The sequence below is a fragment of the Cupressus sempervirens genome, chromosome 7 (genome assembly GCF_028749045.1).
Source record: "Cupressus sempervirens isolate cs-2001-9-10 chromosome 7, ASM2874904v1, whole genome shotgun sequence".
Lineage (NCBI taxonomy): Eukaryota > Viridiplantae > Streptophyta > Pinopsida > Cupressales > Cupressaceae > Cupressus > Cupressus sempervirens.
In genome coordinates, this window is record NC_143124.1 from 544,479,884 (window position 1) to 544,551,972 (window position 72,089).

Sequence of the window (72,089 nt, forward strand, 5' to 3'; positions counted from 1 at the left end):
ATCTGATAGGACCATTGCCTTTGTAGCCAAGGTGTTTTTTCAGTTTTAAACCTAGTTCATACTTTTCTAGAGTTATCTCATGAGACTGGTCTATGAGATCAACTGGGACTTCTTCGTATAACTACACAATGATGGTTTTATTTTTATCTTCATCTTCTAGAGGTACAGTGGCATGTACAAAGGCACCATTGAATACAATCTTAGGTGATACTACAAAAGGTCTCTTTGCTTCAAATGGTCTTCCATAATAATGGGGAGATTTAGGAAGAGATTTCAAAGACAAAAATGGTTCAATGTAATATTTGCCCATTCTAGTTTCTATTAACTTGGGAGTCTTCTCAATTTCTTTGAGCTTGTTGACATTATTGTTTGTAGAATCTCTATTATTAGGAACAAAAATATCAGCAGATTTGAGCATGGTACATGTGTAACTGGCATTAGCAAGCATAGTAACTTTTGGTCCTTGGAATGGAAATTTGACGCATTGATGGTATGTTGAAGGTACTGCTTGTATTTCATGAATCCATGGTCTTCCTAAAAGTATGTTGCATGCTAAAGGAATATCAAGAACTTGACAAGTAACATCTCTTTCTATAGGACCAACTAGAAGAGGCAACACAAAAAAACCTAGGGATTTGTGTTCTACTTCATCATATGCTTTGATGGTTATTTAGCAACAAGGCTCAGTAGACTCTTCATCATAACCCAATTGTTTGAGAAAAGTAGCAAAAAAAAAATTAAGACTAGCTCCATTATCTACAAGCATGTAACAAACACTTTTTTGATGTATCATGACTTCAATATGCAATGATAAATTATGAGGATGACTCAATGAATTATTGTCCTCTTCAAAAAAGGACAAATAATGAGGTGAGGTCAAGTGAGCTACCATAGATTGAAACCTATCAAGATCAAGATCTTGAGATACGCTTGCCTCATTGAGGGCTTTGTCTAGAATCTACCTATGAGCAAGCAAGATTTTAAGTAGTTCAAAGATTTTTATTTGAGCATTCATTCATTGCAATTGTTCAAGGATACTATAGTTTGCAGCTGTGGATGATGTTGTGATTTTTGTATTTTTTCCAGATGTACTAGCAATAGGTTTGTCTTTATGTTGATCTACCTCGAGAGAAAAAGGCACAAGGCCTTTAAGTACTATCTTGGCATGAGAACGCATAACAACATTAGCACAATATTGTGACTAAAAATTAATTTGTGATCACATGTAAGAGATGTAGAATTTTTAAGACAAATGGAGTCTTAGGTTTTGTATTGTCATATTTTCCTTCAATTGTCATAACATCACAAGGTTCAAAGTCTAAAGGTTCAACCATGTTAATCACGCAATCATCATTGGTATATGTATAGTTGACCTTTATATTATTTTTTTGTTTAGGACTTTCTCCTTTGTCATAATATGGAAATGGTTCCTTAAAAGCTTTGTGATATGAATTATTGTTATGTCCACCCACAACTACTTCACCATCATCAATGAGGTCCTGAACCTTATGACATAGATTAATACAGTTGTTTGTTTTGTGAGCCTTGTTCTGATGGTATTCACAATATGCATTATCAATCCACCATGTGGTCGTGGTTGTGGATCATAAGGATGAAAATTATCAAGTGAAGTAATAATCTAATTTTGAAATGAAGTCTTATAGACCATGTCAAGAGGCTCACCCGGAGGTGTGTATTCACATTTGGGTCGAGAAACCCAAGAGAGTTTCTTTTCTTTGTTTCCAAGTGCCTTGTTATCCAAAGTATATTCTTCATTGCTTTTGGATGCATTGATGTTATATGTGAGATTAAAAGCCACCTTAGAAGGTTTGAGAGTGATATTATCAACCACTCCACCATCTACTACCTCTTAGTTTTTATTAACATACATGGATTTATCTTTTCTAGAGGTAGACCCTTGTTTGACATCCTTTTGAAAGGTTAATTTTAATGCCCCACAAAGGGATCCAAAAGAATTAACCTAAAGTTTTAACTAAGTTTTCCAAACATTATTTTTCTTTAAGAAAGAATAACATACACATCAAAAACAAAGTAGTGGAAGCAATAACTTACAATCATAATTAAGCCAGAATCACAGATTACATTCCTTAAGGATCCCAAGACATTGAGTCACATTTAGATTAATTAATACTAAGTCTAACAAATACCGCATCCACATGAAAGAATAATTAAAAGTCCAAAGTCCATTTAAATAATATACATTTTTTCTGAATGTCACTTGGCAAATAAAATTCAGTATGCTCAATCATCCATTGCACATGTTACAGGGTATGAAAGGATTAAAGAATATACATTTATAAAAATAGAAGTACATCATCCTCCTTGGATCCATCATACAAAGTACAATACAATAAATGAAACCATCCATCATAAAGATACAACCATCCATCATAAAGATATAACCATCCATCATAATACACAAGATAGAATGAAAGGAAAATGCAGACAATGAAACTTTGACCATGATATCAATGGACTGATCTCAATGGTAAGAGTAAAAAGCACTACCACCCAACCGCATGGAACCTAAATGGCCCACTCCCACCATGCTGAGGAGATAGTCTCAAGTCCCAAATAGGATAACAATCCAAATATCAAAAGTAAACTCTTATATATATATATATATATATATATATATATATATATAAACACTAAAAGTAATCTAACTCAAAGGTTCCCAGATACAATCAACATCTAGACCCAGAGGCAAACATAGACACATAAGAAATCTATATTGCTACTAGGCAAGTGTCATCACACGAATCAATTATAGGGTTACTCAACTAGTCCTTTAATCCTCCAACCCCCTAGTGACCCTATATGGCACTAGTATCCTTTCATACTAACAAGGCATACTAATGAGTCAACTCTAAGGTTACTCGGCCAATCTTTTAATCATTCGGCCCCTTAGTGACTTTCTGTGGTACCAATATCTTATTAATTCATTTTAACCCCATTTAATCAAATGTTATCACTTATTAAACTACTTACAATGGGTTACCCTGGCAGCCACTTTGGGCCCTGGCCCCCATTGCAAGCCACTTCCCAACTTAACATATAGATTACCTACCCTAGGCTCATAAAAGTATAAATCAAAGAATCATAAATTTCACCTCAGCCCTATACAAGTGACTAGAAAGCATCAAAAAGATAATTATAATAGCACATCAGTTCTCTATGAGCAATTGGAAAGCATCCCCAAAAATACTGATCAAAGAATCAAAATGGTTAAGTCAAATATGTCATAACATTCACCTCAGCTTTGCATAAGAACACTGGAAAGCAATAATGAATAGTAAATAAAAACTTATCATAATCATAGAGCATACCAACACATTACCATGGTTGAGTTTGAAAGATCAAGATCAATTCCTCATAACACCACAATCACATAACTCCCAAGCCTCTAGTAGATGTCCTAAACTGATCAATACTCTAGTCAACCGAAACCCAAAAAATAGAGAACATACAACTAACAAAGTGTAGGCATCAAAGTTTTGGTTTGATTTTAAAGCACATGGTTGAGTTAACGGTAAGGTTTGAATTTTTGTTTTAGTATAAGTTTTCGAGTAGACAAAATTCACAAATTATGCTTACAAATTAACTTGTTCCTGTATTCAAATAAAATGCACAATTACCCCTATTCAATTTTAAGTAAATTATTCAAAAATAATTCAAGGTAATTATTTATTTAAATTATTAAATAATAATTTTTAATTTTTAATTAAATTAATTATAATTTAATTTAAAATAATATCATTAATTAATAATAAAATAAATCTAACACTTTGTTAATTAATTTCTATTTTAATTAAATTGATTAATAATTATTAAACAAACTATGTTAATAATATATATATCTTATTAAATAGTTAATAATTAATAAAATTAATAAATAAATTTTTAACAATTAATAAATAAGTTTTTTATTAGAAAAATAGGTTTTGCAGGGATCTTGAAATCCAAAAGTTAATACAAATCAAAAGGTAGATAATAAGCCAAAAAAGCCTAACCATAGTCCATACATATCAAAAGGCTGATAATAAGCACAAAAGTCTAGACATAGTACTACAGCCAACCAAAAGGCCAGAACAACAAATAGGCAAAAAGCCAAAAACCAAAAACTACAGAAACCAAACAAACCAAAAGACAAGAAATGAAAAACCTTTGTTACTCCTTCATCTTTCTTTCTAGCTCCTACATCCTTTCCACCGCTTCATAGGCCTTCTGGATCTCCTCATCCATATGCTCCTACTTCTTCTAACCCATCTAATCCAAGTTGTTGAATGTAATGTTCATAGTCATGTCCTCATCCATCATATCTCTGGCTCTATCATTATCCTCATTATCCTCCAAGAAGCCCCTAGCTTTCAGCTTTCCAACAAGAGAAGAGATATTTTCATTAAGAGAAGTCAGAATTGAAATCATCTAGTTTGCCAAATTATGATTGTAATTTTCCAAATTCTGAATTTTTTTTTTCACCAATCTGAGGCCATCCCCTGATCTATCAAATTTTCATGTTCTAACTTATTCCCTTGGTTTTCCAACTAACCACTCTTTCTTTGACTTCCTCCAGTTCATGGTAAATTGCCCTGAAATTGTCTATCATACAATTTCTAGCATTATTTATCAAATTCATGCCAATTTCCCTTGCATTATTAGTAATAGCCACCAAGGTTGGACCAATGAGTTCCTCCATCTGGAGCTTTCCCTCTTTTCCTTCATGGATTTGAGGGTTCATGGTTTCTCTCACTATTCCCATCTTTGATGTTCTAACATTAAAAATTTTCTAGGCAATGCACCTATCCTTTATAATCGCCTCTCCACTCTCATCCTCTATCTTCTCCTTTTCGTGTTCCTAAGGAGGGGAAATTGGGGAAAGAGGAATGGCTATGGTCGCTGGCCTAGGATCCATTTTCCCCACTAGGGGCACATCCTCCTCCTTAGACCTCCTATGTTTTTTAGCTACTAGCTCCCCCCTCTTAACATCCTCCTCCTTATTCTCTTCGTTAGTATCCATCTCATCCCCTTCCTCATTATACTCCTCATCTCCTTGTCTAGCAATTTTAAACCTAATCCCCCTAGGACATTTCCTGCAGAGGGTTTTTGTTGACAAAGGTGAATTTTTCTCAAAAGCCTTGGCCTTCTTTCCAAACAAAGGGTTTGCATCTTCATCCTCTAAACTTATACACTGAACATCATCCGTGTTAGACGAGAAGTTTGAACTCCCTGTCTCCTTGGATGTTGCAACTACCTGGGAGGGGGTTTTGCTTTGAGATTGAGCCTTGAAATGTTCATAAATCAAAAGCAGCAAACCCTCATGCAAGGCCAGATTCAAAGTAGGCTTTTCTTGTGCATAGAAATATTCTTATGCATAAAATTATATAAATAGAAAGGAAAAGAGACCTTAATCCCATAACGAAAATGATTGAGCAGAACAAAATGTTGTTTCCTAACTCTATCAAATCTCGTGTTTAGAGATATATACTAAATAATAGCCCTCAAAACATAACTCTATCAAATCTCGTGTTTAGAGATATATACTCAATAATAGCCCTCAAAACATACCTCCATAGTTTCTTTATCGAATCCATCTCATAGTATGTTTCACTCTTGACTAGTTCCTTCTTTTCTTCTATATTTTTTGCAAAATCTTTCACAGCATTCGCAAACACCTTCTTATCTCTATAAAACTTCAATCCTTCATCTGAAATTTTAGTTATATGAGCAATGATGTCCATAGTCACCTGATACGAGACCCCATCAACTTTAACCCTTCCATCTTTTCGCAAATTTACCATAAGGTCAATAATCATCAGGTCATAACCATGGAGCTTGGCTATATAATTGGCAATTCCTCCCTTTTCTAACTTCTCCCACACTTTAGTTCTTTGCTTCCATTTTTTGACCTTGCCTAATGGTTCTTTCCTCCTTCTTTCCTCCACCATCTATGTAGTCTTGACACTAACTATTCTCATAAACTCCTTCCTCTAAAACCCTTTCTCAACCCTCTGAATACTCTAATGCAAACTACTTTAATTTTCATCGCTTTGTCTTTCAATACCACTAAAATGGTATATACAAAAATCGACCCATAAAATGTGTCGATTTGACACTGATAACATCATTCTCCTGTTCCATTTGTATTTACCATTATTACACTTCCTTACACCCATATTCACATTAATATCCATAATAATAAATTTAATAAACTTATCAAATAAATTTTCTATTAATAAATAAATAAATTTAATGAAATTAAATTATATTAAAAAAATGTAATTAAAAAAAAGTCAGCATATTCTATAAAGGCCTGTCGGTCTTATATAAAATGGTTGCTGCCGCAGGCAGCCAAGCTGCCATAGCAGCCTTGTTGTCACAGACAGCAATACATTATACTATTGCTACGCACAACAGACAATGTCGCCAAATAAAGGATGGTAGGTGGAGAATTGGTGGCCCTACCCACCCAAACTTTTATACATTATTTTTTTAATTCAATTTTAATTAAATTAAAAAAATTAATTTCATATAAATAAAAACATTTCTCACCCGTCATTATATATATAAGCATTGTATATTTAACATGATTGGGAAAATACGACCAACTAATCAAATTATCTATTTAAATTTTTTATTTCAATACAAAATCCTTCCTTGTTTAATTTTTCACTTTTGAATCTACTGAAAGAGGATTGTAATAATATTTTAATCTTTTTGTATACAGACAAAATCAACATGCATACCATAATTTTCAAAATAAAATATTGGAAGATGCATCGCAATGAAATTTGAATAAATAGTTCAACAATCATGACGCAGACAGGATTCAACAATCACAAAGAAGACAGGAAAAGAAATAACATAATTAATTGTGCGATTCAATAACAAGAATCTACATGGACTTTGATGCTAAATCGTAAAGCCCAAAAAGATTTGTGAGAGAAATTTTTCCTCTCAAAACCTTCTCTTTTCTAGAAATCCTTCTCCCAAATTCGCGGTCCTTCCCCAAAACTTTGGTTCCTTGAACATGAACCCTCAATTGGTGATAAGGAGCTTGCTACTAAAATCGGGACACTAATTGTGCGATCACCTGCAATGACTCCTTGCTCATCAGACATTACCTCTTTATTATCTTTTCTTTATCTTTTCCATGCACATTTATGAATTATAAAATAACTTTATTTAATTTCACTTGACTTCTCCTTTTTAAATTAATTTATTAAATTTTAATCTCATGCACACTTAATGCAATCTTTAAACTTTTAATAAATTAATATCTTTTCATGCTTTAACTTATTTTTGAAACATTAATCAATAAAATATTTATTAACTTAAATAACAATAATATTTAGCATTTATTTAAAAATGAATTCTAAATATATTATTATTAAATTAAATAAATATTATCATGTGCTAAAATTAAACTTATAACTTTTATCTTTAAATTTAATTCTTTTTATTTAATTAATTTCCCAATCAATTAAACATAATTAAATATTAAAAATTTTATAATAATTTTGTATTAAATTAAATCATTAATTTAATTATTTAATTTGACTTAATTAATAGAAAAATCATTAAAGACCTATAGGATAAAATACAAAAACCCATCATAGAAAACCACATACAAAATCAAACTAAAGGGTTTTAATCACGAATTAACGTCATCTGACGCATTCAAAAGGTAAAAAACTCATATACTTGTCCCAATTTTCTAGGACAAATGGCTTGAAGGTTTAGGATTTGGACTTAAGAATTTATCTCACCTCTCTTACCATTGAAATAATGCAATAAGGTATGCTCATCCTGGCAATTCAAGGAAGTTGATACTTGGTACCTGTAATCTGCAATAAATCCTCGCATGTATAAACACAATATTCTAAACTAAATAGGCAATGGTAGGAAGTGGTGCATTGTGTAGATCCTGACTAGCAGGTGACTACGACTCCCTTTCTTAACCACATCAAAGATGCCATATATAAAGAAAACATACACGTACACCATACACATGCAGTATGGGGTAAGTATCCATAAGAAAACACATGATAATCCATCTAACTAATCATCATCAATAACTAAAATCACTATAATAATCATCATGCATACATTAAGTATAAAGTACCAAGTAATCTCATCATAAAATCAACTGAATATGAAATAATATTTGATAATCTCCAAATAATGCTACTAATCATCAAGCATAAAACTGGCTTAAAAGAGTTTGGCAATGATAGTAAAAATGTGAACTAGGGGTAGGCACTACATCCACTCCACCTAGACTTAGGCTTACTCCCGGAAGCCTACAAGAATGGTAAAACTAAAGAACTCACTATGTGGGTCCCATTGGACCCTTTCCCCATGTAGGAGGATATGACTCCACAAAGAACACTCTCTAAGATCTACCCATGTCTCCAACTGTAGGTTCTAAAGTTGCGGGTCTCTAGTCTGAGGATTGTGATTTCCATTAAGGGCAATGGGATGACTTGTGTCCATGTTGTTTGCATGAGAAACTCTCTTTTTTGAAACTACCCTACACTCTAAGTGCACTAGACTGTTGAATGCTACCCCCACTAGCATAAGACTGGTTACTCTGTGCAGGATGAGTGTATTGATTTCACTTATTGTGTTGCACATTACAATAGCTCCTAGCACTAGAACCACTGCCACCACTCTATGTTGAAGGATAAGTTTTTCTCTACTGCTAATTACCTCCAGAAGGATGTTTCCTACTATCACCTGCTCCCTGATTACTCTTGGATCCTGATACTGTAGGTGCTCCTACAAAACCTCCATGTCCTAGGTAAACACTCCGCTCTATAAGAATGGCTTGATGTACTACATCTTTGAGGGTTTTAGGTTCAAACATCTTAAAACCCCCAACTAAAAGGTTGTTCAAGCCTTTGATGAAATGTTGTACCAACTGTGTTGGGTTATCACTAATTCTCAAATAGGGCATGAGCTCATAGAATTTGTGCTCATACTCTAATACGTTCATAGTGAACTATCTTAGGTTGTGGAATTCATCTACTCTATGTTGCTTCCATTCTTCTCATAGGAATATCTCACAGAAGTTTTCCAAGAATAACTCCATTGTGACAATATTCATGTCTATGCCCAGCTTCTTCTCTTCTTTAGTCCACCAAGTGGCTCCAAAGAGGTCTAGGTTGGTAAGAGCAAACCTCACTTTGACATTACTATCAAAGTCCTAAATAGCAAAAACCCTGTTAAGAGCAATAAGCCACTGCTCAACTACATAACCTAAACCCAACTCATTAAAGAGTTTGACCTTGGACCTCTAAAGGTCCTTCATCCGAGTATATATAATTGATCCATGTCGATCCCTCTAAGGGCTCCTAGACCTAGGTCTATGCTCATGTCCTCCCTAATGTGCTCCATCCTGACCAACACCCTAAAGAGGAGGTAGGCGATCAATCACGGTCTTCATCATTTGCCTCAAGTCAACTTCCTCTGAGTTGGCCTTCTGTTCTCTCTGGTTTTCTTCTCGATGCTCACTAACATGTTCTTCCCTACCCTCTTCCTAATTAAGGCCTTTGTGGATAGACTCATGTACACTGATGTCTCTACCTCATCCACGACCTCTAACACAGCCTAGGCTATGACCTCTAACTAAAGATCTCGTCCCAAATACCATCCTACAATAATATCCAAGATACAAGATGATATAATAACCATAAAACATACTACTGTAAAGCATAGATAAAAGACCCATGATTTGAAAATAGTATAAGTTCAATGTTTAGTTTGCCTAAATTTTAGGTTTACGTATATTTCAGTTTTCAAGTCTAAATGTTCAAGTTTCAAAGTATACAATTAAAAGTTTAAGTTTTGTTTCAGTTCAACTAGTTCAAGTTTCAGTTTGTAATAGATATACATAACAGTTTAATTTTCAATTTAGTTTCAACTAGTTAACAACTAGTGGCATTCCAATATACCCAGAGCTCCCAATGTAGAAACTTGAACTCTAATACCAGATGTAACACCCCGTTAAGGGATCCAAAAGAATTGACCTAAAGCTTTAACTAAGTTTTCCATACCTTTTTTTTTTGAAAGAATAACATACACATCAAACACAAAGTAGCGTAAGCAATAACATACAATCATAATTAAGCAAACATCACAAATTACATTCCTTAAGGATCCCAAGATGTCGAGTCACATTTAATACTAAGTCTAACAAATACCACATGCACATGAAAGAATAATTAAAATTCCAAAGTCCATTTAAATAATATACATTTGTTCTGAATGCCACTTGGCAAATAAAATTTGAAATTCTCAATCATCCACTATACATGTCATAGGGTATGAAAGGCTAAAAGAATATACATTTATAAAAATAGAATTACATCATCCTCCTCGAATCCATGATAAAAAGTACAATACAATAAATGAAACCATCCATCATAATGATACAACCATCCATCATAAAGATATAACCATCCATCATAATACGCAAGATAGAATGAAAGGAAAATGCAAACAAGCAAACTTCAGCCATGGTATCAACAGACAGATCTCAATGGTAAGAGTAAAAAGAACTACCACTTGACTGTGTGGAACCTAAATGCCCCACTCCCACCGCAATGAGGAGATCATCTCAAGTCCCAATCAAGATAACAATCCAAATATCATAAGTAAACTCTAACTCTAGGAAACACTAAAAGTAATCTAACTCAAAGGTTCCAAGATACAATCAACATCTAGACCCAAAGGCAAACATAGACATGTAGGAAACCTATACTGCTAGTGGACAAGTGTCATTGCACGAATCAATGCTAGGGTTACCCAGCTAGTCTTTTAATCGTCTAGCCCCCTAGTGACCCTATGTGGCACTACTATCCTTTCGTACTGACAAGGGATACTAACATGTCAACTCTAAGGTTACCCAGCTAGCCTTTTAATCCTCTAGCCCCTTAGTGACTTTCTGTGGTACCAATATCTTATTAATTCATTTTAACCCCATTTAATCAAATGTTATCACTTATTAAACTACTTACAATGGGTTACCCTAGCAGCCACTTTGGGCCCTGGCCCCCATTGCAAGCCACTTCCCAACTTAACATATAGATTACCTACCCTAGGTTCATAAAAGTACAAATCAAAGAATCATAAATTTCACCTCAACCCTATACAAGTGACTGGAAAGCATCAAAAAGGTAATTATAATAGCACATCAGTTCTCTACAAGCAACTGGAAAGCATCCCCAAAAATACTAATCAAAGACTCAAAATGGTTAAGTCAAATATGTCATAACATTCACCTCAACTTCACATAAGAACACTGGAAAGCAATAATGAATAGTAAATACAAACTCATCATAATCATAGAGCATACCAACACATTACCATGGTTGAGTTTGAAAGATCAAGATCAATTCCTCATAACACCACAATCACATAACTCCCAAGCCTCTGGTAGACGTCCTAAGCTGGTCAACAATCTAGTCAACCCAAACCCAAAAAATAGAGAACATACAAATAACAAAGTGTAGGCATCAAAGTTTTCGTTTGATTTTAAAGCACATGGTTGAGTTAACAGTAAGGTTTAAATTTTTGTTTTAGTATAAGTTTTCGAGTAGATAAAATTCACAAATTACCCTTACAAATTAACCTATTCCTATATTCAAATAAAATTCACAATTACCCCTATTCGATTTTAAGTCAATTATTCAAAAATAATTCAGGGTAATTATTTATTTAAATTATTAAATAATTATTACTGATTTTTAATTAAATTAATTATAATTTAATTTAAAATAATCTCATTAATTAATAATAAAATAAATCTAGCACTTCGATAATTAATTTATATTTTAATTAAATTAATTAATAATTATTAAACAAACTATGTTAATAATATATATATATATATATCTTATTAAATAGTTAATAATTAATACAATTAATAAATAAAATTTTAACAATTAATAAATAAGTTTCATAAACTTATTAAATAAAAAATTTATTAATTAATAAATAAATTTAATAAAATTATATTATATTAAAAAATGTAATTAAAAAAAGTTAGTGTATACTTTAAAGGCCCTTCGGCCTTATATAAAACGGTTGTTTCTGCAAGTAGTTAGGTTGTCGTAGCAGCCTTGCTCTCACAGATAGCAATACATCGTACTGTTGTTGCATACAACAATGCTGCTATGCACAGTAGACAATGCCGCCAAATAAAGGATGGTGGGTGGGGAGTCGGTGGCGCCGCCCACCCAAACTTTTATATATTATTATTTTTTAATTAAATTTTAATTAAATTTAAAAAAATCATATAAATAAAAACATTTTTCACCCATCATTATATATATATTTTTTTTTTTTAATATTTTCATATACAAGTGAAATCAACATGCATACCATAATTTTCAAAATAAAATATTGGAAGATGCATCGCGATGAAATTTGAACAAATGGTTCAACAACCACAAAGTAGACAAGATTCAACAATCATGAAGAAGATAGGAAAAGAAATAGCATAATTAATTGTGCAATTCAATCACAAGAATCTACATGGACTCCAATGCTAAATAGCAATGCCCAAAAAGATTTGTGAGAGAAATTTTTCCTCTCAAAACCTTCTCTCTTCCAAAAATCCTTCTCCCAAATTTGTGGTCCTTCCCCAAAACTTCGGTTCTTTGAAAATGAAGCCTCAATTGGTGATAAGGAGTTCTCTCCTAAAATCGGGGCACTAATTGTGCGATCACCCGAAATGACTCCTTGCTCACCAGACATTAGCTCTTTATTATCTTTTCTTTATCTTTTCCATGCACATTTATGAATTATAAAATAACTTTATTTAATTTCACTTGACTTCTTTTTAAATTAATTTATTAAATTTTAATCTCATGCACACTTAATGCAATCTTTAAACTTTTAATAAATTAATATATTTTCATGCTTTAATTTATTTTCAAAACGCTAATTAATAAAATATTTATTAACTTAAATAATAATAATATTTAGCATTTATTTAAAAATAAATTCTAAATATATTATTATTAAATTAAATAAATATTATCACGTGCTAAAATTAAACTTATAACTTTTATCTTTAAATTTAATTTTTTTTATTTAATTAATTTCCTAATTAATTAAATATAATTAAATATTAAAATTTCTATAATAATTTTCCATTAAATTAAATCATTAATTTAATTATTTAATTTGACTTAATTAATAGAAAAATCACCAAAGACCTATAGGATGAAATACAAAAACCCATCATTGAAAACCACATACAAAATTAAACTAAAGGGTTTTAATCACGAATTAGCATAATCTGACGCATTCGAAAGGTAAACAATTTTGATACTTGTCCCAATTTTTTAGGACAAATGGCTTAAAGGTTTAGGATTTTGACTTAAGAATTTATCTCCCCTCTCTTAACATTGAGATAATGTGATAGGGTACACTCATCCTGACAATTTAGGAAAGTCGATACCCAGTACCTACAATCTGCATAAGATCCACACATGTACAAACACAATATTATAAACTAAATAGGCAATGGCAGGAAGTGGTGGATCGTGTAGATCTCAACTACCGACTCCCTTCCTTAACCACACCAAAAATGACATACATAAAGAAAACATACACGCACACCATACACATGCAGTATGGGGTAAGTATCCATAAGAAAACACATGATAATCCATCTAACTAATCATCATCAATAACTAAAATCATTGTAATAATCATCATGCATACATAAAGTATAGAGCACCAAGTAATCTCATCATAAAATCAACCAAATATGAAACAATATCTGATAATCTCCAAATAATGCTACTAATCATTAAGCATAAAATTGGCCCAAAAGAGTTTGGCAATGATAGCAAAAATGCAAACCAGGGGTAGGCACTACAATAATTCACCTTTCGTTCCATGAACTAATATATTCAGATAGCTTGTGTAATCATGTCTTCAAAGGCATGTGGACCTTGAAGTTGTATTTTGTACCCAAAATCAGCTAAAAGATTATTCATGAAGATATCAAGTTTTTTTAGTTTTTAAGATTTTACGTGAGTATTTGGTATACAATTGTCACCATCTTTGGAGAAATATTAGGAAAGGTTCTCCAATTCTTTGTTTAAGGTTACACAAATCTCGTATGTTGACTAGATGTTGGATATTGTGTGATTACTATTGAATGAATATGTTAGCAATCTCATCAAATGTTTTAATTCTAGTAGGCAACCTTGAAAACCATTCCATGGCTTGACCACCTAGACTCTGTCGGAACAAATGCATAAGATATGTTTGATTTTGCATGAATTCCATAGAAAAAGCACCGAACTCCCTCAAGTGATCTTGGGGATTAGATGTTCCTAAGTATTTTTTGTATTTGGGTAACTCGACTCCTTTAGGAAAAGGAGGCATGTACAAGTCCTTGTCAAAAGGAAATGGGCAAATAGTGTCTAATGTGTATTGTTTAGTCGGTTTATCTTTATCTTTCAACATTTGGGCCAATTGCTCTTGCATGGCCTGGAGTTGTTTTTCTAACTTGGAGGTTTCGGTTTCCTCCTCTTATGTGACAATTGTTTCAACATTGAAGTGTTGGGGTAGTTTTTCTCCTTATTAAGCAAGTTTGAGGAAATATTTCTCTTTCTCATCATGGAGTAAGACTTCCATCATTTTTTAGAATTTTTTATCATTACAAAATTTCTCTATGTCTTCTAGGGGTATGTCTTCAGCGTCCCCATAATCATTTGTATAGGTGTAAGGATCCTTCATCCTTCCATTTCTTTTGAAGTCCTCTTTGTTTTGTCTCCTACTATTTTCACATGTTTCTTGATCTTGATCTGTCATTCTAAGGGTGTAGAAGTTTTGAATTTGTTTAGATTGTATCAGTGTTTCAAATAGAAGTTTAGTTATTTTGTTTAAAGACATATGTATCTTGTCAATGTCTAGATGTTCTTGGAATAAAAAATTCCTAACTTGTTGCAAGTTTATGGAAAAGACTCTTTCAGAACTAGGTAGACAAACAAGTGAAAGATATCTTGAGGACCCTTCACTATACTTAGACTATATGTAGACTTGGGAATGACCTCTACCATGATTTCTACCTCTATCTTTACCTCATCTTGGTCTATGGGGAGGAAACACATTTCCACTCCTAGTTGCAACAGTCACACACAATGACTTATGACAAAGTTTTCAAGGATCACACTATAACATTGTCTCAAAGTAAGTAATGAGTAAGTGTGTTGTATACCTAGGTATGAGTAGTCAAAGAAATGGCTATAACAGCAAAGAGTTTTGATTATTGTGACACAAGATATGACAAACACAAGAGAGAAAATAGGACAACAAAGTAATGAGACTAGTTTGTGGGCATATCACAGGTGATCAACTAAGCAAGATGTCTAAGTTTTAGATTATTGCAAACAGAGGAATGACGTAATGTTTTTAGACAAAGACCAGATTTTAATCAAGTTTTGATGAGGGAGCTCAGAATAGCTCACTAGTTTTGGACAATTCTTGCCAGACTCGCATGATGAAATGACTCTGATGTGAGTAAATGTTGTGAACCAGGTGAGAAAAGACCTCTGATAGACCAAATTTGAACAAGTTAGATAGTTTAATGACCAAATCTCGCACAAGGATTCTGGAAAAATCATGTGAGGAAGTACAAAGACCCGTGCGAGGAAACAAAACATTAATTTTCCAAGTGTTTCTTGTGCGAAGTTGTGTGTTGAACTGCGCAAGGAAATGATAGTTTGTCAGTTTGAACAATGTTTTGACTAGTTTTATACCAATTGGCAGTATTTGAGTGTATGTTCACAAGAGGAAACTCAGTCTTCCGTGCGAGGAAGTATAGAGCATCACGTGAGGAAATGCAAACTGGCAAACCTATAGGTCTTGACTCGCGTGAAATTGTGCAAAAATGCATGTGAGTAAAGGACAAACTGACAGGTTTTGACTAAATTTGAATGGATTCTGATAAGTTCTAACAACTTCTAGAAAGAGTACCAACAATGTTTGTAATTTTTAATCAGAAGTGGAAATTATTTATAGATTTGGACACCATTTTGTATTGCAAGAAAACAATTGATTTTCAGACAAGAGAATACAAGCAGTAGTCGTAAACAATCCAACTGAGGAAAAAGCAACTCAAAGGGACAAAGGAGTCTTGACCTTTTTGTTTGGACGGTTTGGACATTGTAGACTTGAAAAAGACACTCTTATCTCCCTATAACTAGAAAAGGTAGAGGCGTCAAAACCTTTGTCTGATAACTTATGTGCATGCATTCACCTCACAAATTCGTGTCATCCCACTAGAGGGCAACTGTGTTTTTGGTGTATTCCAAGGACTCAATAACATATACACTCAATAAGCACCCTTGTGTTAGGGATCAAGGGTGTATACCACCTTCCAGCATCCAGGTACATACCTATGGTGAGGATCTATAGGAGAGATTCTTCCCCCTCATTGCACAAAGATTATGTCCCCTTTCGGGGGTGAACCGGGTAGCAACTGACTAACAAAAATTTAATAGCCTTATGTTCACATCAATCCTTGGTGGCCTCACAAACGAGGTTAAGGCTAGCAACACACATTGACACATGAAAGTGCGCACACTTGACTAGCAAGACTAGGGGCGATGCCGCCCAGTGCAACAGAAAGATCCTCCTCTTGATATGTGATATCAGAATCAAGAAGAAGAAATTAGCATAGCTTTGGAGTTTTTGACTCTACAAAGCTTCTTATAGTGAGGTGGAATCACCAGCATTAGGTGCGTGCTCACTTGGGTCATTCCCGGAGGTTGGATCACTTTGGCAGGCCCTCTAAAGGTTGACTTGAACTGTAGCTTGGATCCAAGGGTCCAAATTTTTTACTTTCTCAAAGGGAAAAGAGCATACTTTTCTACCTTATCACCTTACCCAAACATGCAGAACATATTCATCACTGAGATAGCTTATCAATCTCAACTTGTCTTTTTTTGAGATTTCGATTTTCTTAAAAGGAAAAGAGCATCATCTCTTTATAAAAAGCTTTTCTTGGGAGAACCACTACCTTTCTTGCCTCCCTCAGGTACCGTCTTCCAAAGGCATCTAGATTTCTTATTTACTCTTGGGCATCACTTCCAAGTAGTAATAGGCATACTCCCTTATTCTTTTGTCTAAAGCCCTACAAAGTTCACAGGCCCTATTAAATTATGTGTATTCAAAAGCATTAAAATAGACATTGCTTGGTAGGTTTGAATTGTTCTTTGACAAGCGAATCTTTGACAAACATTTGGCAATCAAACCGTTAGTACTATTTGTATGTTTATTTCAAGGTATCTTCAACAATCGACCTGCAAACCACTATTAAGCTACTTCAAAAATCATAAATCATAAAATAGATGCTTCAAAAACAAAGGTTAGACCAAAAAATCATGAATAATAGACTTTAAAATGCAAACTTTCCATTTTTCAATGTTAAGTCTCACGTGAGACTATGCAACTTACCATGTGAGGATTCACTTTGTGCTGCGCAAGAAAGTGCTTTCACTGTGCGAGCATATGCTTTCACATGCGAGGAAGTAGAGAGACTGGTGCAAACTTATAGGTTTCTCACACGAGAAAACTTCTTGGCACGCGAGGATTCGTTGTTTTGTATGGTCAAAAATCAAAATGTTGAAAATAAATAAAAGATGAGGCCAGAAAATTGATTTTTCTACCCTACAGTGGGCACTAGAAATGTGAGTGTTAAATATGGGCCTCTAATTCCACACACACTTCAACACAATCATTATTTCTCAGTAACATCCCGAAATGAATATGAGATTATTCATTCAATATGTCTACACAAGGTGATATGTTGCCTTCTAACTAAACGAGATTTTACTTATACACTCTCAGAATTGAGAGTTCGGTAACTAGACCAAACTAGTACAAAGGATTTCAATGAATGCAAATGTAATCTAATCTATGTTTTTGATATTTTTGTAGTTTGATAATTTTGTATGCAAAGATATGGATTAATCTAAATGATTTTCAAATTAATCTAAGAACAAAGAAAAAAATTAAGTTAAATGAGTCATTGTAATCTAGATGATGAGCATCTGAAAGCAAAGAGAATTCGATCGCAAGGCACTTGAGTAATCAATTCACCAGTGATTCGATACTCTTCACTTGCATCCCTTTCAAATGAGATGTCAGTGGTCTCTTTTATAGAATCTTGGATCTGATCAACGATCAAGATTAAACTGAGTGTATAGTTTAGATTGAATGTGAGATTGAGTCCTCCATTTTTTATAGAGTTGAATGAGATGAAATGGGAGATAACATTGATCCATTCAAATATGTGTTCATAATTATTTTTCTAATTAATTAAATAATCAGTTTCAAAAATTATGATAAGCATATTTGATTAAATCAATATTGTTAATTTCTTTTCCATATGAGATAAATTAGGAAAGAACATTGATCCATTCAAACATGACATCATAATAAGATATTCTAATTAATTAAATAATTTGTTTCAACACTAATGATATATATATATATATATATATATATGATTAAATCAATGTATTTTAATTCCTTTTTCATGTGTATTGGCTAAAGAAAGTGGGTTTAATTTAATTAAAGTACTTAGGACTTATAATTAAAGTAATTCAATTAGGAGATTAATTTAGCTAATTTCAATCAATATTTAAGAATTAAATAAAGTATGTGATTAATATAGATTAGGGATTTTCTACGTTCAATACTTAGGCCAAGTAAAGATTATTAGAATCAGAAATGCCTAGTACAATTGGACTTAATTTGATCAACAAATAGATGTTGTAAGATTGATGTAGCAAAATTGATTTAGAATGCCAATGTGCCAATTTAAGGATATTATAATTATGACATGGAAGCAATGTCAAATATATAGAGACCTAATACATGCACCTACTCAAAAATGACAACCACTCACTACTCCATGGTCCTTTTGCCAATGGGTACTCAACCTCGTAGGCAAAGTTCATCCCCCTTTCAATGGCCATAAATTCATTATCTCTGCAACTAAATATCTTGCACAATGGATTGAAGTTGGTCTACTAACAAATTTCACAAGAAAAAAAGATTGCTACATTTATCCCAACTATATCATTTGTTGGTAGTGTGTGACCTTTTCATCACTGTAGATAACGATTGTCTTTTTCAAAAATCATGATTTTTTTAAGCTTCAAGAAAAAAAATTAAAAAACATATTGAACATCAATTTTCCATGTCTAATTACCCTCAAAGTAATGACCAAGCTAAGGCCTCTACTAAAACTATCCTTAAAATACGTTAGTAGGCAATCAATGAAGTTGGTCGTGACTAGTATATCCAATTAAACTCTGCCTCGTGGACTTTTCACACAAGTGTCCCCACTGCCATAGGCACCACTTCATACTCTCGTTTATATGCTTCAAAAGCTATCCTACATATTGTAGTCAAGTTACCATCTTTACGGGTCTCTTTGCATAATGTGATCAATGATGACGACTATCTGGTCTCTCACTTGCATGAATTAGAGTTGCTTGATGAACACAGACATGTTTTTAATCACCTCAAATTATGCTAGGAATAAATGTGTAAAATTTATAATCACCAGCTTAAACCAAGAGAATTTGAAATTGGTTATCTTGTCCTTAAGGAATCAGAAGAATCAGAAAGAGAAAGAGAAAAAAAGGGCAAGTTTAAACCAAATTAGCTCGGTCCATTTATCATTGCTACTACCTATGGATTGGGTGAATACCAGTTGCCTACTTCTGAGTGATTTATTAAGAAAACTATAAACCTCTTGGGGACATGGAGGGGTGAGGAGGGTTGTATCATATTCATCAACACTAGGACAAATACCATTTAATAAATCTTTCAAATTATTCATATGATTCATTAAATTAATCTATATATTAATACATTTATATAATGAATCCCTAAACCCATCTTATCTCTAACCTCTTTCATATCATAAGCCCCTTTATAACTCTTTTACCTCCACCATTTGCATTTACATATGAAATGTGGGATAAATGATCCCTAATTACCCCCAACCACCTTTAATAATCTCACGTTTCTCCTTCCATCTTTGCTTTTACACAAGGACAAAGTATAAATATATTGTCCTCTTACATTCCAAGGCTTCTTGCATCTTTGATCTTTGTTCACTCTTTACATCTTTTGTTTTCTTGCTCTGCACTTTCAATCGCACTTATATTTTCAATATCCTTTTTCATCATCAGAATAATTTTGAATCAAAATCATATACATCTTTACATAATTGCAATTTGGTTTTTTACATAATTATTTAAAATCCTCCACTCTTCATAACCTCTTGAGCAAACTGCTCTAAGAGAAAACATACTTTAGACACAAGAATTTGTTGATGGGAGGGCCATGGAGTAGGATTTAGTGCATATAATTGTTTTGTTTTGTTGATATATTATTTACTTTTGAACTGCATTGTTGTGACATTGGGACAAATCTAACTCTTTGATATAGACCTTTATTTCCAACAAGATATAGGTTAAACATTACTTCAGGTAATTAGATCCCAGAGCATGCCCTGATTTTCTATTACGAGGTTGTGGGTGACTTGTGAAGGTAGCTCATGCATGTATGATCACGTGACTATGGTCATTATATCTCCAACATTCTTGTTCGTATGAGAGAGCAAATGATGTCAAGGAGTAGTGTTGTACTTGTTGGCACACTATGTGACATTATGTAAGCTTGGTACTCTAGCATTTAAATGCTAGAGTCTTAAGGCCTTTTGGGTACTAGTTGCTCAAGCATGTCCAATAACTGCATTGCGGCTTTGTGCTTGCTCATATTGAGTGTCACTACATGTTTGCTCCTATGTGAGCCTATGACTATTTGTTATATTTATGCATGGATCAACTTGAGTATATGCCTATACCCGGTATACCTTGTGTTCTTGTTTAGGTGTGTGACTATCTCAACAAGCACAATGGGGTAGATAGGGTAGACCTAAAGGTACCACATTGTCAAGTTGTGTAACAAGTCATTGATGGGAACTAGTGTATAAGTGGTGGACTAAATTCAAAAGACTTCATTTTGTGCTTTACAACAAAGCTCTTTCAATTTTATCCAATTATGTTACTGATTTGATGGATAATACAACTGTACTAATTGTATGTCATTATATTCGAGTTGACCTCAATGATAATGCATTCCATACTCTTGATTAGGATTGTTATGCACTTACGCCTAATGTTTTAATAGGCTAAGCTTTTGGTTGAAATTTTCAAGTGTTGGGTTGGAGCTTGTGGATTGACATGTCCCTGAATTCCAATGCCAAAGTTGATTGACGTATTTGTTTGTCAAATGATGTCTCTACCCTATTGGTACAATACTTCTTTGTCAAGATTGTCTCCCTAAAATCAACATTTGTGTCTAAAGACCATTATGTATGCATTGGCATCTCTGTCTGCAGAGCAAGAGCAACATCTTCATGCTTTGGACTAACACAAGCCACAATGCGCATTTTTTTTTTGCAAATTAGTGACTATACCTACAAATTGATGCCTATGTTACTCGACATCTTCATCTACCTATTGACGTTCCCACCTAATTTTGTCTTAGTGTTTGCTTTGTGATACAACTTTGATTGTAAGATGTTTTAGCTTATTTTATGATATTTCCTAGTGGATGTATCCACCTTGGGTTATAATTAAATGAGCTTATGGCATGTAGTTATCTTACAAATATTTCAATTGATGGTTAAAACATATCTAGATGGTTAGCATGGATTTAAAGGCATGTAGTTATCTTATGGATTTAAAGGCATGTAGTTATCTCACAAATATTTCAATTGATGTTTAAAACATATTTAGATGGTTAGTATGGATTTAAAGGATTCATCTAGTCTCCTCTACTTTTTGGGATTTCGTTCTCATTGGATAGATGGGTGTTTTGGAACCCTTAGAAGAGTATTAAGGCTTCTGCATGTCCACAATCATAAAGCAGACATCATCTTTATCAACAATGTTATATTACGTACATGTTATTATAATTGTTCAAAAAATATACATGCATGTTTTACCCTTAGTTTTAAGTCGAGAATGTGTCCACTTCAGTATGAAAGAAAAATGGGGCGGATGGAGTTCTTGCATTAAGCATCTATGGATTGTAAACCAAATAGAGAAGATGGGTACAACTTTGGGACATCGTGGGTCACGAGGCTGTGAATACTTTTTGGAGAGGTCTTTTTGAATGTTCAAACAAAAGGATCATGTGTACGCATAGAAATGAAATTCACTTCGTTATTCAAAAAAGTGCTTCAATGTATCTTGGAAATGTGATTAATAATGAAAATATGAAGAAAGATACTCACCAATAAGACCATTCTCACAAGCATGTAATATATTATCTTGGTTTTTTCGCCCCAGGCAATAACTGACATCATGCTTACGAAACTTGCAAAGCACACAGCTCAAAATTATTGAGAATAGTGTGTTGTGGGGTTGCGGGAGATTTTAGAAGGCACGCAAGTTAGCAAGTATGCTCATGTGCGAGTTCAGCAAGGGAGCTCGTTTGTGTGAAATTTGTCTGTCCTTAAGGGTGAGCGTTCAAGAGCAATAGGCACGAAAGCGCAATGCATATACTCGATTCTAATGCAAACACTAATGATACATGCAGAATTTAAAAATTTGTTTGTCGAGTGATGTCTCTACCTTTTATGGGGCAAACTTAGGTACAAATCAGACTTCGAATTTGACGCTCACTCTTACCTGTTATACGATTTTTTTATAATGATTTGATCATTTTAGTGATCTTCATCTTAAATTTGAAGGAAAATATTGATTGTCGATATTTTTTTAATTTATGAATAATTTAATGTATTTTTAAATTTTTTTTATCAATTTTATACTATGTATTAAAAATTTAAAAATATAAAAAATCAAGTCTTAATAAAATGTTACAAACAATCTAATTACTATTTTTGAATCAAATATGTGATTTTTTTTTAAAACAACTCAAAATAAAACAATAAGATTTCTAAGAATCTAATTTATAAGTTTATTATATTCATTTGAAATTGTGATATAAAATATAAAATAGTATAAACAAATAGTATCAAATATCAAGATCTCTTCTTGATTATTTGTTCTTCCACTACAAATTAACCTTGGATTCTCACCAGAAAATCAACTTTCAATTCTAATGATCCATACCGATCTAACAAGAATGATATCAACAGCACAAAGTTTTCAAAAAGTGACCAATAACAAAAATGAATGAAAGAAAGATTTTTACAGTCCACAAGACTAATCAGTATACGGGACCAAGAGATCTCAGCCTTAAACTCTCTCTATACTCCTTTCCATATCAGATCTCCTACTACGGATCTTGATTAGAAAGCTAGCATTTGGTTTATCTTATCCTTCTCAAATAAATTGTGCATGTTGTCCGCCTTTGAGATGAATTCATACTGATCGTGGATATTTTCATATGCTGTGCACTCATTGAAAAAGTGTCACTGTGTCTCTATTGCACCCATCCTGTAGAACATGCAAGTTATTTCTTCCCATTGCTCTTTGGACCAATTCCACCTACCCATATCACACCTTAGAGGCCCTCAACTGAGCCACTAAAAGCACCTGGTTGTTTCAGCAGCATAAAACTATCTCCTCTATCGGGAGGTAATTCTATGACTGTCTCTTACAGAAATCAGTGCGTACAATACATCACATCCGCAAAGAGGTGATTTTGTAGAAGCTTGTTTGTGGGTAGCAAAAAAGACCAGTGCAACAGGATCTCTTCCAATTCACATTTTGAAGAGCCTTCCTGAGGCCTGAGAGAATCCTCTGTCATCAAAGAATAGTGAGAGAGCTGTTGAGATCAAATCGACAAGAACTCAGCTCTAAAAGGATGGCAACTTGACAGCATGTTAAAAACAGCCTATTGTTGTAAGCTTTCTGATCTAATAGATCCAGTCTACATACAATTATCACTCTAAAACTGGACTTTACCACCTCAGGATTTTCTATGATAAAAGAAACTGGTGTTCTAATTTTAATTTTAATTTGTTTTACCATCTTAAACTGTCACTGAGTAATTCAATTAGACAGAAATTTAATTCGATTGTTTTCCATCTTCATCATGAATAGTCTAAACATACTTTTGGGATATCAAAAGACATTTACACACTGACATCTCTCTTCCAAACTAATTTCAAAATCACGTACTTTAATGTTTCAAGAATTTTGTGATTACCCATGGCGGTGCAGGCCCAGTTGCTTGTTTCCTTGCCTCTGTAAGAGAAGATCTTGGTGCGCTCCAAGCAGAATATCTGAAGTGGGGTATGAAAACTCTTGCACCGCACATCACTGAAATTTTCGACAAAATCTACCGAGAAGGGTTTCCGAAAGATTGGACAATCAGCCTTGCAATACCACTTTTTAAGAGTGGTGATGTTAACAATCCCTCCAACTACAGGACTATAATGATCAATCCCCTCTTTGCTAAACTTTTTGGTAGCATGATAGAAACTAGGATCAGCAAATGGGCAGAAGAAAACCATAAACATGTTAAAGGGCAAGCTGGTTTTAGGCCAAAGCACTCAACAATGGATCACTATGTCACTTTGAGACACATTATTGAAAAAGAGTGGGAGAAAAAGGAAGAGGTTTTATGTTGCTTTGTTGACTTTAAAAAGGCTTTTGACACCGTCCCGAGAGACAAGCTTTGGTTCAAGATGGAAGAATTGGGGATTCCTATGCATCTCAGAGCTGCTGTTCATAGGATGTACGAAGAGGTGAAAGTCAAAATCAGAACTTCAGATGGCATTTCAGAATGTTTTAGGAGCGATATCGGAGTCAAACAGAGCTGTGCTTTATCTCCTACTTTGTTTGGTTTATATATTGACAAACTGGAAGACTGGTTAAACATGCAAAAGGGTGAAGGCATTCAACTAGGTGAATTTGTTATAAAGCTGCTCTTATATGCGGACAATCTCATTTTAATTGCCAAATCTGCCGGTGGTTTGCAAGATCATCTATCTTCTCTTGAGCGCTTTTGCGGAATGGTGGGGATAGAGGTCAATATCAACAAGACTAAGGTTATGATTTTCTCTAATAATAAAAAAAACATCAACATAAATTTTATTACAATGGAAGTGTTCTTGAAGAAGTTGCGGAGTATAAATACCTTGGCATCAATTTCAACAAAAAACTAAGCTGGTCTAGCTGCAGGTATAAAAGGATATTAAGTGGGTGGAAGGCTTTTTATGCTCTTCAAAATAGGTGCCGTGAAGCGAAGTTGTGGGATTGGAAAACTATTCAAATCTTGTTTAGTCTTCTTGTGCTGCCAGTTGTTCTTTACGGGTGTGAATAATGGGCCAGCAACACTACTATTCAAATCTCATTTTAATTGCCAAATTTGTCGGTGGTTTGCAAGATCATCTATCTTCTCTTGAGCGCTTTTGCGGAATGGTGGGGATACAGGTCAATATCAACAAGACTAAGGTTATGATTTTCTCTAATAATAAAAAACAACATCAACATAAATTTTATTACAATGGAAGTGTTCTTGAAGAAGTTGCGGAGTATAAATACCTTGGCATCAATTTCAACAAAAAACTAAGCTGGTCTAGCTGCAGGTATAAAAGGATATTAAGTGGGTGGAAGGCTTTTTATGCTCTTCAAAATAGGTGCCGTGAAGCGAAGTTGTGGGATTGGAAAACTATTCAAATCTTGTTTAGTCTTCTTGTGCTGCCAGTTGTTCCTTACGGGTGTGAATAATGGGCCAGCAACACTACTATAGCACAATGGAAACAAATCGAAGAAATCCAAAAGCACTTAATCACAAGCAAGTTTTAAATCAAAAACACTATTCCGTACAATATCATGCTAAGTGAAATGGGGGCTGCTCCTATTGAGGCACTTGCTATGGTTCGCCTTCTAAGCTATTTAAAAAGAATCGAAAAAATGGAAGAGGATAGATGGCCTAAAGTTGTCTTTAGTGACACACTATGTAAGCAAAAAAGAGCATGGATGCAACAAAACAATCAAATGGATGAATAAATGGAATATTCAATTCAATATGTGCCCCACAAATAATAAAGAAATAAAGGTCTTTGTTATGGAGAAATTCTACAAGAAAAATTGGGGAAGCAAGATCGGGAGGAAGAAACTATAGTATATAAATGAGTTCAACCCCACATGTGATCAACTCCAAAAAAGAATACATAGGAGCCAACATTTCTTGGAGGGCTAAAATTCTTATTGCTCAGCTAAGAACCAACTCTCACCAACTTCGGTGTGAGACCGAGCATTGGAAGAGGCCAAAGTAGGCTTGGGAAGAGAGAATTTGCAGATTCTGCAATTCTAGGAAAGTGGAAACTAAACAACACTTTATTTTAGAATGTGAGGCCTACAAGAGTAGCAGAGATAAATTTGCGGATACTATATGTAACAGTTCTTGGCATAACTTATTCAACGAAGAGTACATTGAACAATTGGGTGTACTCATCATCATCTGCACAAGAAGCGAACAGTGCTACTTAAGTCTGCTTGAGTTGTCTGGGTGTCCCATAGGCTATTTTTAGCCTCGTGGACGTTAAAATTTTATCTATCTATCTATCTATGCTTCCCTGATGTAAATCCTTTGTTCTCTGAAGTACTCGAAGATGATTTATATGCAACAGTCTATAAGCATATGCCAATTAAAAGCCAATTTTCCTTTGCTGAGCTATCATGGTAGATTAGGGAAATAACAGGTTCATATTTGTAATTGAAGTCTTCATACTTGCAATTTCTAGAACAGTGTCAAAAACAACTATATTAAGAGTGTAAAAGGAAAATTAATAAATTATATGACAAAGGAAGTAAATTTAAAGTTAATAGATCTTGAATCAAATAGCTCAGGACAGAGTAATAGACAATGCTTTCGAAACAAAATCTGATAGCTCAAAATGTCATAAATGATATGGAAATGTTCTCATTTATAACTACTTTAGAAGGTTTGTAAGACAGTAAAATGGAGTGTTAAATTTTTTTCCATTAGACAATAAAGACCTGCTAGTACAAAAGAAAAGGAAAACTATTTGGGACACAACTTTAGCTACTAAGTTTTCCTTGATTTTGTGTGTAAGCAAATCGAGTTAAAAACATCAACGGGTTTTGATTTGAGAAATTAAGAGATTATAGGCGCAAGTTAAAAAAAAGCACGATGAATATTCCCTTTCCATGGGATGGTTGCTGCTGAAATTTATCTGAATCATTAATGAGAAAATATATGAGGCCTGCTTTAGGAACAAGTAAAAGAAGCCCACAAGACTAAGGCATTAATTCTCTCGACCTCAATGAATGAACTCTCTCAAGGCACATATTAGTTTGTCTAATACCTATTTAACGTACTTGGAATATATGCTATATATGTGTCTAAAGCTTCATGTAATGGTATCGTACTCCTTGCAGACCACCTGAACCTCCATTCATATGATGAGCCTAAATAGAATGCAGTTCCCTAACAAGTGCAGTGTGTGCATTTAAGCAGAGAGTTTCAAGCCAGCAGAATATATAGAAAATCTATATATAGCCAAAACAATTCTTCATTTTGATAAAAAAAAATATTGCTACAATTCATTCTGCTTCTGTTCACACAATGTCTATATACTGCTTCCCACATGATTATACAATTGACAGTACCATACTGCTTGTAGTTAAAACCTGATGACCAGTGTCAAGTTGAACTTTCAAATTATCACTTTGTCAGCATCAAAAAGGAAATTTTTGCAACCTAACCTCGATAATGTGAACAACCTCTTTGATAAAGCACTGAGTTTTCTGGATTAGATTGTGTTTGTTTATTTCATCAACGTTTCGGATCACACTACATGATCCATCATCAGGATAAGAAAGTGCAGGGTCACACTACATGATCCATCATCATGATCCATCATCACCCTGCACTTTCTTATCCTGATGATGGATCATGTAGTGTGATCCGAAACGTTGATGAAATAAACAAACACAATCTAATCCAGAAAACTCAGTGCTTTACAAATGGATTGTGGAAACCTGTTACTGTTAACCTCTTTGATATTAGTGTCTGTGACAATTGGATGTTAAATTCTTTTGAAAAGCTCACTATCACAAGAACTCCAAGAGAACAAACCTCTTTAGCTCAGTATCATATGCTAAAAAAGTTTCGTCCGAGTTCAACTTCAGACTGGCTTCCTATGTCTAATTTTAGAAAGTATTCTTATAAGGTTCAGATATGTTTTAAAAATCAGATAGAAGCCTGAGCCATTATTTATAATATTATTTGCTATTTTTCATTAATTTGTGTTTGGAATTTATATACATGAGAAGGCAAATAACAGTAGCATGGAACACCAAGAAGAAATTTCAGTAATCACAAACACATTCCAGTAATTGAGATCTATTTGGAAAAAAGTTATTTTTTAACACAACAATGACTTTTTTGAAATATCACAGACTAGCCCAGATAAAAGGTCAGCAATCAAAGCTAAATGCAGTGAATGGAACTGTATATACATTGCCTTTCAAGGAAAGCCAATGCATTTAATACACAGGAACCCCAAAAACCCCTAAGAAATTGTCCCCATGGACCATCTTAATTTACTGCTAATGAAACCATTGTCAGAACACTCTTAGTAAAATAACACTTATACAGAAACTATTGCTCAGAAGTTCATATGGCCAAATGATTATATCATGTTTTCTAATCACAGATGAAGGGAGCATCTGCATGCCAATCAGTACAGTAAAGACCTGGGCGCTGTTTAAAACCTTGCTTCCTCAGCATTTCCCGAGCTTTCATCACCAGCTCACGGTTTGCCACAGGAACACCACGTTCAGAAATGATTGTTTGAATTGCATTACTCAAAGCTCCATATGCATTATCAGGATTTCCAGTAGGATTTGCATCTGCAGAAGTTTGATCAGACTGGCAGCCACTGATCAAAATCCCCGTATGTGGCATCCCTTTCTTAGTAGATCCAGCATACACTTCCTGGGTGCTTGACACATCTGCCTGCATTGCTGGCTTTACATACTCAGAATTATCATCTCCATCCAGCTTTTGCTTCAGAAACTGCTGAGCCAAATTTCCAATGGTCCCAAGGAACCCACCGTCATCATTGGACTGCAGTTTGGTCACAAGAACCTTGACAAACTTCTTCACTTTGGGGCTAGAATCCTCTCCAAACATGTCAAAAAGAGTTGGCCTGATTTTCCCAACATCAATATCTTGTCGACCAGTTTTCTGTTTCAGAATTTCTATCAATGTAGACAGAGGAAGAGAACGGTTTTTAGCTTCCCCTTCCCTATAGTTCAGCACCTCTGGTTCTTCATCGTTTTCTCTCTGGTGCTGGTGACCATGTCGGGAAGGTAGACGAATGCCTCGAGATTCAAAGGCATCATGCACAGTTTCAGATAATAAGTCTCGGAAGCCAAATCTACCTTCTTTCTTCTGCTCCCCATCAAACTCAGCTTCCCTATTCTGCTCATTCCTATTCATAGAACTCTCCCCAATTTGTTCCTTTGCCTTCTCAACTAGACCCCCACTGTGGCAAGAATCAGAAACTATTGTAAAGACACAATCGCGTGGAACCTTTTCAATGAACTCGCGGAAATCATCATCTGCATTGTACATTTCAGGTCTCAGCTTCGCATTGTCATATTAACTGTCTATTGCATCTTTGAGCTCAAATTTATACTGCATCTTTGAGCTCACCTTTATACCAATTGCTTAGAAATCTTTTTATATGCATTGGAAATAAGTAACACTATTTATATGCAACTTATACTTCATGAGAGCCATAATAGAGATGAAAACAGTACCAAAATTCAATGAAAAATGAACTGAATTAATTGAACTAATTAGCAATGTAATTCCATTATGCATGAATAAACCAATAAAAAACCACCTAAGCTATATAGCTTTTGAGACTGACCACAATTCACATTCTGTGAAGAGAAACAAACAGTATAATTGTGTGGTTCAGGGTCACATGATCATTCCAGATTTTATCTCTGAAACCATGAATTGGCTTGAACTCGTCACCTTAGAGAATCTCAAGATTCTAAAAAGCTACTTTCTGAAACTTAGGAATGAAAGAAATTAGTAGAAAACCTACTAAACTAAAGCATACTAATCATTTCCCACAATTGAGCTAGGTTGCAAGTGCAAAAGATTGGGGATTGGTGTTCAAAGGCTTTCATTTGTGTGTGATCAGTTGATCAATACTTTGATGTTTAACATGCCTGAAATATTTAGTATTTGGGAATGGTCAGATGAAAGAAAAACAATTAAGTCACACTATGCACAACTTAATATCAGATTTTTTTTTCTGGAAACGAAAAAAAACCTATAGGTTCTGCCACAGTTGCAATGCTCTGCCAGTAGACACAAGGATTGTGATCCATGGCCCAGAGTTAATGATCCAAGACAGGAAGTTTCCAGCTGAGTATCGCATGTGCAAAAGATTGATAGACAATCAAACTGCACAGAGATGAATAAAAACCAAACAGAGATTGTTCCAGAACAAGCACGCCCTTGGGAAAGGTGTGCGGTTGTTTATTTCTGCCAATTATAATGATCACAGTGACTCCTGCAACACCTGTTACAGATGCATATCGAAAAATATACAAGTTTAAGGATTTAAATCTTGTATTGTTCACCCTTCAATAAATGAATTTTAAAGATGAACTACTCAAATAGAAGCTAATGTGACTATATACACAAACGTTCATTGATACTGACTATAAAAGTGAATTTTAGCTGAAGGAAACATTTTAAATATGCAAATATCGTCAAGAGTTTTAGGTGCACGAAACTCGTGGATTATGATATATACGGCATCAAAATCAAAAATCACATTATGGAATCATAAACTATGGTAGAAAGGAGCTTGTATCCCTCAACCCAATATTACTAGATCTACATGGATTCATGTGCTTGTTTCTTACACAAAGTCTGCAAATGTTGTTGCAGCTTTAAAAGCATTGTCTAGGATAGGGTTTCACTAGAAAAACTAGGAAGCATCGATTTAATTATTAAGAATCTTCTTTCAAAAAAATCCACAAAAAGAATAAGAGTTGCTCTTGCATCCAATATGGCCCAAAAAGATGTTCACTTTTTTGTTTCTTAAAACTAGAGCAGAGATTTTAAAGTAGCAACTCCAATGTGATCAAGGGGCAGCACACTCAATGGGTTAAGGGGCAAACACTCCATTAAAGTCAAGAAGCCCCACACAAACCCTTAGTGCAGCAGGCCATTTTTCATAATTTTATCACTTTAATTCTCTGAATTTCCTCCTACCCCGTTTTTAAAAAAGCTCAAGTTCCATGCTTTTGCATTTAAGAATTTTCATCTATAGATGCTTCTCCACATGGTTTTCATGACTCAGACGGTTCTACCCTCAAAAACTCACAATATCCAGCTAGTCGAGCAGACTCAATGAGTCTAGCTAGAATCACCAAGCACATGTGCCAAAGGTCCTTGGGCAGTTCTACCCACAAAAACTCACCAAGTCCAACTAGTCAAGCAAACTCAATGAGTCTAGCTAGAATCACCAAGCACATGTGCCAAAGGTCCTTGGGCATCATTTAAACTTGCTAACCTCAAGACTTGCTGATTCTAGGCAAGTCCTGGTGGGTCTTGTAACACTACTATACATAATTCAAAAAGGGTCATAGTGGAGACGAAAGGTCCATTTTAGATGTGCAGCATTTGCTAGAATTTGATACGGATCTGTGTTTCCTAAAAGCATCTTGAAGGTGTTCTTGCCCTATAGCTATCAAGCCATGAGGGTAGCTTGGGTGTAACTGCATGCTCTATTTGGTGAATCCTCTTGGATCATACAAGATTAATTTGTGATCCACATTTAGTATGCCGATTATGCCATAAAACAGATCCTAGGGGAGTTTTTGAACAAAGTACTTTCCAGTAATGAAAAACCAATCCTCTGGAAACTACACTGTTTAGAGAGTTGTGATAATCCTAGGACAATACTGTAACATTCCTAGCTAAAAGATATTTTAATGAAAGAAGGGCTCCCCAGCACCATGATATTTCATGGCTTCTTGTATAAATGCAAATAATGACTCGGAATACTCTGTTCAGGGTTTCCATTGTGGTAGATATGGAGAAAAGGTAGAATCTCCTTAGCATTTGGTTTTAATTTATTTTTTCTATAGGCTGAATCTATATGTTCTGTGACATGATTCCACCTTAGTTTGGGTTAGTTCTAGATTTTCTTTCCGAGATGAACTCCTATTCAGTTCTGTTTCGACAACATTATCTGGATGCTAAATCATTCCCTGATATGCTTGAAAATTCGCTTGGAGAAAAATCAAAGAGTTTGCCAGAACTTCATTTTGCCTACATAAAGAAACACAATCAGGATTAAGGCCTCACTGATTGTTCTTTAGAAGAACCAAACCTGTCAAGGATTCTATGACCTTGCACTAAGAACTCTTTGGAGTTAATCTTTGCCATGCCCCCGCCATGAAGACATTACTCTTACAAAACAAATTGCAGCACTATAACACTCCAATTGCTGCCTTTAAACTTTGGAGGAAGAAACTAAAAGGACCAACAATCCATTAATATGTTTGGTCAATATTGATTGATAGCAATTCCTAAACATAGATGATTAATTGGCATGTGTTTGGCATTAAGCTAAGCAGAACTTGGATTAAGAGGAGATGCATCACTTGTGTGATAATAATAAAGGTTCTGACTATCATCCCACTGTGAAGGATATAGAAGGGATATCATTTCATTTGTGAATGCATTGACTTAAATTGAGACATAAAATATCTATTGGGGATAAATATCAATTGCAACAAAGACTGATATTTATAAATAAAACTAAAATTAGGAACAGTTCTACATTTAAATTGCAGAGATCAAGTTTGTTGCAGCCATCGATTGCATCTCCACTGAGAGCTATTTATTAGCAATTAATATAGTGCATCCCCATAGTAATCTATTTTAAATTTATACAGATGCCTTGCAAATAGGAAGGATGGCCAGCCTCCCAAGTTCATAACAGCTTAAGGACCAGAAATATTTCTTGCATCTTATCAAGTACACCACCCCATGATGGATGGACCATAAATCCTGCCATATTTGTGGACTAAGAGGTTACATGGACCAGTAATCCTTCCTGTACTCTTGTACTTGGTTGAGGAAGCCGATTGACCTCCAAGTTTGATTGGGAATGGAAAGGACCAGAAATCCTTCCAGGCTCCCACAACACCAGAATGACCATCCAGGAGATTGCTGTTTGCAACCATTTCCAATGAACTCGCGATGTTGTTGACTATAGCAATATCTTGGACTAAATATTAATGATATTAAAGTACATTGATTTATATATAAATGATGCTTATATGTATAAGATGCTATCATGGATTCTTCATATTAAATGTTTCAATGTCATTCTGGAGTAATAAATATTGTTTGCAGAACCCAAACCAGGAATAGCCCATAAAGTACAATACAATTGATAATCTGTTTTATGAAGTCAAATTTATAGGTATCATGCATTTTTCATCTTAAGTTGGACGCATTGTTTTAGGGCAAAAATCAGGAATATTCCAAAAGGGGGTGTTTCAATTGGTATCAGAGCCGCCTTGATCCTGCCAGCCTAAAGATGAAGAACAGACGTATATGCTATTAAGCCAAAGAGCTCAAAAGAGCCTTGGAAAGAGAGAGGAGAATACTAGAGGCAAGTAGAAACCTGATTAGAGGTAATATAACAGGTAATCATGAGGGTAGCATGGGAAATGAATCGAGAGCTTTCATGAAGCAATAGGAGTAAACAACACAACTCCTCCAAATACTCCAAAAACACGAATAATTCAATCAAATACTGCTAGGCCTAATCAAGCAATAGGAGAGAAGCTAATTACAACCATTCTAAAAATAATATAACTCTGCTATGATCACCTAACAAGACCTACTTTCATACATAGGGAGGCGCAACAGAGAAGAAGAAGAGCCCCACATTGTTATGACACTAATAAATGTGCAAAAGCATACTCAAATTGACCTTGACCCAAGAAGACATCTCCTTTAGAGAACATTGTGATGCAAAGACAAGAAACACCTCCCAACAAGGATTTACAACAAAGAGAGAATATTACTCTTCCCAATTTTGATTGATCAAGGAAAGTAACTGTGCAAGCATAGATCCAGAAAGTAGTCATTTTTTTCTCTTAGCCCCATGACAAAAGGAGATGTAAATTTCCCATTATACAATATGTCAGAGGTTGCACACAAATGGTGACACTGTAAAATTACCACCCAAGGCATCAACATGTAACAACCTACAATGAGTTTACACAAACACTTGTTGATCAAAAGCATCCCCAAACACATTTCAAAGAGTTGACCCGATTAAAGAAACAATGTTTGATAGAGGATTATGTGGCATAATTTCAAGAGAAATCAGTTGAGATTGGGTGTTTCCAAGGGGAGGCTCACATACGCATATATGGAGGGATTAAAAGACTCCATCCATGGCCCGTGACCCTACAACACTTCTAGATGAAGTCCAAAAGGCTTTGAGATTTTTAAGTCACAAAAACAAAGGACAAGAGCTATTCAAAGAATGTGCCTTCAAGGGTGCAAACCCAACCCTCCTATAAGGAAAATTGGTTACCAAAGACACTGTCTTCGTGTTTCCATATAAAGGAAGACAAGACAAAGCTTTAAAGGAAAGGGTTGTGTTTTTCATTGTAAGGAAAATGGGCATTTGGACATGAGTGTTCAAGAATGGGACAAGCACACAACTTAGAAGCAATATCAGACAAAGAAATGAGTGAAGAAGAATTTGAAACCTAAAGGGGAAAAAATGACTAAATTTGTGGTAACCATGGGGATCATGGATGTTGTAATGTCCCCTTTGCTTGATTACCCAAAATTTTGCATCTCAGTCAATACTGCTATACATATATATGATTTAATATTCTTTCCTTCTTTGATGCTGATCCCTACTACTTTGAATAAATGCTTATTGCTGAATGGTTCGATCTATCAATCGGATCGCTGAATATTGGCTAGTCTCTTATGATATTTGAAGTCCCTTATGAAAATGATTCCTTGACTGATTGGTGTTTCTTCAAATGACACCTTCCTCGATCGATGTCCTTCTAAATACAAAATCTTCTACCATTGCAACCTTCTTGTATCACTGAAAGGTGGTGTCCCTTTAGTCAGCCCTCCTCACTTGAAGAGTGGCATCCTTTCACAACCAATTTAGCAACTCTCTTTAGTTTTTATTAAACACTGCCTTCATTCAATTGTTAACTAAATTGATGTTTTTATGTAATTAAATCACTGTTTATTAAAATTGATGCCTTAATTATATGGGTGTCTGTTTGTTGAGTAATCACTGTTTTTGGTTTGTTGATAATTGGATTATTGGGCCAGTTAAATTTCTCTTCCTTAGACAAGGTGATGAAAGTATGCCCTCCCCAAAATTGCTTGTTCTGAAGCAGTATTTGAATAATCATGGAGTCTACTTCATAATTTACCTTGTCCTGCACTATATAGATATTATCATAAGTTGTGGATATTCATGGAGTAAACATATTGGAAGCAATCATGGATATTCATGGTGTAAACATATTGGATACACATTAGGTATGAACAAAACACAGAGCATACACATGAATATATGCAGACACAAAGCATACACATAAAAACAAAAAGCATACACATTAATATATGTAGACACTGAGCATACACACAAACTCATGCATTGTTAGATCTCTTCTCATTGACTAGAATGCATCCATTGATTTGTTTTTACCTTGCAGGTTGGTAAGATCAAATAAGAAAGAAACAAGTATTTGGACCTAAATTAGGCAAGTGCATCAAAGGGTTTGTTAAGAGCTAGGAAAGGGCCTAACCCCACCTCACTATTCTCATGAGCCAAGAAGGCAGCCAAACCCACCTTGCTGCTCATAAACCTCTAAGAGCCAAGGAGAGGGCCTAACCCCACCTTAATGCTCCCATGAGCCAAGAAGGAAGCCTAACCCCACCTTGCCACTCATAAACCACTTAGAGCAAGCAAGAAGGCCTAACCCTGCCTTTTTGATCCCATGAGTTGGGAATGGGGCCTAAACCCACATTTTCGGCTTGTAAAGGTCATTTAGGGCCAAGAAGGTGCCTTAGTTCACACTTCTACTCCCATATTTTCAATCATGTTGACACTCAATTTTAAATGAAATACTATGGGTGACATTGAAAGAATTAACTCTATTAATGGAGAGACCAGCCCTTGGCTTCAAATTAGAACTCTTCAAACAATAATTTGTGCATGTTGGAGGAGTATGTGTTGATTCACGAGCAAACCATAATGCTTTACCCCTCGCATGTGTTGTAATAAACCTAAAGAAACATCAGGAACTTTATCCATGAAGATTTTTCCTTTTCAGAGTTTATAATCATGACACTAGAATATTTCAAGGATATGCAAAGATACGAGATTTTATATTATTCCGACACTTTGGGCATCCTATCATTTATGGGGCATGGCCATTACGTTTCTTCAGATGACTCCTTCCTAGATGAATGCCCATTTCAATCAAAATCTTCTACTCTTATAATCTTCTCCTGTTGCTGAACAATGTGTTCCTTTAGGCGAGCCTCCTCTTTTACAGAGTGGTGTCCCTTTTGGTTATTCCAACACTTTGGGCATCCTATCATTTTTGGGATAAGGACATTACGTATTCCTTGAAAGTGTGGGATTTGATTGTCTAACCATCTCTAATATTGATTTAAGGATTGAATACTAAATGCATGTTGATTGCAATAAACTCCAAACAATACACAACTACTCTAAATGACAACTAAAACCAATGAAAAGACCATGTGAATATATCTCCATACTTCTATTTGCATAGACATCATATTCATATGTTTTTAGCACATATATTTGTCTGTACCATCAAGTCAGAAGGAACAACACTCCAATACCAATTGTACAGTCTCCTTTCTGGGATGACCTAAACCTTGCCTTTCAATCTGTTACTCCAATGTAGATTGATCTAATTTACTATTGTTTCCTTCCTCGATGCTTATCACTGCTCTACTTTGAACAAATGCTTATTGCTTAACTATCAATTGGATCATCGAATGTCATCATCTACTCTCTTGTGGTGTCTGATGTCCCTTTTGAAAATGGTTCCTTGATGGTTTGATGTTTCTTCAAATGACTCCTTCCTAGATGAATGCCCTTTTTGATCAAAAAGCTTCTACTCTTATTATCTTCTCCTATTGCTGAACAGTGGCATTTGTTGTTGGGTTATTAGGTAGTTAGACAATTGGCACATCCGATGGAATTACACGATTGCAACGGTTCGCCTTGCAACCCCTTGGACACTATATGTATGCACCATTTCCTTTAATTAAGACATGTTGGTTGGGAGTACATTTGTGTATAGTGATCATTGAATGAATATAATATTGTTCTTTCTTTACATTCCATGTTAAGCACTTTACTTTCTATACGCAATTAGTCTTTGTTACCCCACGAGGGTAAACATTTGGCATCGTCGTCGTTTCAAATCTGGGGAAAGCAACGCGACCAATGACATACCACAAATAGAGTAAATGGGAATACCTCTAGAGGAGAACATGAGAGTTAACGAAAACGGAATACCTGAGTTGTTTGAAAGGGAGCATGAACTAACAGAGAATTTCTACATTTTGTTCCACTTGAGTATTGAAACCTTCGTAGGGAGAGAAGTCGTATGGGAAGAGGTTCCAAAGGAAACTGTCTAAGAACCACTGAGTGTAAGCCCCTCCAGCAACTGGTTTCCCAAACTATTTGCACAAGCTTTTTTGGCATAGAGACAACAACGTGAGGAGATCAAGCGAGAGCAGCTAAGGTAGCAAACCCTTCAAAACTTCTGAGAACGCAACCATTAGGAAACAGAAGAGCGTGATGAAAATAGCCGAAGGTCCCACCCATAAGCCCTAGGCCATGCGAATGTGAGTAGAGTGAGTGAAAAAGAGCACTAACCTCTATAACGGTTGCACAGGCGACCATAATGATGTACGGAGACTTGCATAAATAAAAGTGTTCTTGTTAACTATGATGTTTTTTGAGGATTAATGGCAAATCAGTTGAACAAAAATAAAAAAAGAAATGCACAAAATAATGATGATATTCACGCCGCACAAAGAGCTTTGATCTTCACACAACAAGTCGAGTGACGCCAAAGGCTCACGCAACTTGTTGACGGGTACAATGGTGGGGTCACGGAGGGTGACCTCAGTCTGCAGGTTGTGCACTAAATGGAGAGCAGGGTTCGCCTAACCGTCTACGACTGAAAAAGTTATGATGTACAGAGACTTGCATAAATAAAAGTGTTCTTGTTAACTATGATGTTTTTTGAGGATTACTGGCAAATCAATTGAACAAAAATAAAAATAGAAATGCACAAAATAATGATGATATTCACGCCGCACAAAGAGCTTTGATCCTCACACAACAAGTCGAGTGACGACAAAGGCTTAGGCAACTTGTTGATGGGTACGATGGTGGGTCACGGAGGGTGACTTCAGTCCGCAAGTTGTGCACTAAACGGAGAGCAGGGTTCGCCTAACCGTCTATAACTAAAAAAGTACTGAGGACTTACTCGAAGCGACACAACAAAGGTTGAATTTGTTTGAGGAGATGAGGGAGGAGTTTCTAAACATGCATACACCACAGGTGGAGAACATGGACAGAAGTAAAGAGGGAACCAACGCAACTCAAGGTGTCGAAGGAGCACAAGCGCATGGTGATTACTTTGTCCCGAATACACCCTTCGAGTGAGTACAGTTTGATAGTAGACCACGCCTCTTCGCATAAGTTATCACACCGCAATGCACACAAGCACAAGTGCATGCACAACAACAACAATCGTTACAGACACAGCAACCACCATGAGTGGTGAACCCGAACAGAAGTAAAGAGGGAACCAATGCAGCTCAAAGTGTTGAAGGAGCACGAACGAACAGTGATTACTTTGTCCTGGATACACCATTTGAGTGAGTACAATTCGATAGTAGACCACGCCTCTTCGTAGAAGTTATCACACCATAGTGCACACAGGCACAAGTGCATGCAAAACGATGACAACAATCGTTACAAACACAACAAGCACCTATAGCACCATAGCGGCTGCTAATTATGGCAAGGCCAAAACAAAAATTACCCAAGTTTAGGGTGACGAGAAGGAAGATCCTCTCAGATGTTGTATGTGTGAAACTATCTGGACAGCAAATGGTGTTCCCAATAAAGATGAATGGGTTCAACAGTTTCCTACAACCCTACAGGGTGTTGCTATCGACTGGTATTCGGACATGGACAAAACAAAAATAGGTTCATGGACGATCTCAGGAAAGAATTCCAAGCAAAATTTAAACTTCTTCAAGATGACAATAAGATCGTCACAAAGATTTACAATGCTAAGGAAGAAAAGAAGGAAATTGTCTGAGCATACAATAAAATGTTGAAGGAATTGCTTGCAAAGATGGAACCTAACCGGCAGATGAATTAAAGAAGAGATGGTTTGTTGACGGATTAAACACATATCTCAGAAGAAAAATGAGGATTGTACCGCCAACATCGTATAATGATGCGTATGACATAGCGATGAATTTGGAAAGTGAAAGCAAAATCTCAAAGAAGAAAAAGAAAAGCAAGTCATCATTTGAGAGTGACAAATCCTCGACCAAGGATAGTGGCAATGATGATGAATCTAATAAAAAGGTACAAACATTACAAAAGGATATGGAACGCATGATGCAGGAGTTCAAGACAATGAAAAGAGGCGCAGGGCGGAATGACGAAGGAGAAATGTGGTGCACAATGTGCAAAGAAAGAGGACACACAAAAGAAGCGTGTCCTAAAAAGTCATCATGTGACATCTGCCAAGTGATGGGCCATTCCACCAAGGAGTGCCCATATAACTTAAAGACAAGAGGGCCACAAGTCCTTTTCACTCAGGAACAACCATCTACCTCTAGGGCTGCCAACTAGCAAACAAACAATGTGTCATTTGGTGGGGTCCAAAATAACCAGCAAGGAGGAAGAGGAGATAATGAGAATAGAAGCCGGATACAATATAAATGAATGAAGGATTTTAATGCGTCCACGAGACCATCGATCTAAGGGACCACAAATTAGAAGCACTAATCCTAATTCCTTTTCAGATCCAACCTCCTACTATGAATCTTGACGATCAAACCAGCTGTCTATTGTATCTTATCATCATCGAACAAACTAATTCAAAGGGCTAGTCGATTATTCAGTGTTGGGGCATGCAACCAATGGGGTCACTTCACTCAAGACTACAATAAAAACAACACACCACAGAAATTGTGTCGATGGTGTGGCCCTGGAAATCACAAAGAAGCCAACTGCCCAAAGCCTAGGGTGAACTTACTCAACATCGAAGAAGACGTATTGGCAATCACTCGTAATCAAGCGAAACAAGCCATGTACCTTGGTCCCCGTATAGAGAGGCAAAGGGTATGGGAGATGAAAGAGAAAATAAAAAAGGTAATGAAAGCGAAAGGGGATTCACCTATGGCTACAAGTACCTCTGGACGAACAAAGGTTGAGAATAACATAATAAGGCAGATATTGCAAATGGAGGTTCCAATTAAAATACAAGACCTCCTCCACACCTTAACCCAGTTAAAGACAACATTACTAAACACCTACACCGCACAACTAAGTATCAGCACCACACAACGGCCAACCATTTTGAGAGGATCAGCGGTAGACCCTATGCTACTCGCGTTGAACAATGGACGGTACCCTGCAGTAGTGGAGATAGGTATCCTCGAGACAGTCCTCACCGATACCATAGTTGATGGTGGGTTGGGGGTAAATGTGCTTCAAGAGAAGACATGGAAGAAACTTGGGAAGCTTACCCTGTCGCCCCCACCTTCAACTTACTCAATGCAAACCAACATGGAATCAAACCTCTAGAGCATTCATGGCTCAACCAATCACTATTGGAACCCAACCATTCATACTAGATTTCATCATAATTCCATTGAAAAAGAGGGGGTGTGATGCCATTTTGGGAAGGGTATGTCTAGTAACAGCAAGGGCAAACCATAATCGGAAGAGAAACATGCTTTCCTTGGAACGAGTTGAAAGGAAGTTCGTTATCGACCTTCAAACACAAATGGTGAGTGAGATGGGTTCGAAATCTGAATCCAATGGAGAATTTGGTGGAAGGGATGAGGGGAGAGATTGGATGGAGCCTAATGATGAAAGTGTGCTGGAACTTGAAGATGTTCAGAAGATTACAAGTTATTTCCAAGTTGCAATATGCTAGGAGTGAAAGGAATGGATGTAGAAGAGGAGGTTTTTCCATCGAAGTTTGGGGAGTACAAAGAAGGAGAAGCCAGGGTGAATGAAAGTCCTGCTCACAACTTTGACACAAGGAAACCAATTAAGTACAGAGAGTCATTCGTACGAGTCACAAATCTCGAGGATGAAGAGAGTTCACACAACATACTAGTTGGCAATGATTGGAATCCAGTGTTGAAGGCAGCAGCATTCAAAATCTTCATGGAGTACAAAGATGTGTTTGCCTGGAGTTACAAGGACCTAAAGGGTGTACTACCAAAGTTGTGTGGACAACGTATACCCCTAGTGCCTAGCGTGGTACTTATGCAGAAGAGATCGTACAAGATGAACAAGAATTACGCAGCTAGGGTTGATGAAGAGATCAAACGCATGTAGGAGGCAGGAATCATATTTCAAGTTGAGACAAGTGAATGAGTTTCGCCCATTGCGATATCATTGAAAAAGGAGGCAAACCAGATTAGGATCTGTGTCAAGTTTCGATGCTTGAATGCTATCACTATAAAAGACCCCTTCCCTATTCCATTCACGGATACAATACTTGAAGAAGTTGTTGAACATGAAACGTACTCATTTATGGACGGGTTCTTTAGTTATAAACAGATATTGATGGTAGATGAGGATAAGCTAAAGACCACTTTCTTAGTAGAAGATGCCGTCTATGCATATAACCGGATGCCCTTCACTTTGTGCAATGCGCCAACAACCTTCCAAAGAATAATCCTCTGTATCTTTGATAAAATGTTCATAGGGAACTTTCGTGCCTTCTTGGATGATTGGTCTATCTTCAATGGACAAGACATGCATTTGGCAGCACTTAGGTAATGCATGGAAAGTTGTTGTTGGGCCAGGCAGGCGCTGAACCCGAAGAAATGCAGATTCATGGTACCCTAGGGTAAACTGTTGGGGCACATTGTATGTAAGACAGAACTCAAAATTGATCCTAACAAGATACTAGTGATTGTGGAGATGGAAGCATCGACCGATGTAAGTGGAGTCAAATCATTCTTAGGGCATACTGGATATTTCAGAAGGTTCGTAAAGAACTTTGCTCAAGTTTCATGCCCCCTCAACAGGCTCACAAGAAAAGGGGAACCCTATGTTTGGGGTATGGAGCAAGAAAACTCCTTTAAGGAATTGAAGACAACATTATTAGGGGCACCAATTTTGGCATACCGAAATTGGGATGACAAGTTTCGCGTGCACATGGACGCGAACTTTGCAATTAGCACAACACTTGCACAAATGGGTGATCATGGCCTAGATCATCCTATCTACTTTGCTAGCAAATTGTTGTCAAAAGCGAAGAGCTACAACACGAAGGAGCGAGAGGCTCTAGGAATGGTGTATGTACAAAGTTCAAACACTATCTGTTGGCAATGCCCTTCACATTCTACGTAGACCACCAGGTGTTGATGTACTTGATAAACAAACCCATCATTCAGGGAAGGGTGGGCATATGGTTGTTGCTACTCCAGGAGTTTACATTCACCATCATAGTGCGACCGAGGAAGAGAAACATTATAGTCAATCAACTATCTAAGCCATGTTATAGTCAATCAACTATCTCAGGTCAGATCGAGGGAGCCACCAAAAGGAGTTAATGATGACTTCCCAAATGCGCTTTTATTTTGTATAGCCATCCTTCTGGAGTGGTAAAAAAGCATCAATGAATATCTATCCACTTCACAATTCCCCAAGAAGATGCCACCAAACAAATGATGGAAGTTGGCATTAAGAAGCAGAATGTTTCCCTGATCAATAGTCTGTTGTAAAAAATGGGGCCAGACCAAGTATCGAGAAGATGCTGTTAGAAATAGGAATTATTAAGAGGGGGGGTGAATCAGTAATCTTAAAACTTTAGCCACCAACTGGATATTATTTATTACTTTGAACCATACATAAGAAAGTAAACAAGTAGTGTTGAACAGTAACAGTTACCATGCACAAAGATAACTCATAACACCATATTTTGTTAACCAAGGAAAACCCCGGTGGGGATGATACCCACTAGATAATATACTAATATATATGTTCCCTGTTAGAGGATGGACCTTGTTAGGAGTCAATGAAAAAATTCAGTATGGAGAGTCCCTGTTAGGAAACTTTGAATCCATGTTAGGAGATTCCAACCTTGTTAGGAGTTGTAGTATGGTAGATGCAAGAAGAGCTCACTACCCAAACATGCACTTCCAATTACAAGAAGAGCTCACTGCCCAAACAAGTAATTAGTCTTCCAGATATATAGGTGTTGTAACTTCTTTCTTGACTGATCTCTGATCGCAACTCAATCTTGGATCACAAAATCAAATTCTCAAAACTTCACATATATTGCTTCACAAAAGTTCACATATCACTTCTCACAATACAAAAATGCACACTTCTTTTCGCAAGATGTCCTTCACATAAATACCATGCATTTTCACAAATTGCTACTCAGTCGGCTAAGACCATAATATACTTTTCCAACTAAAAGTAAACATCTAGGATGTCGGCCCTAATTGGTCGAGTAATTATTTTGTAAACAAAATAATTCCTTTACCTTTAATTCTGTTGTTTTGTTTTACTGGTTAAACGCGAATATCTCTTTTTCGAGGTTATACACATCATCATGTATACTGTCTCCATCTAACTTCGCCAATCATAATATGATGTCAATAACAAGTTACATACAAAACAATACACTGTTGTAAACCAATTTGTTACTTAGACAATTTTCTAGGTACCAAAAACTAAGTATCTTTTATTTTCGAGGTTTCTACAAGCATGTACATCATGTGTTGCCATAAATGACAACAATTACATATCTCCATTAGCCAATTGTCAACAGATGCGTCATGGAGGAAGAGTAGAGCATCCTTTGGGAAGTCCATGAAGGCCACGCAAGAGAGCATATGGAACTGAACACAACAGCGAGGAAAGTAATTCTGCTGGGGCTATGGTGGCTATACAATGATGCCATATAATGGGTAGTCAGCTGCGAAACTTGTCAGCATGCAAGTAAACCCTTAAAATGGGATTTCATGCCGCTCAATCCAACACATGCCCAAGATTTGTTCAAACAACGGGGTTTAGATTTTGTGGGACCCCTAAAGCCAAGTTTGGCTCACAGATGCCATTACATCGTGGTAGCAATGAAGTATCTCACGAAGTGGGTGGAGGCACTTCTGTTGCCCAACAACTCAGCAACAAGCACAACAAAATTCATTTATGAGCAGATAATCACGCGTTATGGCATCCCTATCTAGTTGACTAGTGATAGGGGAGGTCAGTTCGTCAATCATGTGATCTGACTACTCACGAATGAGTTAAAAAAATTCACTATCTATCGATCACGTACTATCCAAGAGCCAGCGACCAACGGAGGGAATGAACAAAATTCTAGTGTTAGTCATATACAAATCATGCAAGGTGGAGCAAGCACTTTGGGTGTACCACACAACGTACAAAGTCACAATAGGACAAACGTCATTCCACCTAATGTTCGGGCAAGAAGCATTCGTGCCAACAGAATTTATGGTCCCAAGCTCCACATAGCAATTGACAATAGACTTGGTGATATGGAAAGTCTAAAGGAAATATTGTATAGGCTAAACAAGCTAGACGCACAACAGCTAATAGTGCAATGGGCGACTGAGGTAGCACAAACTCATCGTAAAGTGTGGCACGATAAACATTTGAAGGGGACAAGGTTTCAGCCTAAATAGTTGGTACTAAGATATAATGGGCATAATGAGAATAAACCCGAGAATTTCAAGGTGATATGGCTAAGACCCTACAAAGTACAAGAAGTTGGTGACAATGGAGCCATTAAGCTGTGGAGTCTCAATGGGTGGGAAATAGCAAATTCAATTAATGGTTTGAAACTCAAAATCTATCACCAAGGGCATGAAGGACAGAGCGACCCACAAAGCAAACTAGCTATGAGAAACATTTTTTTAAAATTAAAAAAATTAAAAAGAAAAAAAAAGTCTGGTGGGCAATGTCCACGGACATGTGTTCCATGGACACACTATCCCACGAACATGTGTTATGCGGACACAGTCCCACAAATATGTATTCTGTGGATATGTGTCACGAACACACCACAACCCTCGCAAACACAACCATATGTACAACATGTCGCAACCAAGTTCAACAAACGTCACCAATCGAAGGAAAATTAGTTGTGGTGAATAGGAGAAACTCAAGGAGGCACGTTCATGAAACCAAACCATAGTGAAGGGAAGTATCTACAGAGAGGAAAAGCCACAAGCAAAGAAGGGCATCCTGTGGATATCATGTAGTTCTGAGGAGAATAGTCCACACCCCACCAAGAGACAAGTGAGCACGCCCTAATAGAATGAAGTTTTGCAGGTAAAGAGTAGGGGTCAGTAGAACTAATTGCATCTGCAGGGCAACCCTAACCATTTTTGTTACAACACGAGAAAACAAGAAATGGTTAAGGTATGCAATTGAGACGAGAAAGAGGCAAGAGTGGAAGGACCAATTAAAAGTAGACAGTTCCAACATAGACAGGAATGCACGATTCTTCGCTTCAAGCATTTGTGTTGCAAGCCAAGGTGCCACCTCTAGTAGTAAAAAGTAGACAGTTTGTCCCAAGGTGCAACAAGCATCCCAAAAGGAAGACATTTCCCATCGCACAGTTCAATTTGAGGGCCTGAACGACATTGAATGTCACCAATGGTGCCAAGAGACGTCGAGCATATACCTCGTCAAGCAAATATTAGTGCGCGCACAAGTGCATTGGGCCACCCAAATGCCAATGTTTTCCATCAGGCTTTTTGAGCCGATACTAAGAAGCATAATTGAATTGTATGACAAATTTAGCAAGAGGAGCTCATTCAAATACAAAAAACACCCTATCACTATTTTGTTCAAAGCCCACAATTTTAATAGATTTTTTGGTATTCCAGAGCAAGGAGATCGTAAGGTGGCAATAACAAATCACAAACTTCCACAGGATTGGAAGGAATATTGGGTTAAGTTGGTGGGTACGGAACTTTTAGCTGATGAATTTGATTTTGTCATAAAGGTCACCAGGAGTAGAGGGTTGAGACATGACTTTGTCAAGGAAGGGCCTTGGCGTTGTATCATGGATGTCCTGAAAAGCCAGCTAACAGGGGCAAGTAAGGCTTTCAATATTGCAAATTGTTTTCATGAATGGGGTGGTGTATGATTAGGCATCTGTCCTGGCTGATCAAATGGAGGAGTTTATGACGCTGCAGCACCACACTTTTTACATGCCCCACCACGCCATCAAATTACTTTTGGAGGCTGCACTTCATCAAATTCAAGTACCACCGAAAGGCAAGCTAGCATAAGGAGAAACCCCAATATTTTATTGGCGACACTTAGACACAAGTGGCACGATGGCTGGCTAGAAGAGGATGATGCAGGAACTAAGTACCGCTAACACTTATAGTGGCCGAGAAGATACAATGAGTGATGGGACTACTTTGGAGAGCGACAACTCTGAGATGGGGGACAAGGACGACGTAACCCATGCAGTGTCTCCACCGAGGTCACTATTCACACCACTCTATTACCCACGTTGGCACACTTGGTACCCACCACTTCCACTCCTTCGATCCCACCATTTGGCCAAAGGAGACCACCTATTGTTATAACACCAACCCCGACGATGATTGAGACCACAGCAGTGGTAAATGAGCAAGTGATAGGGGAGAGGGAAGTAGTCTTTATAGAAATGATTGTCAAGAGTCAGATGGCAAAAGTTGTCCCGAATCAGACTAACCCAAATGTAGTGGCTATTGTTCCAACAAAGGTGCGATGGAGATGCACCAGGAGACAAAGGCAGACGAGAGCAAATCACCAGAGCCTCAAGTCAAATTAAAGGTAATTCGCATAGAGGTTGTCATCACCATTGCTTCTACCTTATTGGTCGAACCTATGAGCATGGCAGTCGGCACAACCAAAGGCCCAAGGGGACCAAGAGATAGACCAGGCCAGTATGTTTTTGCGACAATAGTTCCGACTCACTCCTGCGAACGTCAATCCCTTCATTCAGTGCCCACAACAAGAAGAGATTTTGGCTACAATGCCAGTAGCACCACAGAAGAAGCGGATTCCATTGTCCGAGGATGCGCCAGGAGATGAGGGGGCCACACCGAAGGTGGAAGTCCCTTGCCATAGGAGGAATGGAGATAACTATGGACCAGCAGGTTAGGAAGGAGGACGAGGAGAGGTTCTCCAATGGGTTGGACGAAGAGAGATCCACGACATACATTAGGGCTCTGGAGGATGTCTTGGAAAGAGGTCGGGTACTTAGACATAATGCCTTGACTAGAACAAGGGAATTGTAGTTGATCTGAGCCTACATATGACAAACATGCCCCAAACAGTTCCGCTCTTGCTTTTAGGCGGCTGACAGTAGAGACACCAGAGATGCTAACAGACTGGGCTACAGAACCTGAGTTGAGACCAATCGTCGGCACCGTGGAGAGGCTTGCATATGAGATAGTAGCGGCTTATAAAGACGCCTACTATGCTCAATCGCATGCAAAGGCAAACAGAGTTGTAGCTGAGAGGTCCAGAGAGGTGGAGGCGAAGGCTCAAGAGGAGCTAGCCACTCACTTGGCTAGCCAATAGGCAGCTTGGACGACAGAGTGAAAAGTGCTCTTGCAAGACAAGGAAAAGTTGAAAAGGGGCTAGAAGAGGCTAAAGCAGCTTGTGCATAGAAGGAAGCACAAGCCATGGAGGCAACACTCTTACTAAAGGATGTTGTGGAGGTCAACACGAGGACACAAAAGCATTTGCGAATCCGAGCGGATCAAGACTACGAGTTGCGTCGGTTGCTGAACACTCCAGGGACGCAACCTCCCCCTTAGTCTCTATTTTTGATGTATTTAGATAGTTGTATCCTATTTTGTAAAGTCGTCAAGTGATGACTTTTCTTTTTGGGGGGATGAGGTTGTCGGGTTATTAGGTAGTTAGACAGTTGGCACATCCGAGGGAGATACAAGGTCGCAACAATTCGCCTTGCGACCCCTCGAACACTATATGTATGCACCTAATTAAGACATGTTGGTAGGAAGTACATTTGTGTATAGTGATCAATGAATGAATATAATATTGTTATCTCTCTTTACATTCCATGTTGAGCACTTTACTTTCTGTATGCACTTAGTCTTTGTTACCCCACGAGGGTAAACAACATTCCTTTAGACGGGCCTCCTCTTTTGAAAAGTGGTGTCCCTTTACAACCAATTTAACTGATGTCTTAGTTACTTTTTAACTGCTGCCTTTAATTATTAATTACATTGTTGTATTTATGTGAATTGATGCCTTAATTACATGGGTCATTGTTCATTGAGTGATTGTTATTATTTTGTTTCTTGATACTTGGATCGTTGGGCCAGTTTAATTTGTCTTCCTTAGACAAGGTTATAACATATGTGTTTTGACCATCCAATGGTTATATTACTTATGGAGATATTACCAATACTTTCAAAAGATAAAATTTGTTTCCAACCCAATGACAAAGAAGTAATTTTACAAGGTCTATCAGATGTGACCCATCCATGATATAGTCCAAAAGAATGGAAAGACATTTTAGTCATGGACAAGTGGACTAGGCAACACAATATGTGAGACTTGATAGATCTTTCACCCAATGGAGGAAAGTCTTTCCATGTTGACGTTCAATCTATCCTAAACAAACATAAGATAACCTTTAAAGACATTCCACTAGGGCTGCCTCCTAAGAAGGGTTTTAAACATACTATTTAATTAGGAGGGGCAAAGTTTCTTATTACAACATTCTATTGCCAATAGAGGAAATATAATGAGAAGTTGGCAAACCATTACAAATTACTTGAGATGGAGCATATTCGACCTAGTTCTAACCCTTTCTCCTCCTTTGTAGCCTTAGTACAAAAGATGGATGCCACTATGAGGATGTGTATAGATTACACGGCCCTTACTATAAAAGCCATTATCCCATCTGTAGGATTGATGAGTTAATAGATGCTTCATGGGAAAACACTTCTCCAAGATAAACCTTTAGAAGACCCTTAATAGAAAAGCCATTATCCCATCTCTAGGATTGATGAGTTAATAGATGAGCTTCATGAGAAAACACTTCTCAAAGATAAACCTATGTACATGGGTATCATCAAATTAGGATGAGTAAAGAAGATGTTCCCGAAAAGCCTTTAGATGTGATTTTGGGCCTTTTGAGTTTTTAGCCTTACTATTTGATCTAACCAATGCACCTGCTACTTTTGAATCTTGCATGTACCACCTTTTTAGCAACCAATTAAGGAAATTTGGGGTGTTCTTTGAATACATATTGGTTTATAGAAAAACCTAGGAATTCAAGTCTAACTATCCTATTACAAACTGAGAAGGTGCTTTCTCATGGAGTGCAAGAGTGCACAAGCCCAACAAATTTTTGAGAAAATCAAAGAAATGAGTTCCTAACCACTATTATCCATTCTAGACTTCTTGCTACCATAAGAGCTAGAGTGTGATGCTTCCAGGAAGGTATTGGGGTTGTACTAATGCAAAACAAACATCCCATAGCTGTTCCATTTATGATTTGAAAATGTTTTTATTAAGTGTAACTTAGCTAAGCATGGGCAATACATGATTTGTGGTAAGTTTGTTGTCAAAATGAAATGTGCCCTACTTAGCAGGGGACATTTCACAAAACAGAACAGAATAGCCTAATGTTTTTCTTGAAATGAAAAGATTTGAATGACAAACAACGAAGGAGAGTCAACAAGCTGCAAGCCTATGACTTTGACATTAAAAACTTGAAGGAGAGGAATAAAGTTGAGGCTGATGTTGTATCTAGAAGACCTAATCTATGCTCTATGATGGACATCTTTGTAGAAAGGAAGAATTCATTACTTGTCAATATGCCAAGGATGCATTGAATAATGACATTTTAGAATAAGCTACAAGATGACAAGTACGAAGTGGTGGGAAAGCTCATCCTTTAAAAAGAACATATAGTACCCAAGAATTAAAAAAATGGAAGAAAATATTATGAGACCACACCGTTATACCCCTTCAAAGGACATCAAGGATACTATAACATGCGAACCAGTAAGGGAATAATTTTCTTGGAAAGGTCTCAAAGGGGATATGTTGAAACATATTAGAATGTATGTTATGTCAAAAAAACAGGATGAAACTGACATTTTTCACAAGATTATTACAATCCGTACCCATACCAAAGCAATAATGGGGGAGATTTTTTATGGATTTCATTACTGGAATCCTAAAGGTGCAAGGAAAAAATTGTGTATTGTGGTGGCAGATGGTCTAACAAAGTATGCCTATTTTATGATGTCCTCAGTACTAATCAGCATTCATGATGACTGTCAAGCTTTCAATTTTTTTGATAGATTGGCTCCATTTTATTATTTCTATCTAATTTCAGTACATATATGTGCTACCATGAAAGAATTCGCCCTTGGATGCTATCGCAACGTGCAAAGTACTATAAAAACCTTCTAAATTGCAAACTATTGACAATACCTAGTTCATCAACAAGATTGGTTAGGTTCTAATGAATGAAAACGATGTGGGATGACATGACCTAGCATAAACCGAGACAACAAAAAAGGAAACTTCATAAAAATTAAAACATTTCTTCTACAAAAAAGGAAACTTCATAAAAATTAAAACATTTCTTCTATCATTTTGAATTACACTATATATGTTGCATCAATTTGGCTTGACTCATGCATACAGATCAACACACATGAGCATATTCATACACATCAAGTTATTTTGTTATATTGCTGTCAGTATTCATTGCGTAGTTTTGAGTCAAATTTATTGACACACATTTCATGAGTAGTGGTTCACAAGACCCATCTCATATGAGAATGAATGGGAGATTTAGCACTCATTGCATTTGGGTGATGCTCGCAGAGGTGAAGCGTTGAAACTTCCTTGGAGGTCACCCATCTCAGTACTACTCCAGCTCAAGCATGCTTACCCACAAAGCTTTTTTCAGTGTTTAGCTCACTTTGCTTGCAAAACCATTGGTAAGAGAGATGAGTTCTATGAGCGACTACTCATAAAGCACAGTCCAATGAGTTTGACTCAAAAACTATACAATTGAATCCTGATAGCAATATCACAATTTAATAAAGATCAAGTGGAATGAGCTCAGGCAGTCGAAAATCAGAACTTTCAAAGTAAAAATCTGGTCTTAAATCCACAGGATATATGTCACATATATACATAAAAAATATTGAATAGCGAATTAGTAAGACTTTTGTGTCTGATGTTGGGTTTGACATAACATAACAGATACATCAGTTGTGGCATCTAGCCAGTGGGTATGACATAACCTAACAGACAAGGAAAGATGCCCCTCTATCACATTTAAATTGAATAACATTGAATGATGAAATATGTAAAACTGTGTTGTATGCAATACTGGGTGTCAAATAGCCCACTGGACAATACCTGCTGCATAGATACCCCAGTCATGGCATCCAAGCCAATGCATGTAGCCTGCAGCATACCCCAACAAGCTAGGCGAGATACCCTAGGTCATGGTATCTAAATCAAAAATATCGAATGTTGAAATAGGTAAAACTGATGCATTCAACTTTGTGTGACAGCACAACGGACTGGAGATACGCTGGTCATGCGATCTAAAGCTATAGGTGTAGAATGCCCAACAGGCAAGGTAACATGTCCCTAGGCCATGACATTTAAACCTTAAAATGTTAAATTTTGAAATAAACCAAATATCAGCATCCATTTTCCGGAGTGAGATAGCCCACTGGGTAGAAAGGGCTGAAAGATACCTTGGGTTATGGCATCTAGACCAATTGGTGTACCGAACCAAAAAGGTGAGACACCGCTCCTCTCGTAGGGAGCATCTGACCTGAACAACAATCAATGTTAAAACATGTTGGATACATCGGACTTACGATAAGACATACTCAAAGATCGAGGCAGGCTAAAGAAATACCCCCAGTGGCGCCATCTGGGCTTCTAGGAGTAGCATGCCCCCAACAAACAAGTTCCGATACCCTTCAATTGTAGTATCTCGTGTAGCGTATCCCCAAAAAGCAAAGTGAAATACCCTTCAAATGGGGCATCTGGTGCAGCGTTCCCCCAAAAAAACAAGATCACATACCCCTCAAAATTGGGTCATCTAATCTGAAGAACATCTAACAAGGAGAATTTACCAGTCCCAAAAAAAGATGAGTTCAAACAGGAAAAAATAGAATTGAAGATGCTATAGAAAAGATAATCAAAGGAAACCTGTGATAAGATTCATGTCAGTGGGAACGATGCATTCATCATAGCCGGTGTCATCTTCGTCGCCGCTCTCAGCAGGCAGGCGAACACCATGGCCGCTATAATGGAAAAACAGCACATCTCCGCGCTCTGCACCTTCCACCAGGTTCGTCAGGGCTCTCCTGATGTTGGCCCCTGTGGGCTCCTTGGATCTCTTATCCGTGTCGATCAGCACTATTATGTTTTCCTCTTCGAATCCAAACCGTTCAATCAGGCAACTGTACATTCTCTTCACATCGTTCACGCATCCCTTCAATTCCGCCTTGGTTCCCGGGTAATTGCATCCAACCAGAACGGCCTTCTTAGCCATAGCAATCTGATCAATCTCTCCCAAACCCCACTGTAAAACTCTCTCCACAAACAGCAGATGATACTCGCTGAATTTTGTAGAGCCGTTAAACGATCAAGCTTCCACCTTTTGCTGTCCCTTTCCTTTGGCAGAGCGTTTTTAGCACGTTAGCGCGTCTAAAGCCGTTTGATTGCTACAAGACCATCATTAATTACGCGGGTGGCACGCTGGAAGGACGGATGGTGGATAAAATCTGGGATTTTACTGGGTTCTCCAGGTCGGTGGGGTTGTTATTCTCATTATTTTCGGGTATGCCCATTTGTCAACAGTTCAGATTAAAATGAAAACTTTTTATTAATGGAACTGTAATAAAGGATTCCCAATCATTTCTCTTTCTAACAGGGAAAGAATTCCCGCCGCATCTATTCGTATTATACTTGCCGACAGATGGCTGCTACACTGACCACGGTAAAATTTAATAATAACAACAATGGTGTAGGCTTTTTTGTGTGGAGCACGGTTCGCCGCGGCTTAAATGGATTTAATAAGAAATTGTAGTAAACATCATCAGAGATAACTTTATGCATAGACGTAAAAAATATATGTAACGGTAAGCTGCACAGCCTCCTAAGTGGGAGACCGTAAGTTGAAATCTGCATAAGGATCTAACGCTAATAATAATTGTAGTTGCTGTCATGGCAGGAATAGGTATCCATTTATGTTAGTGCTAATATGACATTAGCTTGACCAATCAAATCAAAGAATTTAAAAGTTTATATGCAACTTACAATGGGCACCAGCTACGGTGCAACATATTTGCACCGTCCAAACCCCTCCATCTCATGGTTAGCAAGCGTAAGTACCCCCATGCACAGCGTACATCTGTGTCATTTCATTTCCGACTTAGCATATGTCAACAAGTTTCAGACATGCCGCCATCCACATTCCCCAATTGGCAACATTTCTCGCCTTAGTTTTGCCATTAATATCAACCTACCACATAAATGCTCGTCCCGCCATTTTTTTGGTGAAGTCTTTTATAAATCAACAGATCCACATGCATTCTCATATCATATTTGTTGGGTCATTTTTCCAGCCGCTGGGTGAATTTTCTTGCCATTCATCCGATAAGACTCTTTACTATTTGATTTTAATGAATATTTTTGTACATATCTGTTGCAATCTTTATGAATTCTTTTCAAAGATATTATCTTTCTCAAAGATGTCTCTTTCTCACATACATGGTCTCTTTCTCACAGAGGTCTCTTTTCTTTCATTAAAGATTTGGTATATGTTCTTATGTCTTGACTAATGTTTTTGTAGGGAAGAAATTTATTATATGGTTTAATTACTCCGGATCAGATCTCTTCTTTCTTCAGAACTCTCCAATAATGTTGCATCCTGCTCCACCATTTTCTTTACTTTTATGTGTCATTTCTACACTAGGTTAGCATTCTGAAAATGTTTTAAAAGAGTGGGCGTGTTCCAAGAAAACTTGTTACACTTCTCCATATTCCTATCTTTTTCTATGTCATTTCTCCATAAGCCTAAGACTGTCATTACGTTCTTACTGTGATGCCTTACTTTTATATGCCATTTCTATACTAGGTGAGCAAAAACAAATCTTTTGTTGTTGTTTGTACTTATTATCAGTATATTATTTTTTCTATATATTACATAATAATTGATTTATAATAGAAATTACTTACAATGATTATAAGATGAAGTTGTGATAGAGTGAGTTGATATGAAGAAAAATTTCTTAATATAAATGTAATTATGCATGCCAAACATATATGCCATCTAATTGTACATAAATTTATGTGATAGTGTTATAAACAAGGGGCGCTTGCGCCAAAGTTCCTACCTTCATGATTTTAGGGTTGATTGAAGTAGGTTTTGGTTAAAATATAATGTATTTAATTTAATAAATATAACAAATAAATAGTAATGAGAAATATAATATTATAGTACTAAACTCAATTAAATTACAGAGTATAGTTAGTATATTATTAAATGATATAACTGCAATGATATATATTAATTAAAGCAGTAAAATAATATATAAATAAACATTATAGTATCATGCTAAATTAAAATTAGATGACATCGTGAAGAAGATGAGATAACATATTTTTTGAGCTTCATCTTGATATCTTTTGTTTATGCTAGAAAACTAGTTGGGTTGAGAAGCCATGCAAAACTATAAGGATCAGTAATCATTTTGAGAAATAAAAAATAAAAAATATAATATATGTAATGTAATGTAATCTATAATATTATAATATAGAATAAAACTTAGTTGTAAATTATATAAAATAAAAGATATTAGAATGTAATAGCTTAATTCCTAAAGTTTTTATAATGTTCTTAAATAAACTTTAATAAATAAATAATTATGAATAAAATAAAATCTAATATATTTATATTAAATTATTGTGATTAAATATTTATATAAATATTCTACTTGACAATGAATAATTGAAAAAGTAAAATTAAAAATTGAACATAATAATATAAAATATTAAAAATCAAATAAAACTATATTGAAAAATATTAAGATTTGTCTAAAAGAACTCTCTTGATATTTTATTCATATATAGATATCATATTTGAATTTGGTTTTAAATTTTTTTATAATGTTCTTAAATAAACTTTAATAAATAAATAATTATGAATAACATAAAATCTAATATATTTATATTAAATTATTGTGATTAAATATCTATATAAATATTGTACTTGACAATCAATAATTGAAAAAGTAAAATAGAAAATTGAACATAATAATATAAAATATTAAAAATCAAATAAAACTATATTGAAAAATATTAAGATTTGTATTAAAGATGACATAAGTCATGACAAATGTGAAAAAGATAAAATTGAAATTAATGCATTCATTAATAGGTGTAAGAAAAATGAATTTTTTTTTGAAAAGTTTATCCACTTGTCAAAATGTGGAAAAGAAAAGACTGCAATTAATGAATGCATTAATAGAGGTGATGGGAAAAATAGTTGTATTTTTCTTGAAGAAAATTGAATTTATCCATTGCCTTTTTCATCATGAACCAATAGAAATTGGGAAAAAATGTATTTTTCAATTTAAAAAAAGCTTGCAAATTCATAAACCTTTTGCAAACATTAGTATATGCATGAAATTTTTAGTTTATTTGAACTAATATGGAACTTGGTGATTCCATTAGTATCTTGCGGAACTAATAAGAATACACATCTTAAATTCAGCATATCCATATCACACACCCACACACACATTAAGAGATTAAAAACTCCAATTGACTATCTAATCTATGCCACAAATCTGCCATAGGTATTTAGACATTAATATCTCATAGAACATTTTTATCTTCTTATTTTGTCACTAGATAATTAAGATTTTTATCATTTACATTATTTTTTTCATCTATTTTACAAAGATGATCAATTTCAATTTAAATGATATTTAACTTTTGATTTCAAGTAGAATAAAATATAAACACTTATATTTGTTTTAAATTCAAATTTTTCTATTATAAAATCTTATATGCAATTAATGACTTAATTAAAATTTTACGCAATTAAAGTGTGATCTAAAATGTCTATTGAAGAATATCATTAAATTTTATTGAAGTCACCTATTTATTTTATCACTTGATAAATGTATGCATTCCAATAATATTATTAAGATGATAATAGTTACATCATTTCTTATATCTCTTATACTATATTCTATGATTATAGGATCACTAACTTTAAGTTGACTAATTTTTATTTATTATCTAATTAATTTGTGTGATTATGTTATGCACATCTAAAATCAAACCATTTCAAATAATAATAATAAATTATTCAAATACACCTTCATGTATATTTGTATTAAATTATTCAAATGCACATCTAAAATCAAACTATTCTTGTTTGTATTATATTATTTTTGAACTTCATTTCAATTTGTTTAAATAATTAGAGCATAATAAAACATGACAAATGAAAATATATACAAAGTTTATTCTAAAAGCTTTTTAACTATCTCATTTTGACACATGATGGTATATTTACATCCATGTATAGAATTACTCCGATACTTAAGATGTATATAAATTTTACATCCACTCTACTTTCATAAATTTGTACTTCTTTGAAGTAAAGAAATGGAATTGAGCACCTATGTTTGCATAAGATTTTTCTTTTATTTAGAATCTTAGTTTTTTTTTTTTTTTAATCTTCAAATTACATTTACTTTTGCATACTTCAAAAAAATTATGTTTTAATTTTAAAAAGTTTAAATATTTCTGAAAAATACAATAACGAGTTATTTATTTTAACTTGAAAAAAGTATTTATTTTAACTTGAAAAAAGTATTAGCTTTGCCTAGTGGGGCTAGTGTCGTCTCTCTTTTTAGTCCACACTTATACTAAGAAAATTATTCTTTTGTCTATAATCTATGTTAACATGCTTTTATAAGCATTTAAATCTCTTGGGTACCATCACGTATAGTATCCATACTCATATGGCATCTACAAAAATATTTGTGTCATACATTATAGAATCACTTATGCCATCATAACATCTTCATGTACCTCTTGCAATAACAATGAAAAAACATTTCAATCATGGGATATGTCATTCTATTTTTTTGTTGATAGAATGTTGTTTAAATAATTTTGATTAAAGTAAAAAATAATGTTGGGGATAGTATAATATAGATTTAATGGTACCACTAGAAAACCTTTTCTACATATTTAAACAATATTAAGGGTCACTAACAATATTAACATTTTTCAGGATAGGTAGAAAGAATAAGTGGGAATCACTTATCAAGTTAGATGTGCAAGACATCCCAAATGAAGGAAGTCATTTCTCAAGTTGTGAACTTGAATGTACACCTATTGGAGATGATAGTAAACAACAGATAGACTAGTGTGCTATTATCCCTCTTGAGAGGCTCCCTCACTTTGTCAAAGGGGAACGTTTATTGGATGGTACTGAAACAACATTTATACGTAAAAGGATTTTGGAGAGTAATTTGATAGAACCTACTAATCATGCCACAAAGATGTATTCAAGGTTTGTCTAGCTTTAATAAATTGATTAAGCATGTCACTTTTTTTTATATCCATTAATTTATATTTTTCACATCTATAAACAGTTATCATTGTGCTTTTGGGCCACTAGATAAGAGAAATGCACTAGAAAGCAAGGGAAGAAGTCACAATTTTACTCAAAAAAGGGGTCGTCAAACTCACTTTAATGTTAGGGTTATGTATGGTAGACTAGATATTGCAATAATTACATATAATGAATTTAGTCATCAAGATGCCAATGGTGAATTTTGTCATAGAAAAAATTGACCCTTCTGGTGATCCGAGGAGTAGTTTTGCACCAAGGTTGTCAAATGAATGTAAATCGTATATTGAATCCTTACTATTGATGGGTGTGGAGATTGACACAATATGTGAATGACATTACCTAGATTCTGGTCTGACAAAGTTGATGAATAAGAGGGATACTTGTTTGCCAAGAAAGGATGTGTTAAATGCATGGAAAAGAGTATGTTCCCTACATTCATAGAAAAATAAGGATGATGCAAAAAGTGTATGTTTGTAGCATATAGAGGAGAAAGATAACTTCTTTTTTATAAAACACCAAAAAAAAAAAAAAAGTATTCCATTTATCATAGGCATCCAAACACCATGGATGCAAGAGATGATGGTGAAACATTCACATTATTCAATTACTGTGATGGACTCCACATTCTCAACAAACAAATACTATGTGAGTAGAACAATGTTGATTGTATTTATGAATTTTAATTTAGCCATTAGTTTTATTTGTCTAAAAAAATAATATATCATTTCTTTTTTCATGTGTAGTATCAACTTTATACTTTGTTTTTATTTGATGAACAAGAAGCAGGTGTACCAGTTGCATGGGCCATATCCTCAAGAAATAAAGTTGAGGATATAAATGAATGGCTAATAGAGATGTATAAAAGAGGGAAACAATATAGAGAAGATTAGCATGTCAATGCATTCATGACAGAGGATGCTAGCGCCAAGATTGAAGCAATAAGGTTTTCTCCAACCTTAGTTTATAGTTACAAGAATGCAATTTCTTAATATTTAGTTTATACATATATATGTTTTCCAATTTTTAGCATAAACAAGTTTCAATTTAAGAATTATTTTATTAGAATACTACTTATGAACTTTGATAATTAATTGTCTTGTAGATTATCCTTTAAATGTCGAGTGATGTTATGCATTTGGCATGTGTGTAGGGTATGGTTGAAGAATGTGTACAAGTAAGTTAATATTTTATTAGAATATATAAAAAATCACATACATAACATCATAACTCTATATTGTGTTATATAATTCATATTTGTTAAAAATAAAGATGTTGGAACAAGAATATTTGATAGATGGGGTGAGATAATGTATGCAATGAATGAAAATGAAGATGTCATTACTAATTTGATAATGAAGTTCATAGAGGAATTCAAAGAAGAGAAGGAATTCATTAATTACTTTCAAAATTATTGGTGCCATGATGAGACTCGCATTGGTACGACCATCAAGATTATATTTTATAATTTTATGTATTTATATAATTTAAATTAATTATTATATATGCTAAGATGTCACGTTTGTTTTTCTAGCAATGTGGGCAAAAAGTTTTTGAAGCTTCCCTCATGCAAATCAAGAAACTAATGCTTCAATAGAGTCATATCATTCCCACATCAAGAGTCGACATCTAAGTGATCGTTCTAGGAAATGCACAAAAAGAATGGATTGGCCCATCTATACACTTCTTCATAGAGTAGAGCCACTCTATAAAAATAAAAGATATTTGCAACAATCTAGATTTTTAACCAACTTCAAAAAGGAAAGATATTACATAACTGCTTTAGAAAGATCACAATTAATACCAAATACTGATTGCTATCTAGATGATTAGCTACCAAACACATATAAAGTTAGAAGTTAAACTATTCCAACAAAATGGTATTTCATAAAGAATTTTGGACCAAATTTGCATGTGTGATTATGACTGGGCAAAAAGAGGAAACACATGCAAGCATGTGTTGAAGATCTTATATATTCTAAAGAGGAACACACACGATGAAGTTGTTGGTTAAGTATCATTTAAAATTCAGGATTAATTTATTTACATTTTATTTAAAAAAATCTATATTGACTATATTAGTCTCATTTAAAATTACAGAAGCTTCTACTCCATTGGTCTTTGATGATGAGGAAGTCATATGAAGATCGAGTCATGACATTAATGTCATTGGTAATGATCAATATGATCTATATAGTTAAATATTAAATGATTTTATGACTCTCAACATTAATTATGTAATATTTCAATTGTAGATGGTTGTATACTTTCTAGAAATCAAGATGTGCTTGAGGTTAACGTTGGTGAAGGCGACAAAACTGGTAAATTTCAAAACTATCATTTTTAATGAAATTTCAATATTTATCAATAATTTTGACTTTGTCATTGTTAAATTTGTATTGCAGATAGTTGGAATTCATCTACTACTATCAATGATAAGTTTCAAAAATCTGTTGATTATTGAAATTTATTGCTAAAAAATTTACGAACTAGTGATTATGACAAAGACATCTTTAGTCAATTTGTTGACAAATTTAGAGAAATTCATGCATCTCTTGCTTCATCTTCCAAATTTAAACCAATCCCCAGCTCAGATAACATATCTATGAGACAAATAGCACGATGGTTTAGTCCAAGCAAAATGAAAAAAAGTCATTCCATTCACCAAAAGCATAAATCCCTCTCTAGAAACTTAAATAGTAGAGTTGAGGAGAATGAAAATTTTGAGTTCCACTCTATAGGATGTAGAAAGGAAAAGAAAAAGAAAAAGGTCACAAATCGCTCAAGTATAGCTATTCAAGAAGAAAGAGATATTATCAAGCAACAAGGTGAGTATATTTTTAAGAAAAAACATTTTAGTAATTACATAGCAATATTTCTTATTTTCATTTCATGTATTAATCATATGTCATTGTAGGTTTGGGTGATCAAGAAACTATTCCACAATGTCAATTACCTTTCTCCATTAAATCTAAACCATACAACAATTGATGAAGTGCAGTTTCCAAATGGTAAGCTTTTAGCTATTAAGTGTCTCTATTCCTTTTATATAAAAAATATTGGGTTCATAGTTCTAACCACTTTTGTATGTACAAGATACAATTATTAGAGATCAACCATCAATGATCAATACTATCCCTGTCCATACCTTTCAACAAGCTATTGTAGGTAGATAGTAATTTTAATATTGTTTAGATTATTTACATAAATTAATTTTATACTTGAACATTTTATCTAAGTTAAAATATTAAATATAAGTTTTTTTTGTAGATTTGGATGATCAACAAGAAGCTCAACAACTTATGTTGCCCTTCTCTATTGATCTTAACCAAACATTAACAACAATGGATGTAATAAATACTAGACATGGTAATGACATTATATAAATCAATGAGTTATCAGTCTTTAGTTTGTAAATTTATTTTGCCAAAGTTTACATATTAAATGTTCATATTATTGCAGGATTAGATGATGAACAGAAAAATCAAGAATACATGCAACCAGATTCCAATGAATCTAATCAGGCATCAACAAAAAATGATGCAGTAGAAGCTAGATATGGTAATGAAGTTATGAAATAAACATAATTATGAGTATTAAATTTACAATTGTATTTTAAATTTATTGATGATATATATTAAATGTTAATGCTTTTGTTGAATTAGATGATCAACAAAAAATTCAAAAAATGTGCAACCATATTTTATTGATCTTAATCAAACAATAGCAAAAATGAACACAATGCAAAGTAGAGATGGTAAGGAAAATATGAAATGAATTTCAATCAATTGTGTCTTTAGTTTGAAAATGAATTTTATTATTAACACAATGCATTTGCAGGTGTTGATGATGTTTATATGGAGGATGGTGATCAACACTTTTTTGTTAATTTATTGAAGTGATAAAATTGGTTCCAATTAGAGGAGAGTTTAATATAAATCAAGACTAAGAGCTTCACTATAAAGGATTTTCAAAACATATTGTATTATTTTATCATCCAAATATTACACCCTTGATTTTGTGCTTTTACAAGGGATTTGATTTGTCTCGTAGTGAAAGCATTATGATGCTTTGAGTTATATTTTTGACACTATAGTTGTTCGTCATCTTCACATATTTATGTTGTCTTTGAACTTTCCATGTGGCATTTGATTAAAGTTAGCATGTAACTTTTAATCCAACTTTAGTATTGCAATAACACAAATGTTGAAATAACATATATGTATATGGTTATGAATAACATTCATATCAAATTAAGTATTTTTTTGTAGCATTTTATATGGTTGAGAATCACGTAATTTTTCTCATTCTTTCTTAGAAGAAAATAAGATGACAAGATATAGAATATATAAAATGAAATGACTAAGTAGGTTAACTGTCTAATAAATTATATTCAACATGGTTGTCTTATGAATTTTTTTGTATGAAAAATTGATACTTGATAATTAGAAGATCATTTCCATGAAAGAAACTCTATAGTTAAGCATGCTTAGGTTGGAGTAGTACTAGGCTGGGTGACCTCTTGGAAAGTCTTGGTGCTTCACCCCTATGAGCATCACTTAGATTCAGTGAGTGCTAAGTGTTCCATTTATACTCATGAGAGATGGATTCATGTTGAATCACTACTCATGAAACATGGGTCAATGAATTTGACTCAAAATCACACACTTAAATCTTGACAGGAATATTACAAATTGATACTTGCTTAGTTTGTTGTCATTAAATAAGTTTGACAAATAAATTTGGAACTATTAAATGTTACATGACAATGGAGACAACACATAAACATCATTTAAAAAAAACAAACAAGTTTGAAAACATATGTATTTTTATGTTGTATTTATAAAAGAAATAAAATAATTTTTAAATTATATTTATTTATTTATTTATTATAATTATTAATTTTAAACTATTTCATTTTAATTTTTAAAATTATTTTCTTTTTCAAAATCAGTTAGAAATCTTAAATATGTTAAATATAATTATGTAAAAATATTGTTTTATTTATTAGTGAAAAAATTATTAATTAAATTTCATAATATAATGAATATAATAATCAATTGATTTAATCTTATCTCTCAAACAACTAATTTTTCTTTAAAAAACTTATTGCTTCTATAAAATAAACAACATTTCTTCCTCCACTTTGTAATTCACAATCTTTTGATAGTTGGATTGAAACTTTTTGTGTTGAATGGGGCCCATGTGTAGCTGATATTTTCAGTTCATTGATCCAATGTCAGGTAGAGTTGCTTGGAAAAACCCAGATAAGTTGCCAATTCTTGATCAAATCAAAAAAGAATTTGTTGGTGCTTGTAAATCAAGGATTGTTTTAGTGTCTAATCTCCTAGATACATTGATCTGGGTCCCACACCAAGAAGGTAGATATAAGGTAAAATTGGGTTACTTAGCTACCAAGAACCAAGAAATAGGTTATAAGTCATTTCAGGCATTCAAATTTTGTTGGAACCCGGTAGTCTTACCTAAAGTAGGAAATTTTGCTTGGCTAACTTTAAAAAAGAAAATTTTGACAAGAGAAAAGCTATCAAAATTGAATATTGTTCATAACATGAAATGTGTATTGTGCATGGTGGTAGAGGAGAATGTTGATCACCTTTTGTTTAGTGTAAATTAGCATATCAATACTGGATCTTTGTTCTTCAAAAATTAAATTTCAGTATGCCACTTCCAAACACCTTATGGGATATGTTCCAAGATTGGCCAACTCCGATTAATCATTCTTATTATTCGTGTATTTGGAAGTGTATCCCAACAATAGTTATTTGGACAATTTGTTTGGAGAGGAATAAAAGGATTTTTCAAAATCAATCTTTAACATTAGAATCTGTCTTGTCAGCATTAGAAGTTGCAGTAGGGGAAGTTGTGGTAGCCCATATCAAAAGAACTTCTAAACATCTTATTATCACAGGTTGGGATATTGCTTTGGCTAATAGATGGGCTTCTTTACCCTCTCCATCTTACCAGCTCATTACATCTGGTGGTCCTTGTGAAAAATTTAATAGAAAGATGGTTAAATGGTTCCCTCCTGATAGGGGAGTTTGTAAGTTAAACTTGGATGGCTATTCGAGAGGTAATTCTAGTGAATCGAGAGCTGGTGTGTGTATAAGAGACCATAATGGGCAGGTTTTAGGTATGTTGGCTCAAAAATTGCCAGTTGGTACAAATAACAAAGCTGAAGCCATGGCACTCTTACTTGGTTTAGAACTGACACTTCAACTAAACATAGTTAATATTTACATTGAGGGTGATTCTTTAGTGGTTATTAATTCATGTGTAAAGAAAAAATCAAAGAATTGGAAGTTTGGTTATATTCTAGAAAAAGCTTGGGAAATAATTGATAAATTTAAAGTGGTATCCTTCTCTCATACCCTCAGGAAGGGAAACTAGGTTGCAGATAAATTATCCAATATTGGTTGTGACTTGAAGACTACTAAGGCAAATATTACAAAGTTTATACCTATCAACTTTCCCACTTTATTTTCCTTAATCCATCAAGAGGAAACCTTTTAATACCAACTTGATCCATTTATCATTTTGTGATGGTTGCACATAAAGAATAATGTTGAGTTAATATGAATTCTTGTTCAAGAGGGGAGATGCTCGGTTAAACTAAAACTTGGGTATTTGGCTGCCTCTTTTCAATATGTAGATTTGAGAAATTCAAGGGTGTACAAATTCTATTGGATCTCAGTAGTTTGCCAAAAGTTAGCTCTTAAAAATAGAATTTTGATAGGGGAAAGGTTGCAAAAGTTGAAAATTGTATAGAACTTTCAATGTGTGATGTGCTTTAGTGTTTGCCGAGTGATTGTGATGTGCTTTAGTGTTTGTTGAGTGATTTGGTTTAGAGTTGTTGGAGATGCTCGGCTTTAGCTTTTGCTGAGTGACCTAATTTAGATTTGACTGGGTGATTCAAGGTCAGTGATTATTGAGTGTCTTCATACAGAGCTGGCTAAATGACGAGTAGACTGACTTTGATTAGGTCCATTGATTATCAAGTGACTCGGTACAAAGTTGGTTGAATGACTTGATGAAGAGTTGATCGAGTTATGTCGAGATTCATTGATTACCGAGTGACTTGGTATAGACTTGAGGTAAAGTTGCCTGAGTGTGAATGGGAACAGTGATTGTCAAGTTAATTTCCTCTAGTATTTATCGAGTGAGTCAATTAACGCTGGTTGAATTGCTCGAGTCTATTTATAATCGGTACATAATATTAATTGTTTGTTTGTGCTAGTGCTTAATATGGATAGTATAGATTTGATGTGTTTATGTCAACTTGTAATTTTAAGTTCAGCACAAGTTAATTGAAGATTTGATAGTGGATTTGGAGATTTATGAATCGCAAGTTGATGGAAATGGTACATTACGTGTATGAATCTGGGAGTTTGAAATCATTTCACGGCATTTGAAAGGTGGCTTTTAGTATGTGTGTTCATTAATTTCTTGCGTGATGAAGCTTGTTAAATATGCAACTTTGTCATTAGTTTCCTTGGTGTTTACTGAATTTGGGGTCATGGTGATTCAGGAAAGTGAGTGCAGATACTTTAGAGTGGTCATATTGGGGAGAGAACGTGAATTCCCATGGTTTGATAGTGTGCTAGTAAATGATTTAAAGGATGTTTTGGATATAAATTATGATGTTTACATCCATTGTTTTAGAGAAATTATGGGTTAAGTACCTTTCTCTTCAATGTGGCCGCAAGTCTTTTTCCCATCTCATATCTTATCTTATTTCTTTACTTACGTTACCGACCTCCTCCAAGATTTGACTCTTGTGGAGGGTATTGTAGATAAGCTTGGTTTTCATAATCTGCTTGGAATGGAAGGTCTCAGGAGTGCTCTTCGCAAGTATGTCTTAGTAGTGGGTGTGTTACCTTATGCAGGGGTGAGTAGTTTTTTGCCAGATAAGGGTAATTCAAACTTCTTAGATTTTGTGGCGTCCTTTTCCAAAGCTTTGGGTGGTGGTAATTTTGGACAATTGGATCATTTAATCTGTTGCTATAGAGGTTATTTATCCCAACAGGCTTGTGAAGAGTTAAAAAGCAAGGCTAGAGCAACATATGCACTTATAATGCATGATCATGAGGTATTGGCACAAAATAAAATGGTGGGGTCTTCAGGTAGGCAGCCTATCAGTATTATGTAGATTGATAACCCATTGGACAGGTTGGACCTCTCGATAGATCTAGAACCTTCTCAAATGGAGTGGGAACCGTATTGACTGACTTCATACTTGCATAGCTGGTTTGTTTGGTGATCATAGTATTGGATAAGCCATGCCTTCTACTAGTTCATGGTTTTATGGTCTCGTGTTGGTATACTTGGGGGATTCTTTTTGCTTTTTATTTGGATATGTAATACATTTCTTGCATTCCAATTCGAGGCTAAGGCTGTTGGGGTGTAAAGTTGTCATTTTCATAATTTTGTTCTTAGTATGATGCTTTTTTCTAAATGTGTGAATTTTTATTATTCACAAATGTAACTTTCAGCGAAGGAAGCCTTGTAATTTGGGTAAAGACTGAAGGGTTTCTCATTGAGTTCTTCCCTTCACGAGCCCTTGAACTAGCTTTATTAATATAATTACATTTATGGTGGCTTGCCACCTTTTGCCAAAAAAAAAAACATTTATTTTATTTCTATATTACTATATATTTAAAATTTAAAAAATTAACAATATAATTATTATAATAAAAATATATCAAATTCTATTTACTTATCTAAAATAACTAATATTTGTTATATTATTATATACGAAAATTTTAAAATTGTACAACAATGTAAACATAATTGATATCATATAATCTTAACAATATAAATATCATATACACCTTAACAACAATCTAAAAATAATAATTTTTTAAAAATAAAACCTTAAAACAGAGCAAAAGTGTCATTATTTTTAAAAATAAAACATTAAGATGTTAAAACAAATAAAATGTTAAAAATAAAACTTTAAAACCTTAAAACATACAACAAAGAGCGTCTAAACCTTGTTGACATATGCTGAGTTGGAAATGAAATGATATAGACAAACGTTGTGTATGGGTACCTGCACCTGCTGGCCATGAGATGGAGGGGCTCGGCCAGTGCAAATATGTTGCATCGTAGCTGGTGCCCTTACAATGTGTATATCTATTTTTTATTTTTCCTTATTTTATAAATGACATTTTGTGCTCATTCTATTGGTCCATACTATTTTTGGTAGGGAGAAAAATCAATTTTCCTTAACAAAAATTCACATATTTTTTCCAACAACAATGATGTCATACATTAATGATAGCTTTATCTTTTCACAATTGTGACAAATTGATTAGAGTTTCCAAAAATTAATTATTTTATCTTCCACCTCACTACCTAAGACATAAATTTATGTTTAATCAACAACAATAACTAAACAATTTTTCTTACTAAAGATTGTAAATATATCAATATATTATTTTTAACATCTTGTGAGTTTAAGTTTACTTAAAAAGGGGTGAATCACTTGTGAATAATAACTATGAAATTCAAACTTATAAAATTGATTATTAACTAATAAGATAACAATACACAACAACACAGAAGCTAACACCATAACACAATGATTTTTGATCTCGAGGGAAACCTTAGTTAAGGGGAAAACTCTGATGAAGAAGATACTCACTAGATATTGTACAAATATATAAATGTCCCTGAGGACATGAACCCTTGTTAAAAGGTTCCCAACCCTATCAGAAGTTGATAGAGAATAAAAGGCTCACTACCTGAGCATACTGCCCAAAAGATGAAAGTTAAATCTACGTTTAGTAAGACTGGCTATGTCAAAGGTGAAGATTAAAGCCACCTTTTGGATCCACAAATCCAATAGGCATGAATTGATAATGACAACACACTTGCCTTTATAGTTCATTTGAAGTGCACTATGAATGATAATAGATTTCATTCTTCCTCTTCTCAAAGCATTTGACAATTTTTTAGTTCTACTCTAATATTTTAGCATCAAGCTCGCATACTTATTAATCATTTCATACATCTCATACTTTATAAATGAAGGAAATTACTTTCCTTTATATCAATTACAAATAAGCATCTTTAGGAATTTCTCAATGCACAATTAAATAAATAGAACCATGCTAAGGAAAATGCACTTTCTTAATAAATTGCACAATCATTACATGTATTAATCCACATACTAGGATTCATAAATATTACTTTCCAATAAAGATCAACATGTTACACCACCCTGTTGACTACCAAAATAATATATTGCATGCTACATACTAGCAACCATTTCAACATGAACCAAATGAGCCACAAATTTGAACATGTGTACACAACAGAGTCTCCTAGCATCTTCCATGCTTGCAAATACTAACTGTAGCTCGCTAACAAGTTACATCCAAAATATTGCAACTGTCTCTAGCATGCTTCCCTATTTACTAGCATGCAAGTAGACTTTAGTAAATCAACTACAACTCGTTCAATATAGAACATAAATATTGTGGCCATAGACATAAGGTCTACACTCATACTAAAACTCAAAAGCATGTCTACATACTTAGGACTATCAAAAATTATTCATATTCTGCTAATCAATAACCTACAACATACAAAATTTGAGTTTGTCACAACCACAAAATATACGTTGGCATCAATAACAAAATATGTCATCAATACATCATTTAATTCATCTCACTAATTTTAATAATCTCCCACATTGCTAACAATCTTCCCCTTTGGCATTGATGGAATCATATGGTGAAAAACCATCAATCCAAAAGTAGCATATGTATACAACATATCCTCAAAATATAAAACTTTATAGCTTCTTATGAACATACCTTCCTAGATGAAATCTTTTCATGTGAATCTCTCCCCCTTTGATATCAATGGAAAAGGGTTCCATAATAGTTTTGAATATCTAAAAAAATGATCTCTCCCCTATGATCATGGCAATCTCTTATCTAATGATTTCTTCCCTTAGGGAAAATATGCAATTCTTATAATTCCAATTGCTGCTTGGATCAAGCCAATCTACAACAAAGAAGGCAAATCAAGTTCCAAGAAATGCAATTAACTAAAACTGACCAAAAAAACTCTCAAATTTAGCTTTTCTCAATGCAACCACTCCATGTTAAGAGCAGTACTAGGTATCACATCTAGGTGTATGAACATGTTATGATTACTATTGGACTGATGCATACTTGCATCAATTAGTCTTTATAATGTGGGGTTGTCACCCCAAGCATACTCCTAAGATAGTTAAAGGTGTCCTTAGACAAAGGCTTTGTGAAAATATATGTAATTTTCTCCTTTATGCTTACATATTCTAATTTGACTTCCTTCTCCAAAAATTTCTCTCTCAGAAAATGATATTTTATAGATATGTTCTTAGTCTTTAAATGTAAAACATGATTATTTGACATGTTAATATTGCTTGTATTATCACAGAGCATAATAATAGGTTCATTACACTATATGCCAATGTCCTTCAACATTTGTTTCATCCAAATCAATTGAGCACAATTATTTGCAGCAACAACAGGTATTACGAGGGGGGTGAATTAGTGTCACCCAAAAAAATGATTAAGCTTCTTACCATTTCAACTAACTTTGTTACTACACACTTTACCGCTAAAATCACAATAAATGCAGTAGCATAAAAGCAAGTAAACTCACACACAAAAGCATTCATCCAAATGACACTGGTATTTTATACGTGGAAACCCTTGATGTGAGGATGAAAACCACAGTGGTGATAATTATTGTGGCTCCACAATGCATGCCCCATTTCAATCAGAAATGGGGACCCCCTATTTTATTTTGGGCTTTTTCGAGGCCCTGGTCCAGGGTCAGAGACATTTCATGGTCTTACCTACTCCCTAAGTTCACATTCCAGGTCCTAGTGGAGAAACCCTATTGACAGAAATCAAATTATCTGAGGAGATATGTTTTAAAATGTAAAATTTAAAAGGTGCACCAACGCACCACCAAAGGTGGGGTGAGGCTATATAAGTCCCCATCCCCTCCTCCTTTCTCACCTTGTTTTCTTCTCCACATTTCCCAAGCTTCTGTGTCATAGCTCCTACAAACATGAGCCCTATTCCAAGCATTCATCTGCACCTCCACACTTGTCTAGGTCCAGCTCCTTTTGCTCCCTCCTCATGCTAAAACTTCAAAACTAGGGTGCACACTAGAAAATCTATCAAGGTGCGCTAGTGCATACCCGGTTTGTAAAACTTAATAAAACAACGCATAAAATCCTTGACTAAGGGGGTGTGCAGTAGCACACCTAACTGGGTGCGCTACTATGCACCCCCCTTTTTATGACTAAAAACTTTAAACGTAAAACTTGTGAGCTCATTTTTGCGTGTGTGTCAGCGCATCTTCCTGGGTGCGCATCAACGCACATTCCTAGGTGCACTAATTCACATCCAAAAATGTTAAAACAAGCAACCACACTGCGATCTAGGTGCACACTAGTGCACCTGACTTAGTGCACTAGTGCGCACTAGTACACCTGACTTAGTGCGCTAGTGCGCACCTGAGATTAAATTGAAAACAAATAAGTGGATATTTTATGTTTCTAAACAATTTTACTTTCCAAATTTTTGTTTGACTTGACCTTTTAGGGTTTGAATCAATTCATTTTTTCCAACCTCAGACTAATGGACATTCTTCTCTTTTGTGCAGATATAATGGCATCTTGATCAGGTGAGGAAATGGCACCAAAACCCATTGTGATCAAGTTCCAAAGAGTTACATTGAAATCAAGATTTTAGGATGACTCCTTAGAAATCAAAGACATAGATTTAGGACACACTAATTTGGGGGAGTTCCTAAACATTTGCAACAAACCCACTGAGAGGTCGGCTATGGTTTCTACATTAATTCGATCAAGGTTGGTGAACGCAGCTTTGCACCCGACATTGATACAATCCTCAGAGCTCATAATGATGCTTGCACAATATTTTGTCCTTGGGGAGAGGGTGGCGAGGAGTGTGATTGGAGAAGTTTTCCAGGACCTCTGACCCGACAACATTAAGAGAGTATTCCATCTCACTAGGGCAGATCAGTTTATTAGGTTGACCTATGAAGTAGTAGAAAGGTGGTATAGAGAGCACCTAAAAGAGGCTATTGATATCATCCAATCTTCTTAACTTATAGAGAGGACCCCTCTAGGAAAGATAGTTGGCAAGGTAGATATGACAAGGGGATATATGAAGGAAGATATCAGATACTCAATCACACTTTTGAGTAGAGTAATGGGTCTGCCTACAGCCAGACACCTAAATGTCTTCATGATACATTTCATCGAGACTATCAAGACGACAAAGATCCCACTTTATTGGGCCATCACATTGAGTGAAAATCTATGTGAATAGTTGGAAGCAATGAAGGATAAAAAGAAATTCTATATGACATCATATTTGGTGTATATGTTAGCTGCAAGAGCAATGGGCTATCCTAGTTTATATAAGTGAGGTAACATGTAGGATCCTAATGCTTGGTAGTATATTATCTACCCTCCGTTGGTAAGGAAGAAGCTCTTAGGGCAAAGCAAGGAATATAGAATTGTGAATGATGTATTCATATTTGCTATCATCCAGTTCATATAGGGAGGTTATGCAAAGAGATTATCTGATGATGTAGTGCCACAGATAGCAACACTTGGAGCATATTACATTCAGTTTAAAACATTTACATATCTAAGGGTAGATGGTGCCACTATCAACCCAAAGAAGCTTCCCAGGTATCCTAGCAATAAACTTGTTCTTCCGAAGATTGCTTGATAGATTGACTCTGTGTATGACAGAGTTAGGAAACAACGAAAGCCATGTTCAAATTGGCCTTTGATTATAGGACCTTTTTAGGTAAAATGGAAATAGGATATTCCTTCTTTTGAGGGTGAATGGGATTAATATCCCTTAGGAGAATACAACTCTTCACAACTCTGTTTTGATAATATTAGGA

The 72,089-nt window shown here is 35.0% G+C and overlaps 1 protein-coding gene across 1 annotated transcript; it reads right to left on the minus strand.

Moving 5' to 3' along the window:
• Positions 1 to 28,409: 28,409 nt before the first annotated feature.
• Positions 28,410 to 53,057, minus strand: LOC149547920 (metacaspase-4-like). The gene is made up of 2 exons (XM_089791966.1): positions 52,664 to 53,057; positions 28,410 to 29,648 (listed from the first exon to the last, which is right to left on the minus strand). The coding sequence occupies exons 1-2, from the start codon at positions 53,007 to 53,009 to the stop codon at positions 28,729 to 28,731; spliced, it is 1,266 nt and encodes a 421-aa protein (XP_089648092.1). The 5' UTR covers positions 53,010 to 53,057; the 3' UTR covers positions 28,410 to 28,728.
• Between the last annotated feature and the right edge of the window lie 19,032 nt (positions 53,058 to 72,089).

Bases quoted from the DNA above. Each gene is read 5' to 3' on its own strand.
- LOC149547920 (XM_089791966.1), bottom strand. From the start codon at position 53,009: ATGGCTAAGAAGGCCGTTCTGGTTGGATGCAATTACCCGGGAACCAAG. The intron at 29,649-52,663 runs GTTTCCTTTGAT...TGTACAATGCAG, and splicing joins TGACATGAATCTTATCACAG to ATGATGATTTCCGCGAGTTC.